General features: G+C 49.9%; 1 protein-coding gene across 1 annotated transcript; it reads right to left on the minus strand.

Annotated features, from left to right (window-relative positions):
* Positions 1 to 11459: 11459 nt before the first annotated feature.
* Positions 11460 to 43856, minus strand: LOC144479410 (solute carrier family 46 member 2-like). The gene is made up of 4 exons (XM_078198050.1): positions 42701 to 43856; positions 25097 to 25180; positions 22079 to 22235; positions 11460 to 12005 (listed from the first exon to the last, which is right to left on the minus strand). Exons 1-4 carry the CDS (start codon positions 43662 to 43664, stop codon positions 11876 to 11878), a joined length of 1335 nt encoding a protein of 444 aa, XP_078054176.1. The 5' UTR covers positions 43665 to 43856; the 3' UTR covers positions 11460 to 11875.
* Positions 43857 to 71230: the final 27374 nt, after the last annotated feature.

Raw genomic sequence — 71230 nt, forward strand, 5'->3', positions numbered from 1 at the left:
ACTTGGACCATATCCCTCCACACCCCTCTCATCCATGAACCCGTCCAAGTTTTTCTTAAATGTTAAAAGCATTTACCACTTTATCCGGCAGCTCATTCCACACTCCCACCACTCTCTGCGTGAAGAAGCCCCCCCTAATATTCCCTTTAAATTTTTCTCCTTTCACCCTTAACCCATGCCCTCTGGTTTTTTTCTCCCCGAGCCTCAGCGGAAAAAGCCTGCTTGCATTCACTCTATCTATACCCATCAAAATCTTATACACCTCTATCAAATCTCCCCTCAATCTTCTACGCTCCAGGGAATAAAGTCCCAACCTATTCAATCTCTCTCTGTAACTCAGCTTCTCAAGTCCCGGCAACATCCTTGTGAACCTTCTCTGCACTCTTTCAATCTTATTTACATCCTTCCTGTAACTAGGTGACCAAAACTGTACACAATACTCCAAATTCGGCCTCACCAATGCCTTATATAACCTTACCATAACACTCCAACTTTTATACTCGATACTCCGATTTATAAAGGCCAATGTACCAAAGGCACCCTTTACGACCCTATCCACCTGTGACGTCACTTTTAGGGAATTCTGTACCTGATGTTCAGAGATTGTCGGGAGGGAAAGATGGAGGAAAAATAGATTTTTTTGCTCGTCACCAATGTAGTAATTCAGCCAAACGCCATTTCTCATCACCAACACCCTTTATTGTGCACCAAAAGAAAAGACCACTCCCGCGGTTTACAGTCAGGTAGTCTTCATCTCGGGGCCTATCCTTGATCTGGGTAAAGTTCCAGGCTTAAGAATCCCCGCTGGCTGCTTCCCATTGGGTGAGCCTTCACTCACTCAGTAAGGCAGCTCAGGTAGATCTATCAATGATCCCCGGTGGCCTTTGTGGCCATTATAACCGTTACTGTCAGCTGTTGGGCGGCACGGTAGCACAGTGGTTAGCACTGCTGCTTCACAGCTCCAGGGTCCCGGGTTCGATTCCCGGCTCGGGTCACTGTCTGTGTGGAGTTTGCACGTTCTCCTCGTGTCTGCGTGGGTTTCCTCCGGGTGCTCCGGTTTCCTCCCACAGTCCAAAGATGTGCGGGTTAGGTTGATTGGCCAGGTTAAAAAAATTGCCCCTTAGAATCCTAAAATGCGTAGGTTAGAGGGATTCGTGGGTAAATATGTGGGGGTAGGGCCTGGGTGGGATTGTGGTCAGTGCAGACTCGATGGGCCGAATGGCCTCCTTCTGCACTGTAGGGTTTCTATGATTCTGTTCCACTGCGAATTGGTATTCACTCCAGTGGGCAGTTTTTGCAGTATTTGCATTTCCAAAAAGAATTGCTTAAGGTACGAAGAATTGAACATTGGGAGGATGATTATGTGAGATGCTTGGGTGAAGCAGAAGCCCAGTCACATTTTAATAACACAAAAATACAGTTTAATATTTGGAGGAGGCACCGTGTAAGGTGAGAGCAACAAAGACAATGGCGGTGATGGGGAAACTCTCAATCAATATCAGCAATTGGATTGGTCATTAAAGAACAACCAATAATAAAGGAAAATGATGTTTCAAAAACGGAATCAAGTTTCTGACCAAATGGCAGGTGAGGATGTGGGTTTTCAGAACACACTCGGCAAGGTGATAATGTGAGGCATACGATATAAGAAACAATGATCTCGATTGTAGTCTCCTGCTTGGCAAAAACGGGATGAGACACAGACAGTCAGGCTGGGGTGGAGAATAGCCACTCCCTTCATACCTCAATCATAGCCAGTCGACAAAATCACTCCCCCAGGCAGAGGGGTGGCGGTGATGTGGGGAGTCGGGGGAGGGAGGGGGAAATGGTAGATGTGACATGGTTTCATTCTCTTGCTTTATAAAATTGTGAACGGCAGGTTGGGAGTGGTTAGAATGATCCTGTTCAAAGGAAGTTTGATACAAAGATACAAACTTCTGAATCAGGAGCAGGTGGAGGCCATTTGGCCCCTTGAGCCTGCTCTGCCTTTCAATAAGATCATGGTTGATCTGATTGTAACCTCAACCCCACACTCCTGCTGACCCCCCCAATATTCTTTCGCCCGCTCATTAATCAAGAATCTGTCTCGCTCTGACTTAAAAATATTCAAAGATTCTGCTCCCACTGCCTCTTGAGGAAGAAAGTTCCAGAGACTCACAACTCTGAGGGAAAAATTTCTCCTCAAGTCTTAAAAGAAAGACTTTTAAACAGTGACCCCTAGTTTTCGATTCTCCCACAGGGGGAAACATCCTCTCCACGTCCACCCTGTCAATACCCCTCAAGGTCTTAAAGGTTTCAATTAAGTCTCCTTTTACTCTTCTAAACTCCAGTGGATACAAACCTAACCTCTCCAGCCTTTCCTCACAAGACAACCTGCCCATTCTTGGTAATAATCTAGTAAACCTCCTCTGAACTGCTTCTAACATCTTTCCTTAGATAAAGTGACCAATACTGTACACAATACTCACTAGTGCCCTGTACACCTGAAGCATAACCTCCCTACTCTTACCATCAATTGCCTCACAATAAAAGATAATGTTCTATTAACTTTCCCAATTATTTGCTGTATCTGTATATTAGCTTTTTGTGATTCATGTACTAGGACTCCCAGATCCCTCTACACCTCAGAGCTTTGCATTTATATACTAAGCTTATTTTTTATTCTTCCTGCCAATATGGACAATTTGATATTTTCTCACATTATACTTTATTTGTTGGACCTTTGTCCACTCACCTAAGCTATCAATGTTCCTTTGTAGTTTCTTACGCTCCTCTTCACAACTTACTATCTTTGTGTTCCAAAGCAAATTTAGCAACCGTACCTTCAGTCCCTTAATCCAAGTTATTTATATCAATTAGAAATGGTTAAGGCCCCAGCACTGAACCCTGTGGTAAACCACTCATTATATCTTGCCAACTCACCATTTCCTGTCAGCTGGACAATCTTTTATCCTTGCCAATATACTACCTGCTACCCTGAGCTTTTATTTTCCAGTATAACCTTTGATGTGGCATTTTATCAAATACTTTCTGGAAATCTAAGTACAATACATCCACCAGTTCCCCTTCATCCACAGCACATGTTACTTCCTCAAAGAACTCTAATAAACTATTTAAACATAATTTCTCTTTCACAAAACCATGTTGACTCTGCCTGATTGCCTTGAATTTTTCCTATTGCCCTGCTTTAACATCTGTAATAATTGCTACGAACAATTTCCCTATGACAGATGTTAGACTAACTGTTTCCTGCTTTCTGTCTCCCTCCCTTTTTGAATAAAGGAGTCACATTTATCTTCCAGTCTAATTGAACATTTCCCAAATCTCAGGAATTTTGGAAAATTAAAACCAATGCATCAATTATCTCACTAGCCATTTCTTTCAAGAGTTTAGAGTGAAGTCCACCCGGGCCCAGGGATTTGTCAGCACGCAGACCCAATGGGTAGAGCTTTCCCGTCCCAAACACCACGAAAATCATAGTGGGCAGGGGGGCGGACCATGCAAAGGTCGTTGACTTTGGGTGGGATTTTCCAGTCTTGGGGTGAGCGAGGTTGGAAAATCCCACCCATTAATTTCCTCAATACCATTTCCCTGGTGATTAGAATTTCCCCGAGTTCCTCCCTCCCTTTTATTTCCTGATTTACAGCTATTTCTGGGATGTTACTTCTGTCTCCTGTACTGAAGATTGATGCTAAATATCTTTGGACCTACCCTTAAGCACATTTGCCAGTTCACGTTAGCTAGCTGTGCTTTCATGCCCTGATAATCACCCTTACTTAAATTTAAAATACTCGTCTCGGACGCACTCTTCTCCCCCTCAAACTGAATGTAAAATTCAATCTTATTATAATCTATGCTATCGAGAGGTGCCTTCACTATGAAGTTATCAATTAATCCTATCTCATTGCTCAATACCAGGTCTAGTACAGTCTGCCTTTCTTAGAAATGAGCATTTCTTAGAAATTCTCTCGAAAACATTCTATAAACTCCTCATAGAGTCAGAGAGAGAGAGTCAGAGAGTCAGAGAGTTTTACATCTGCACTATCTTTGCCTATCTGATTTTTCCAATCTATATATAGAATAAAATCCCCCGTGATTATTGTTGTACCTTTCTGACAAGCTCCCATTATCTCTTCCTTTAACACTGTCCTATCACAAATTTACAATTAGGTGGCCCATACACCACTCCCACAAGTGACTTCTTGCATTTTTCACCTCAACCCAAACTGCTTCTACATCCTGGTTTCCTGAACTTTGGTCTAATTTGCTAATACCATCATTAATTAACAGAGCTACCCCTCCACATTTTCCTAACTTCCTGTCTTTCCCAAATGTCACAAAACCCTCAATAGTCAAACTCAAGGGCCCAATCCATGTGACCTTTGAAGTTCTGCTTCTCATTTGGTGCCCAGCTCCTCATACTGACCATGCAGAACCTCCTTCCTTATCCTGCCTATGTTGTTGGTACCTACATGGGCCACCACCACTGGATCCTCTCCAGTCCAGAGCAGATGTCCCAAACCCTGGCACTGGACAGACAACACAGCTATCTGGATTTTGGTTCGTTATTACAGAGAACAGGGTCAATCCCCCTCACTACACTCTCTCCTACTACCATACATTATGTTCTCCTCACACTTGAATGGCTTCCTGTACCACAGTGCCATGGTCAGTCAGCTCATCCACCCTGCAGCCCCCACTCAAGCTGAAAGAACCTTAAACCTGCTGGACAATTGCAGAGGCTGACATTTCTGCACTCCTGCCCTCTGGGTCCCCTTACCTGCCTCAGCTGCAATCACACCACCCTGTCCCTGATGACTTTCGGAACCAGAAGACCACATCATGGGCGGCACGGTAGCGCAGTGGTTAGCACTGCTGCTTCACAGCTCCAGGGTCCCGGGTTCGATTCCCGGCTCAGGTCACTGTCTGTGTGGAGTTTGCACATTCTCCTCGTGTCTGCGTGGGTTTCCTCCGGGTGCTCCGGTTTCCTCCCACAGTCCAAAGATGTGCGGGTTAGGTTGATTGGCCAGGTTAAAAATTGCCCCTTAGAGTCCTGGGATGCGTAGGGATTAGCGGGTAAATACGTGGGGGTAGGGCCTGGGTGGGATTGTGGTTGGTGCAGACTCGATGGGCCGAATGGCCTCCTTCTGTATTGTAGGGTTTCTATGATTTCTATGATCATAAGGGATGTCATTGACTCCTGAAACAAAGCAACCAGGTAACTAACTCTCTCTCTCTCTCCCTGATGTGTCACAGTGTCTGCAGCTCAGCCTCCAGCTCGCTGACTCCGAGCCTGTGTTTCTCAAGCTGCAAGCGCTTGCTGTAGTGTTTGCCCTGGATCACAACTTTATCCATGAGCACCCACATGCTGCAGCCTTGACACATCATCTATCCTGCTCTCCTTAATGTGTCTTAAATAATGACTTCATTCATTTAATTTCTTATTTTTGGTGCTTTTCATATATTTTATTAACTTCATCACCAAGTTGTGTTAAACTTTAGGGAAGGAGTAGAACTCACTGAGCAGGTTTTCAGCAAACAGCAGACTCCTTTCCTTGTGACACTGCTCTGTCCTCCGTGCCTCTGGTTTATTGCCTGTGACTAGACCCCCCCCCCCCCCCCCCCCCCCACCACCCCACCAAGACAGGAGGTCAGAATATGATCAAACATCAGGAGTGGAAGTAAAGGAAGTTTATGGTGCAGTTTTCACTGCGCAGGGGGTGGGTAAAGTGTTCACCTTTGCCTTTTGGCTGTGATTTGCTGAAATGGAATCTGCCCCAGGGTAAGGGTCACTTGGCAGAATGAGATAAGATGAAACAAACTGGTTGGGCCTTTTGCCAACCCTGATATGAGGAGAAGGTTTTTACACAGTGAGTGCTTTGGGATGTAAGAGAGTGCCGAGGGAAAGAGGGAAAACTCAATCCCGGATCTCTAGAGGCAATTGTGGAAAATGTTTTCAAGGGAAAGTGCAGGAGAATGTGATCCACTGAGTTGTTCCTGCAGAACAAGCACAGACCTGAGCAGAACTACATTCCAATCATTCTCAGTGAGTTTGCTGTCCAAGTTACCAACTATACGCTATCCAATTCATATTCAATTAGAAACACAGCTAGCTTGTTCAAAATCTCTGACATGCCAAGGTAGAGTTTAGTGCCCTCGCCCCGTGGTGTTTTGTGGCTGGGTGCTATTTAATCAGGTGGGAGGCACAGACTGGAGTCTCTTCTGCTTTCACTCCGATCTTCATCCCTGCCTACTCCCTCTCTCCCTCTTTAACACTCTCCTTGACCCTGCTTTTACCTGCCCCTCCCAATGTTTATTGCCCCCGTTTGATTTGGGACGTTGAATGCAAGTTAGTCTTGTTGGTAGCTGTGAGTAACTTTCACAGTGGCGATAGTATACAGCAGCCCCATTGCCTGGGGATAACTCAATCCATGCAGGTGATCACAGAGCGAGCTCTGGCTCCAATCGTATGGAGAATTCATTGTTCTAGTGACAGGGTCACACTCCCAGCTACAGGGCAAGGGGGAATCAAACCCCTGGGGTTAAAGGAAATGAACTATCAAATTGTAAGGCTGAAAATATAGCTCACATCCAAATCTGAGAGGGTTTCGAATTGCAGAGGACAGGTGGGGGTTGGGGGGGTGGTTGCTGGCATGTGTTGCATACTGGTAAACAAACAGAAACCATTTGAGCTTCTGGCTGTTTATTAACTAAGAATAAGAGCCTGTTAACTGGAAGGATCTAATTGACTGGGAGGGAATTAATCACGGGAAATATGGTGGTGTAGTGGTAATATCACTGGAATAGTAACCCTGAGGTCCAGGATTCAAATCCCACCACCACAGCTGGAGGAATTTCAATGTAATCATTAATAAATCTGCAATCACAGGTTAGTCTCAGTAATGGTGACCATGACAACTATCTTAGTTCACTGGAAATCTGCCATCCTTACCTGGTCTGGCCTACATGTGTGGCTTTACAGCGATGCGGCCCAGCAAGAACTCAGTCCAAGGGCAGTTAGGGATGGCCGACAGACACTGACTTTGACAGTGACACCCATATCCCCAGAAAAAATAAAGGAAAAATAAAAGTTAGCTGCAATGGGGCCTAATTTGAAGGCTGTAGTTGATCAGCCTGACACTACTAGAATGTGAGTTGGAGACTCAGTGACACATATTCCCCTGCCCATTGGTCTCACTTAGCTGCTCACCCCACACAATCACTGTCTCTGTCTCCTTGCCTGTGGGGTGGGGGTGGGGGGTCAGCCCTAACACTGCTGATTACAGTGACCCTGACAGGGCCTCAGAGCTGGTGAATGACACACTTACTGCAGAATTCAAAACTCTTACACATATCACTGCTTGTGGTTTGGATTTGGCAGCCAGGAGAATCCCTTAGCCAGTGTCCAACTCAAGGACTAGCTCCTATTAACTGCCGGACTGGCTGTTGTTTGCTATACGCAGAGTGATTATTTTAATATAAAGCAGACTGCTCTCTGCTGAGAGGTCTGTGACTCCAGCAAATTTGTACAAAGTGAGCCGCGGGACAGTTTCTGGAAAATTCCTGAGACATTGGATTATTCTTCCGGCTGTTCTCTTGGGAATGTGGAGCCAGGTGTGGAGAAGACAGCTTTTCCTATTGAAACCAAGCCTTTCATCTTACAAGGTCAGCGGGTTAGGAGTGGGCAGGGAAATAAGCTAGGCCCTAAGCCTGTGGCCTCACAGCAGGATTACTCAGCAATGTCATCCCTGTGACACCGGATAACCCTCCTACCCCACAGGACTTGCTGCAACATCAGATGGAGCCGCAAACAGAATTTCCAGAATATTCTGTACAAATATGATGTCCTCCGAATCACACTTCGCCTTTAAATCAGAAAGAAAATTGTGGTTTAAAACAGCAAAACCCAGCCAGAAGCTTCTAGAGATGCAGTAAGTGGTGAAATAGAGGCTACACAACAGGGATTGGATTTGATTTGACTTATTACTGTCACATGTATGAGTATACAGTGAAAAGTATTGTTTCTTGCGTGCTATTCCAACAAAGCATACCGTTCATAGAGAAGGAAAGGAGAGGGTGCAGAATGCAGTGTTACAGTCATAGCTAGGGTGTAGAGAAAGATCAACTTAATGCAAGGTAAATCCATTCAAAAGTCTGATGACAGCAGGGAAGGAGCTGTTCTTGAGTCGGTTGGTCCGTGACCTCAGACTTTTGTATCTTATCCACAGGCACCAAATTCCTCATTGTAACCTCAGTCACAAAGTGATTAATATAGAAGAATATTATCTAGAGGGAATATGAACTCTGTCTCAGTTGTTCTCCCTCCTGCGTCTTGATGTCATGGATTCACATTATGCTCAACACACACTCTCAGCTGACGCTGTAATACTGAGGGAGTGCTGCAGTGTTGCGGGGACTGTTTTCTGTATCAGATGTTAAATTGAGGCCCCATTTAGACTCTCAGGTGGTCAGGAGAGCTCTCCCTGGTGCCCTGGCTAAGATTTCTCCCTCAACCAACACCACTGAACAGGCGATGTGATCATTAATTACTTCACTGCTCGCCGCCGGGATCTCATCATTTACAATCTTTGGAAAAATAGACATTTTATTGCACACTTAATAAAATACTGCGGATGCTGGAAATCTGGAATAAAAACAGAAAATGCTGCAAAACCTGACCAGGCCTGTCAGCGTCTGTAGAGAGAGAAAAAAAGAGTTAATGTTTCACTTGGTGACCATTTATCAGAAACTTTTATTATCTTTTTTATGCTTCTAAGAAAAGAATGTGAGAACACACTCAGCCTTAAAACTGAATCTGTCAAACATATGGTCAGAAAATCCTGAAAGTTGATAAACGTCCTCACTGAAAGGGTCCGAGGCTTGAGGAGTTCTGTGAAGAGTGTGGAGCACATGGTGAGTTGCTGCACATCGATTCAAGGACAATCACAGTCCACAACAAACAGCCTGGGATAGAGCTGCTGTGAGCATCAGAAACACTGCCAACTCATTCAAACAAAAACATTCAACTCTGCCCAAGGTCCCTGATTCAGGTCATTCAATCAACTGTTACAATGAGAATTACAATTCTGTTTCACAAAGGGAGATCTCCAATTCTTTACCTAAAACAAGGTTAATCGAAAGTTTTAAAACTAAAGTTGATCATTTTTGTTAGGTACAGATATGAAGGAAATGGAGAAAAGCAGGGTAAATACTTTTACTTTTTATTAGTGTTACAAGTAGACTTATGTTATCACTGCATAAACCTCTTCAACATCTTGCACTTCCAAAGCGGATCTTAAAGCAGTGTGGGGACAGAGTGATTGAGAAGTTACTCAGGAAATTAGAGGCAAAGATGGGTTTTATGGAATTGCATGTATATATGTGTATCAATGATAATAAACCAGCTCTCATTATTAGTGTAAAACAAGGCCCAGTAAGTTAGCAGTAAGTCACACACACAGAGTGAAATGCTCACAGTTCCCAGTGGCTGATTTTATATTTGTGGGTAGGGTTTGGGAGTAGGTGGGCAGGGTTAGAACATGGAAATTAATAACATGTCAGGCAACTGTTTCCAAACCTTTGACTTTGCATTTAACAGAAGCTCGTTAGGTTGTGTCAGGGCAATGTCTGGGCTGCAGCTGGGTAGTGTCTGGGCTGTGTCTGGGCAGTGTCTGGGCTGTTGCTTGGTAATGTCTGGGCTGCAGCTGGGCAGTGTCTGGGCTGCAACTGGGCTGTGTCTGGGCAGTGTCTGGCTGCATCTGGGCTGCAGCTGGGCAGTGTCTGGCTGCGTTTGGGCTGCAGCTGGGCAGTGTCTGGGCAGTGTCTGGCTGTGTCTGGGCAGTATCTGGGCTGCAGCTGGGCTGTGGTCTGGGCAGTATCTGGCTGTGTCTGAGCAGTGTCTGGGCTGCCGCTGGGCAGTGTCTGGGTTGTGTCTGGGCAGTGTCTGGCTGTGTCTGCGCAGAATCTGGGCTGCAGCTGGGCTGTGTCTGGGCAGTATCTGGCTGTGTCTGGCTGTGTCTGAGCTGCAGCTGGGCAGTGTCTGGGTTGTGTCTGGGCTGCAGCTGAGCAGTATCTGGGCTGCCGCTGGGCAGTATCTGGGTTGTGTCTGGGCAGTATCTGGGCTGCAGCTGGGCTGTGTCTGGGCAGTATCTGGCTGTGTCTGGCTGTGTCTGAGCAGTGTCTGGGCTGCCGCTGGGCAGTGTCTGGGTTGTGTCTGGGCAGTGTCTGCGCAGAATCTGGGCTGCAGCTGGGCTGTGTCTGGGCAGTATCTGGCTGTGTCTGGCTGTGTCTGAGCTGCAGCTGGGTAGTGTCTGGGTTGTGTCTGGGCTGTGTCTGGACAGTATCTGGCTCTGTCTGGCTGTGTCTGAGCTGCAGCTGGGCAGTGTCTGGGTTGTGTCTGGGCAGTGTCTGGCTGTGTCTGGGCAGTATCTGGGCTGCAGGTGAGCAATATCTGGGCTGCCGCTGGGCAGTGTCTGGGTTGTGTCTGGGCAGTGTCTGGCTGTGTCTGGGCAGTATCTGGGCTGCAGCTGGGCTGTGTCTGGGCAGCGTCTGGCTGTGTCTGGCTGCGTCTGAGCTGCAGCTGGGTAGTGCCTGGGCTGCAGCTGGGCAGTATCTGGGCAGTGTCTGGGAAAATGCTTCTGACTGTCCATTCTGTCCATGTCCCTCATAATCTTGTAGACTTCTATCAGGTCACCCCTCAACCTCCGTCGTTCCAGTGAGAACAAACCAAGTTTCTTAAGTGGAGTAAATATCTTTACAAGAGACAACTCCATTCTCTGACATTGTGTAAAGCTGCTGATTCATTCACTTGATCCGCTTCCTGTTTTTCCGCTGGTAAATCCTCCCAGCACTGGATGGGACCAGGAAGTGGGAGTGAAGATAAGGCTGTGTGGGATTGGCTGAGTGCCCAGAGTCAGAGTGTTTATGCTGTCAGCAGTACGGTCAGTGTTTGTGAGCTGGAATGACGAGGGTAAAAAACCTCAGCAAGGCAAACTGTTATTGCAAAATCTGGGAGTTTTTAGCTATCGAATGAGCCAACCGAAGTCATTGAACAAATAGACAGACACTGTGAGTGAAATTAGTCTCAAAGCGAGCACTCCAATTCAGGGTAATATTTGAGAAAGTTCACACACATTATCCCTCGCGCTGAACCTCCCCAGGATGTGGCCTCATTGAACACCGCTGGCATTTACTCTCTCTCTTTGAATGGTTGTTCAGGACTGAACTGTTTGCTTGGTCACTTCAGCAGGCAGTGAAGTCAAACATACCAGTGTGATTCAGGATCACAAATAGACCCAGACTGCGTCAGGACTGCAGATTTCCATCTGGAAAGAATTGTTAGAATCTGTTAGAGCGGATGCTGGAATCGGAAACAAAAACAGAAAATGCTGGAAAATCTCAGCAGGTCTGACAGCGTCTGTGGAGAGAGAATAGAGTAAGAAGTTTAACAACACCAGGTTAAAGTCCAACAGGTTTATTTGGTAGCAAAAGCCACACAAGCTTTCGGAGCTCCAAGCCCCTTCTTCAGGTGAGAGAATAGAGCCAACGTTTCGAGTCAGGATCACCCTTTATGAAAATCTGATATCTTTAATGATCGTAGCGTTATAATTCAGGATCTTTTAATGCTGAATTATACTCAAATTGCTATAATAAGGTCTTTATTCCAATAACATTCCTAATTCCCAAAACACGATTTATAAAGGCTTCTCGAGCAGAGCCTGAGCTCAGGTTTTGATGCTACAATAATTTCCAGTCTAATACCTTGCAGTCAGAATTTCCATTGAGCTGATTGCTATGTTCTCTGCAGCTTTAACCCTGTGGTTCCGGTGTATTTCCAGTTAGCTGACAGTTTCTGTCAGAGCCTCAGGGTACCAGCTCAGTTTGAAATGGATGATGTGGAGCACTCATCACTGAAATCCTGGAGTTCCTCTGGAGTCAGTCTCTGAGGGCAGTCAGTGCCCGGAATCTGGCTATAGTCATTCCTGTTCAATCTCCAACTGTAAACCCTGTAAAGACAGACAAATTAAACAAGCAGCAATGTCCAATCCGCACACACACTTTACAGCACAGAATGTGGTCACTCGCTCCACTCTGGAAGTTGAGCCGTCCGAGGGTGCTCCGTATTCCGCACCGATAGACAGGATGGATTAGGAGGTGGAGTCGCTTTATTGGTTAAAGATGACATGAAGGCTGTATATTAAGAAATGACACTGGCGCTAAGGGAAAATGCTGAATCGAGATGGGTGGAAACAACAAACAAAGGAAATAACATCTTGGCAGGAGTAATTTACAGGCCCCCAAGCAAACTGCCAAAGTGGGGCATAACATAAACCAAGAAATAATGAGGACTTGTGAGAATGGCACAACGGTTATCATGGATAATTTTATCATGCATATTGACTGGATCAATCAAACTGGCAACAGTAACCTCGAGGGAGATTTCATAAAGTGTATGAGGGATTGTTTCTTGGAGCAATATGTTATGGAACCAACCAGGGAGCAGGCTGTTTTAGATTTAGTATTATGTAATGAAGAAGGATTGATTAATAGTCTTGTTGTCAAAGATCCTCTTGGAAAGAGTGATCACAACATGCTAGAATTTCAGATTCAGATTGAGCGAGAGAAGACAGGGGATTTGAGACCAGGGAGAGATCAGCCATGATCTGATTGAATGGTGGAGCAGGCTTGAGGGGCTGAATTTGCCTACCTCTGCTCCTAATTCCTATGCTCCTATTGTACTAACTCCACTGCCCCACTCTCGCCCACACATTCAGGGCCTTCTTCCGCTTTGGCAGAGCCATCTCATTGGTCCCAATGTCCTGCTCTTTTCTCATAATTCCATATTTTCAAAAAAATGATGTTCTTCTGTCTATGTGAGGTTTATAAGGTTGTTATGTTTTGAGATCTTATGGTAAATGGATGGAGTGACTGGTTTTGCAGCCAGCCTGGGTGTTTTGGTTGATAGATATCAAAGGAAGGTTTAAATTGTTTTACTGGGAAAAATGTCAAGGTATTTATTTTTGGAGACAATGGCGACAGTGGATAGACTGAAGGTCCAAAGTCCCAGAAAAGTGTTGAGAAGGCTAGGGTTGTAGACATTAATATTTTAAACTGTGTGTTTTGTTCCAAGGTGAAAGAAAGTTGGCTCTCAAGGATAGGCAATTAGCATTTTACCTACATACATGGCCATGTGAGTCATGTTGCCATGGCGAAGGATGCAGAGCAAGCCATTGTGAAGATCAGGTTACAGGCTTCCTTAGGCTATGACTGAATATCACAGGCAGGTATGGGTCTGAAATCTGGTACGTTTCTCTCCAGATGGACTGGCAAGTTTTCAGACCAGAGTTGCTGACAAAAAAAAAATCAGGGGCATAGTTTACACCGTCACTCTGGCAGAGTGGGGACTAATAGAGGTTGTAAGGTATGCTCCGCAGAGATCAGGGCACCATCTTTAGAGTGCCTGATCAAAACTGACTTTAAACTCCCAACTGCCCCCCCCCATCACAAAGGTATTGGGGCTGTGTGCACGCCCCCACTGCACATTTATAGGGAGCTCTCCCCCCCCAATAACCACCGCAGCAGCAACACTGCTACTCCCCCCCCCAATTGCCAATGCCCCATCACTGCAAGGTCCCCCCCCATGCTCATTCCCCCCTCAATACTCACTCCCCCCCAACCCCCCAATACGCACTCCCCCTCAATGCTCACTCCCCCCAATGCTCACTCCCCCCTCAATACTCACTCCCCCTCAACCCCCCAATGCTCACTCCCCCCTCAATACTCACTCCCCCTCAAGCCCCCAATACTCACTCTCCCTCAACACTCACTCCCCCCCAACCCCCCAATACTCACTCCCCCCCAACCCCCCAATACTCACTCCCCCAATACTAACTCCCCCCTCAATGCCCACTCCCCCCAATACTCACTCCCCCCTCAATACTCACTCCCCCCTCAATACTCACTCCCCCTCAAGCCCCCAATACTCACTCCCCCCAATACTAACTCCCCCCTCAATGCTCACTCCCCCCTCAATACTCACTCCCCCCTCAACACTCACTCCCCCCCAACCCCCCAATACTCACTCCCCCCCAACCCCCCAATACTCACTCCCCCCAATACTAACTCCCCCCTCAATGCTCACTCCCCCCTCAATACTCACTCCCCCCTCAATACTCACTCCCCCTCAATGCTCACTCCCCCCAATACTCACTCCCCCCTCAATACTCACTCCCCCTCAATACTCACTCCCCTCAATGCTCACTCCCCCTCAATACTCACTCCCCTCAATGCTCACTCCCCCCAATACTCACTCCCCTCAATACTCACTCCCCCAATACTCACTCCCCCCTCAATGCTCACTCCCCCAATACTCACTCCCCCTTCAATACTCACTCCCCCTCAATACTCACTCCCCCTCAATACTCACTCCCCCTCAATACTCACTCCCCCAATACTCACTCCCCCCTCAATACTCACTCCCCCCTCAATACTCACTCCCCCTCAATACTCACTCCCCCAATACTCACTCCCCCTCAATACTCACTCACCCCTCAATACTCACTCCCCCCAATACTCACTCCCCTCAATGCTCACTCCCCCTCAATACTCACTCCCCTCAATACTCACTCCCCCTCAATACTCACTCCCCTCAATACTCACTCCCCCCTCAATACTCACTCCCCCTCAATACTCACTCCCCTCAATGCTCACTCCCCCTCAATGCTCACTCCCCCTCAATACTCACTCCCCTCAATACTCACTCCCCCTCAATACTCACTCCCCTCAATGCTCACTCCCCCCAATACTCACTCCCCTCAATACTCACTCCCCCAATACTCACTCCCCCTCAATACTCACTCCCCACTCAGTACTCACTCCCCCTCAATACTCACTCCCCTCAATACTCACTCCACTCAATGCTCACTCCCCCCAATACTCACTCCCCCCAATCCCCCAATGCTCACTCTCCCTCAATACTCACTCCCCCTCAATACTCACTCCCCTCAATACTCACTCCCCTCAATACTCACTCCCCCTCAATACTCACTCCCCTCAATACTCACTCCCCTCAATACTCACTCCCCCCAATCCCCCAATGCTCACTCTCCCTCAATACTCACTCCCCCTCAATACTCACTCCCCTCAATACTCACTCCCCCTCAATACTCACTCCCCCTCAATACTCACTCCCCACAATCCCCCAATACTCACTCTCCCTCAATACTCACTCCCCTCAATACTCACTCCCCCTCAATACTCACTCCCCACAATCCCCCAATACTCACTCTCCCTCAATACTCACTCCCCCTCAATACTCACTCCCCTCAATACTCACTCCCCACAATCCCCCAATACTCACTCTCCCTCAATACTCACTCCCCCTCAATACTCACTCCCCTCAATACTCACTCCCCCTCAATACTCACTCCCCCCAATCCCCCAATGCTCACTCTCCCTCAATACTCACTCCCCCTCAATACTCACTCCCCTCAATACTCACTCCCCTCAATACTCACTCTCCCTCAATACTCACTCCCCCTCAATACTCACTCCCCTCAATACTCACTCCCCCTCAATACTCACTCCCCTCAATACTCACTCCCCTCAATACTCACTCCCCCCTCAATACTCACTCCCCCCAATACTCACTCCCCTCAATACTCACTCCCCTCAATGCTCACTCCCCCCAATCTCCCAATACTCACTCTCCCTCAATACTCACTCCCCTCAATACTCACTCCCCTCAATGCTCACTCCCCCCAATCCCCCAATACTCACTCTCCCTCAATACTCACTCCCCTCAATACTCACTCCCCCCTCAATGCTCCCTCGCCCCCTCAATACACACTCCCCCTCAATGCCCATGTCTCACCCATCATTGCATGGTCCCACCTCAATGTTTGCTCTCCTCTCTCAATACTGACAGGGCACCTGAATGTCCTCAGTGCTCTCTGTACCCACCCCCACACACAACATGGAACCCTCTCCCAATTGGGCTCCCCAGAGGGCTCACCCCTGGCACTGCCCCCTGACACAGATTCCAACCTGTGACAAGTGGCAGAGTCGGGGCAGTACCAGAGGCTGTGCCCAGGCATGCCCTTCTTCCCCCCTCCCTGGGGCTATACTGACCTTAGTCATCCCCATGGGAACCCCTTAACCATTTTCTCATCCTCCAGAAGCTATTGTGAACCTCAGTGACGTGATGTCACGTTGGCAAGGTTCGAATATTCAGTAAGGAGGATACATGTGGTGCACAGGTCATTTAATAATATGTAAATCCATTCAAATGTATGTTATTTAAAATGCTATGTCACGGCGAGAGATGAGGAAAATCAGGAACCAACATCTTGCTGGCGAGAATCGCATTTCCTGACTATCACGAGACTTTGCATCCATGTTGCCATTCTCACTGACAGTGAATGTGGGCAAAATAGCCCCCTCTATGTTCTGCTGCACAGGCATGTGGGTGGGAGCTTGCACTTGGATTCAAAAGACCAAATTCAGGGGAATTAAAATTAGGCTGGAAGAGTTGCCTAGCTTGGGCTAGAAAGAGAGTCTATGGAAAAATAAACCTCATAGTGAAAAATGGTTCCAAGATTGCAAATTAGCAGGCTAAGAAAAAAGACCAGAAATAAACCCTCAAGAGACAAGAATCACTTGGGATTGATTCTGGGAAAATGGAGTGTCCACATAAGAGACAGTGGGCGGAATTTTCCCATCCCGCCCACCACGGGAATCGTAGTAGGCAGGGGTGGACCATGCAAAGATCCATTCACCTGGAGCGGGATTTTCCCATCTTGGGGCGAGCGTGTCTGGAAAATCCCTCCCAGTGTAAAGTATACCTGTGAAATGTGTTTGTTTCAGCTGGGCTAAGATTAGGGTAATATGTTATGTGGTTTAAAGTATAAGATGCCTACAAAGATAGTTGGCAGTATTATCTGACCATTCCCACTGGCAGGATCGTCTGGCCCTGTACCAGTGACCGCCCCCCCCCCCCTGCCCCCACCATAGGTCCCGTAGCAGCAGAGGGCATGAACAATGGGAACCCCCGCTGACAGCAGTAGGACTGGCCAAGGGTGGGCTTCCTCCACACACAAACGTGGGGAGAGCGGTGGTTGAAAATCTCGCCTAATGTTTAGTTAATAGTGTTAATCGTCATTTGTTACAGTAAACACCTTAAATCCTGATGTGTTATTCTTTCAGCCATTTAAGTGGAAATTTGAATTTCTTGTTAAAAGTTATTGGTCTCTTTGGGGATTAAAACTCAAGGAAATGACATCAAGGGGCGATCCTGCGATTCCTGCCCTTGAGGTCCTCATAGCAGCCTAACTCCTCCTGATTGCTAGACCTGAGTTCCATTTCTTCCTATCAGCATGGAGCTCTGATTGTCCCTGCTCCGTGCTGAACCTGCTCCCAGCAATGAGGTGTTGTTGTTTTTAAAGAGGTGGTGTGATTTCACTCCAAGCCCCAGTCCACAATACCCCGCCGTACTCAGGATTCCCTCTCCCTGAGCTACGACTATCGCTAGCTGTCAGGAGTTTCCTCTCGTGTCTCCAGCCTCCTCATCCAACACTCTCTCCCCATGAATCTCATTTATTTATTCTGTCATAGTATGTGAGCTTACTGACATCCAGGGCGGCACGGTGCCAAAGTGGTTCGCACTGCTGCCTCACAGCGCCAGGGACCCGGGTTCAATTCCCGGCTTGGGTCACTGTCTGTTTACACGTTCTCCCCGTGTCTGCATGGGTTTCCTCCGGGTGCTCCAGTTTCCTCCCACAGTCTGAAAGACACGCTGGTTAGGTGCATTGTCCATTTTAAATTCTCCCTCGGTGTACCCAAACAGACGCTGGAGTGTGGTGACCAGGGGATTTTCACAGTAACTTCATTGTAGTGTTAATGTAAGCCTAGTTGTGACACTAATAAATAAACTTAAACTAATTGTTTAACCTCATGTGAGTCTAACCTCAGTGGTTGGTAGGCTGATGGAGAAGATCCTGAGGGACAAGATTTATGAGCATTTAGAGAGGTTTAGTATGCTCAAGAATACTCAGCATGGCTTTGTCAAAGGCAGATCGTGCCTTACGAGCCTGGTGGATTTCTTCGAAAATGTGACTAAACACATTGACGAAGGGAAAGTGGTAGATGTGGTTTATATGGATTTTAGCAAGGCGTTCGATAAGGTCCCCCATGCAAGGCTTCTCGAAAAAGTGAGAGGGCATGGGATCCAAGGGGCTGCTGCCCTGTGGATCCAGAACTGGCTTTCCCAAAGGACAGTAAGAAGTCTCACAACACCAGGTTAAAGTCCAACAGGTTTATTTGGTAGCAAATACCATAAGCTTTCGGAGCAATGCTCCTGCATCTCCACATCATGATTTCCCAAAGGAGGCAGAGAGTGTGTATAGATGGGTCTTTTTCTAAATGGAGGTCGGTCACCAGTGGTGTGCCCCAGGGATCTGTTCTGGGACCCTTGCTGTTTGTCATTTTCATAAATGACCTGGATGAGGAAGCGGAGGGATGGGTTGGTAAGTTTGCCGATGACGAAGGTTGGTGGGGTTGTGGCTAGTCTGGAGGGATGTCAGAAGTTACAGAGGGACATAGATAGGATGCAAGACTGGGCGGAGAAGTGGCAGATGGACTTCAACCCAGATAAATGCGTAGTGGTCCATTTTGGCAGGTCAAATGGGATGAAGGAGTACAATATAAAGGGAAAGACTCTTAGTACTGTAGAGGATCAGAAGGACCTTGGGGTCCGGGTCCATAGGACTCTAAAATCGGCCCCGCAGGTGGAGGAGGTGGTTAAGAAGGCGTATGGTGTGCTGGCCTTTATCAATCGAGGGATTGAGTTTAGGAGTCCAGGGATAATGATGCAGCTATATAAGACCCTCGTCAGACCCCACTTGGAGTACTGTGCTCAGTTCTGGTCGCCTCATTACAGGAAGGATGTGGAAAGGATTGAAAGGGTGCAGAGGAGATTTACAAGGATGTTGCCTGGATTGAGTGGCATGCCTTAAGAGGATAGGCTGAGGGAGCTCGGTCTTTTCTCCTTGGAGAGACGTAGGATGAGAGGAGACCTAATAGAGGTATATAAGATGTTGAGAGGCATAGATCGGGTGGACTCTCAAAGGCTTTTTCCCAGGGTGGAAATGGCTGCTACGAGAGGACACAGGTTTAAGGTGCTGGGGTGTAGGTACAGGGGAAATGTTAGGGGTAAGTTTTTCACTCAGAGGGTGGTGGGCGAGTGGAATCGGCTGCCGTCAGTGGTGGTGGAGGCGAACTCAATAGGGTCTTTTAAGAGACTCCTGGATGAGTACATGAAGCTTAATAGGATGGAGGGTTATAGGTAGGCCTAAAAGGTAGGGACATGTTCGGCACAACTTGTGGGGCCGAAGGGCCTGTTTTGTGCTGTAGTTTTTCTATGTTTCTATGTTTCTAATTGCCCTTGAACTGAGTGGTTTGCTTCGCCATTTCAGAGGGCAGTTAAGAACAAAGAACAAAGAACAAAGAACAATACAGCACAGGAACAGGCCCTTCGGCCCTCCAAGCCCGCGCCGCTCCCCGGTCCAGGATTGAATCCTGAATCCAGGATCCCCGCCCTATTTTCCAGCCTATCTACATCCTAATATCCTATCCACCGAGCCGTCCCTCACAGCTACGATGCTTTGTTCATCACAACCTACCAAGAGTCAACCATATTGCTGTGGATCTGGAGTCACATGTAGGCCAGACCGGGTAAGGACGGCAGATTTCCTTCCCTACAAGACATTAGTGAATCAGATGGGTTTTTCCGACAATCGACAATGGTTTCATGGTCATCAGTACTTAGACTAGCTGTTCAGTTCCAGAGTTTATGAATTGAATTTAAATTCCACCAGCTGTCGTGGGATTTGGACCTGTGTCCCCACAGCATTAGCCTGGGCCTCTGGATCACTGGCCCCAGTGACACCACCACTATTCCCTTTCCTCGGTAAGCTGCTGTACTGCCGAATACAGCTCACACCATGCAGCCTTTCAATACACCCCCTCATTGCAGGAAAAGGTCCATGCCACTGTGATTGGAGGATGGGGAGTTGGGGTGGGATGTGATTGGAGGAGAGGGGATTTGAGCCGGAATGTGATTGGAGGATGGGGAGTTGGGTGGGATGTGATTGGAGGATGGGGAGTTGGGGTGGGGTGTGACTGGAGGATGGGGAGTTGGGCTGGGATGTGATTGGAGGAGAGGGGATTTGGGCTGGGATGTGATTGGAGGATTGTGAGTTGGGTGGGATGTGATTGGAGGATGGGGAGTTGGGCTGGGATGTGATTGGAGGATTGTGAGTTGGGTGGGATGTGATTGGAGGATTGTAAGTTGGGTGGGATGTGATTGGAGGATGGGGAGTTGGGTGGGATGTGATTGGAGGATGGGGAGTTGGGTGGGATGTGATTGGAGGATGGGGAGTTGGGTGGGATGTGATTGGAGGATGGGGAGTTGGGTGGGGTGTGATTGGAGGATGGGGAGTTGGGTGGGATGTGATTGGAGGATGGGGAGTTGGGTGGGGTGTGATTGGAGGATGGGGAGTTGGGTGGGATGTGATTGGAGGATGGGGATTTGGGTGGGATGTGATTGGAGGATGGGGAGTTGGGTGGGGTGTGATTGGAGGATTGTGAGTTGGGTGGGATGTGATTGGAGGATGGGGAGTTGGGTGGGATGTGATTGGAGGATGGTGAGTTGGGTGGGATGTGATTGGAGGATGGGGAGTTGGGTGGGATGTGATTGGAGGATGGGGAGTTGGGTGGGATGTGATTGGAGGATGGGGAGTTGGGTGGGGTGTGATTGGAGGATGGGGAGTTGGGTGGGATGTGATTGGAGGATGGGGAGTTGGGTGGGATGTGATTGGAGGATGGGGAGTTGGGTGGGGTGTGATTGGAGGATGGGGAGTTGGGTGGGATGTGATTGGAGGATGGGGAGTTGGGTGGGATGTGATTGGAGGATGGGGAGTTGGGTGGGATGTGATTGGAGGATGGGGAGTTGGATGGGATGTGATTATCCAGCAGTCTGTGTCTCAGGTGGAGATTAAAGTGACTATTTTGTGCAGTGCTCTCTGTGTCTGCTGCACCCAATCAGGCCTGAGCTCAATAACAGGGAGGGATAAACACTCTGGGAAAGAGCCAGGAGACTGGGAGAGTGTGATAACCCCCACAAGGTCCATGGGGAATCACTGATTGATCGTAGAAAATCATAGAAACCCTACAGGGTAGAAAGAGGCCATTTGGCCCTTTGAGTCTGCACCAACCACAATCCCACCCAGGCCCTACTCCCATATCCCTACATATTTACCCACTAAGTGGATTAGCGGGTAAATATGTGGGGGGAGGGCCTGGGTGGGATTGTGGTCGGTGCAGACTCGATGGGCCGAATGGCCTCCTTCTGCACTGTAGGGTTTCTATGATAATTCTATGAATCCCTCTAACCTACGCATCTCAGGACACTAAGGGGCAATTTTAGCACGGCCAATCAACCTAACCCGCACATCTTTGGACTGTGGGAGGAAACCGGAGCACCCGGAGGAAACCCACGCAGACACGAGGAGAATGTGCAAACTCCACACAGACAGTGACCCAAGCCGGGAATCGAACTCAGGTCCCTGGAGCTGTGAAGCAGCAGTGCTAACCACTGTGCTACCTTGCCGCCCCGTGATGTCCCTGGGGGGCAGGGTTCACAGAATATGAGTTCCGCTGGTAACAGGCAGCGGCCTGCCCAGCTGGAACTCATTACCTGAGCGTTTTGTAAGGTAGGCCCAGGACTGGCCCAGGACTGGGCCTGCTGAACTGCAGCACCAGACAGGGACGAGTGTGTATACACCATGGTGGTGGTTTTACTTTGCATTCTGTAATAAACTATGTTCTTTTCCAGTTGGGCTTCCTGAGTTATTGCAGAGAGGAAGTTCTGGGAAAGAGCAGGATGTCTGGAGCAAGGACAGAGGAAATTGCGACAGTGAGAGAGTGGATTTGAGAATGGAGAAATGCAATAATGTTTATCAAACAGGAATGAATTGGGAAGCAGGGGCAGTCTGCAGCATTTTTACAGAGATATGGTACTCACACGATGGGTATAGTACTGAACCAGCACACGGTGGCAGCCAGGAGCAGAGAGATGTTGCTGTGCCATTGTAGCGAGGCAGCATATAGATTGTTAAACACAACAGTGGAAATCACATCGGTGAGAGCAACAGCTGACTGGAGCCAAGCGAAGATGGAGGCTGGGAGAAAATGGTGACTATCAGAGACTGTGGATGTACAGAGATTAACACACTGCCCTGCCTGGTAGACTTGGACTGGATTCTGCCCTGCACGCGTGCACACACACACAGTCCACTATCGTCACACACTCACAGCTCACACCATTGCTGCCCCTTTCTGCCCTGATGACAATCCTGTCGATGCTCTCACACGTGAGAGCGGCTCACATTCAGACAGGGCCACCATTATAAATACCTCACCCTCTTTTCAAATCCTCCCCTACCTCCCTCACTCTAATTACCCTCAGGGCTCTGTCTTCCTCTCATCGTTTCCAGACACCACTCCAAATATCTCACCCGGAACAGAAAATGCTGGAAATTCTCAGCAGCTCTGACAGTGTGTGTGGCGAGGGAATGGATTGAGAAACCATGTCTCTGACTTGGAAACTTCTACGTTCAAAATCTGCTCCAGCGACTGGAGCACAAAATTCAGAATGACCCTACAGTGCAGTACTGAGGGAGTGCCGCAGTGTCGGAGGGTCAGTACTGAGGGAGTGCCGCAGTGTCGGAGGGTCAGTACTGAGGGAGTGCCGCAGTGTCAGAGGGTCAGTACTGAGGGAGTGCCGCAGTGTCAGAGGGTCAGTACTGAGGGAGTGCCGCAGTGTCGGAGGGTCAGTACTGAGGGAGTGCCGCAGTGTCAGAGGGTCAGTGCTGAGGGAGTGCCGCAGTGTCAGAGGGTCAGTACTGAGGGAGTGCCGCAGTGTCGGAGGGTCAGTACTGAGGGAGTGCCGCAGTGTCAGAGGGTCAGTACTGAGGGAGTGCCGCAGTGTCGGAGGGTCAGTACTGAGGGAGTGCCGCAGTGTCAGAGGGTCAGTACTGAGGGAGTGCCGCAGTGTTAGAGGGTCAGTGCTGAGGGAGTGCCGCACTGTTAGAGGGTCAGTACTGAGGGAGTGCCGCACTGTTAGAGGGTCAGTACTGAGGGAGTGCTGCACTGTCAGAGGGTCAGTACTGAGGGAGTGCCGCACTGTTAGAGGGTCAGTACTGAGGGAGTGCTGCACTGTCAGAGGGTCAGTACTGAGGGAGTGCTGCACTGTCAGAGGGTCAGTACTGAGGGAGTGCCGCACTGTCAGAGGGTCAGTACTGAGGGAGTGCTGCACTGTCAGAGGGTCAGTACTGAGGGAGTGCCGCACTGTCAGAGGGTCAGTACTGAGGGAGTGCCGCACTGTCAGAGGGTCAGTACTGAGGGAGTGCCGCATTGTCAGAGGGTCAGTACTGAGGGAGTGCCGCACTGTCAGAGGGTCAGTACTGAGGGAGTGCCGCACTGTCAGAGGGTCAGTACTGAGGGAGTGCCGCAGTGTCAGAGGGTCAGTACTGAGGGAGTGCCGCACTGTCAGAGGGTCAGTACTGAGGGAGTGCCGCACTGTCAGAGGGTCAGTACTGAGGGAGTGCCGCACTGTCAGAGGGTCAGTACTGAGGGAGTGCCGCAGTGTCAGAGGGTCAGTACTGAGGGAGTGCCGCACTGTCAGAGGGTCAGTACTGAGGGAGTGCCGCACTGTCAGAGGGTCAGTACTGAGGGAGTGCCGCACTGTCAGAGTCAGTATTAAGGGAGTGCAGCACTGTCACAGGGTCAGTACCGAGGGAGTGCTGCACTGTCAGAGGGTCAGTACTGAGGGAGCGCCACACTGTCAGAGGGTCAGTACTGAGGGAGTGCCACATTATCGGAGGGTCAGTACTGAGGGAGTGCCGCACTGTCAGAGGGTCAGTACTGAGGGAGTGCTGCATTGTCAGAGGGTCAGTACTGAGGGAGTGCCGCACTGTCAGAGGGTCAGTGCTGAGGGAGTGCCGCACTGTCAGAGGGTCAGTACTGAGGGAGTGCCGCAGTGTCAGAGGGTCAGTACTGAGGGAGTGCCGCACTGTCAGAGGGTCAGTACTGAGGGAGTGCCGCACTGTCAGAGGGTCAGTACTGAGGGAGTGCCGCACTGTCAGAGGGTCAGTACTGAGGGAGTGCCGCACTGTCAGAGGGTCAGTACTGAGGGAGTGCCGCACTGTCAGAGGGTCAGTTCCTTTAGCCCCAAGAGCTATATCTAACTGCTTCTTGAAAACATGCAAAGTTTGAGAATCATAGAATCTTTACTGTGCAGAAGGAAGCCATTCGGCCCATCGAGTCTGCACCTACAACAATTCCACCCAGACCCTATACCCGTAACCCCATGTAACCCTTCTAATCCCCTGACACTAAGGGCAATTTAGCATGGCCCATCCATCTAACCTGCACATCTTTGGACATTTTGTCCTCAGCTACTTTCTATGGTAATGAATTCCACAGATTCACCACTCTCTGGGTGAAGAAATGTCTCCTCATCTCTGACCAAAAAGGTTTATCTTTTCTCTTCAGACTGTGTTTGGATTCCCCACCGTTGGGAACTTCCTGCATCTACCCTGTCTAGTCCTGTTAAGAATTTTATAAGTCTCTATGAGATCCCCCCTCATTCGTCTGAACTCCAGCGAAAACAATCCTAACCTGGTCAATCTCTCCTTTTACATCAGTCCCACCATCCCCGGAATCAGCCTGGTAAACCTGCACTGCACTCCCTCGAGAGCAAGAACATCCTTCCTCAGAAAAGGAGACCAAAACTGCACAAAACCGTGTGGCCTCACCAAGGCCCTGTATAATTGCAACAACACATCCCTGCTCCTGGACTCAAAACCTCCCGCAATGAAGGCCAACATGCCATTTGCCTTCTTTACCGCCTGCTGCACCTGAAGCTGAAACTCCATTTTCTGATCAGCGTTCTCAGAGAGAAACGTTCCCTGTGATGGGTAAGCGATTGAGATGGTGAGGATTGAACAATCAGTCAGTGTGTCTGTGAATAATTCCTTACCATAGGAACCCGCTTCCATCTGCTTCGACAACTGAGCTCGAATCGTAGGCATGGGAATACAGGAAAACAACATCATAGAGCGAGCTAGAAAACACAAAATATACAACATAAAACACTGAACCCTCACTATATGTACGCAGACTGAACCCTCACTGCGTGTACACAGGCTGAACCCTCACTGTGTGTACACAGACTGAACCCTCACTGTGTGTACGCAGGCTGAACCCTCACTGTGTGTACACAGACTGAACCCTCACTGTGTGTACACAGACTGAACCCTCACTGTGTGTACGCAGGCTGAACCCTCACTGTGTGCACGCAGACTGAGCCCTCACTGTGTGTACGCAGGCTGAACCCTCACTGTGTGTACACAGACTGAACCCTCACTGTGTGTACACAGGCTGAACCCTCACTGTGTACACAGACCGAACCCTCACTGTGTGTACACAGGCTAAACCCTCACTGTGTGTACACAGACTGAACCCTCACTGTGTGTACACAGGCTAAACCCTCACTGTGTACACAGACCGAACCCTCACTGTGTGTACACAGACTGAACCCTCACTGTGTGTACACAGACTGAACCCTCACCGTGTACACAGACTGAACCCTCACTGTGTGTACACAGGCTGAACCCTCACTGTGTGTACACAGACCGAACCCTCACTGTGTGTACACAGACTGAACCCTCACTGTGTACACAGACTGAACCCTCACTGTGTGTACACAGACTGAACCCTCACTGTGTGTACACAGACTGAACCCTCACTGTGTACACAGACTGAACCCTCACTGTGTGTACACAGACTGAACCCTCACTGTGTGTACACAGACTGAACCCTCACTGTGTACACAGACTGAACACTCACTGTGTGTACACAGGCTGAACCCTCACTGTGTGTACACAGACCGAACCCTCACTGTGTGTACACAGACCGAACCCTCACTGTGTGTACACAGACTGAACCCTCACTGTGTGTACACAGGCTAAACCCTCACTGTGTACACAGACTGAACCCTCACTGTGTGTACACAGACTGAACCCTCACTGTGTGTACACAGACTGAACCCTCACTGTGTGTACACAGACCGAACGCTCACTGTGTGTACACAGACCGAACCCTCACTGTGTGTACACAGACTGAACCCTCACTGTGTGTACACAGATTGAACCCTCACTGTGTGTACACAGACCAAACCCTCACTGTGTGTACACAGACCGAACCCTCACTGTGTGTACACAGACTGAACCCTCACTGTGTGTACACAGACTGAACCCCCACTGTGTGTACGCAGGCTGAACCCTCACTGTGTACACAGACCGAACCCTCACTGTGTGTACACAGACTGAACCCTCACTGTGTGTACACAGACTGAACCCTCACTGTGTACACAGACTGAACCCTCACTGTGTACACAGACCAAACCCTCACTGTGTACACAGACCGAACCCTCACTGTGTGTACACAGGCTAAACCCTCACTGTGTATACAGACCGAACCCTCACTGTGTGTACACAGACTGAACCCTCACTGTGTGTACACAGGCTGAACCCTCACTGTGTGCACGCAGACTGAACCCTCACTGTGTGTACACAGACTGAACCCTCACTGTGTGTACACAGGCTAAACCCTCATTGTGTACACAGACCGAACCCTCACTGTGTGTACACAGACTGAACCCTCACTGTGTGTACACAGGCTAAACTCTCATTGTGTACACAGACTGAACCCTCACTGTGTGCACACAGACTGAACCCTCACTGTGTGTACACAGACTGAACCCTCACTGTGTGTACACAGACTGAACCCTCACTGTGTGTACACAGACTGAACCCTCACTGTGTACACAGACCGAACCCTCACTGTGTACACAGACCGAACCCTCACTGTGTGTACACAGACCGAACCCTCACTGTATGTACACAGGCTGAACCCTCACTGTGTGTACACAGGCTAAACCCTCACTGTGTACACAGACTGAACCCTCACTGTGTGTACACAGACTGAACCCTCACTGTGTGTACACAGACTGAACCCTCACTGTGTGTACACAGACTGAACCCTCACTGTGTACACAGACCGAACCCTCACTGTGTACACAGACCGAACCCTCACTGTGTGTACACAGACCGAACCCTCACTGTGTGTACACAGGCTGAACCCTCACTGTGTGTACACAGGCTAAACCCTCACTGTGTGTACACAGGCTAAACCCTCATTGTGTACATAGACCGAACCCTCACTATGTGTACACAGACTGAACCCTCACTGTGTGTACACAGGCTGAACCCTCACTGTGTGTACACAGACTGAACCCTCACTGTGTGTACACAGACTGAACCCTCACTGTGTACACAGACCGAACCCTCACTGTGTGTACACAGACTGAACCCTCACTGTGTACACAGACCGAACCCTCACTGTGTGTACACAGACTGAACCCTCACTGTGTACACAGACCGAACCCTCACTGTGTACACAGACTGAACCCTCACTGTGTGCACGCAGACTGAGCCCTCACTGTGTTTACGCAGGCTGAACCCTCACTGTGTGTACACAGACTGAACCCTCACTGTGTGTACACAGACTGAACCCTCATTGTGTACACAGACCGAACCCTCACTGTGTGTACACAGGCTAAACCCTCACTGTGTGTACACAGGCTAAACCCTCACTGTGTGTACACAGACCGAACCCTCACTGTGTGTACACAGGCTAAACCCTCACTGTGTGTACACAGACTGAACCCTCACTGTGTGTACACAGACCGAACCCTCACTGTGTGTACACAGACTGAACCCTCACTGTGTGTACACAGGCTAAACCCTCACTGTGTACACAGACCGAACCCTCACTGTGTGTACACAGACTGAACCCTCACTGTGTACACAGACTGAACCCTCACTGTGTGTACACAGACTGAACCCTCACTGTGTGTACACAGACTGAACCCACACTGTGTGTACACAGGCTGAACCCTCACTGTGTGTACACAGGCTGAACCCTCACTGTGTGTACACAGACCGAACCCTCACTGTGTGTACACAGACCGAACCCTCACTGTGTGTACACAGACTGAACCCTCACTGTGTGTACACAGGCTAAACCCTCACTGTGTACACAGACTGAACCCTCACTGTGTGTACACAGACTGAACCCTCTCTGTGTGTACACAGACTGAACCCTCACTGTGTGTACACAGACCGAACCCTCACTGTGTGTACACAGACCGAACCCTCACTGTGTGTACACAGACTGAACCCTCACTGTGTGTACACAGACTGAACCCTCACTGTGTGTACACAGACCGAACCCTCACTGTGTGTACACAGACCGAACCCTCACTGTGTGTACACAGACTGAACCCTCACTGTGTGTACACAGACTGAACCCTCACTGTGTGTACGCAAGCTGAACCCTCACTGTGTACACAGACCGAACCCTCACTATGTGTACACAGACTGAACCCTCACTGTGTGTACACAGACTGAACCCTGACTGTGTGTACACAGACTGAACCCTCACTGTGTACACAGACCAAACCCTCACTGTGTACACAGACCGAACCCTCACTGTGTGTACACAGGCTAAACCCTCACTGTGTATACAGACCGAACCCTCACTGTGTGTACACAGACTGAACCCTCACTGTGTGTACACAGGCTGAACCCTCACTGTGTCCACGCAGACTGAACCCTCACTGTGTGTACACAGACTGAACCCTCAGTGTGTGTACACAGGCTAAACCCTCATTGTGTACACAGACCGAACCCTCACTGTGTGTACACAGACTGAACCCTCACTGTGTGTACACAGGCTAAACCCTCATTGTGTACACAGACTGAACCCTCACTGTGTGCACACAGACTGAACCCTCACTGTGTGTACACAGACTGAACCCTCACTGTGTACACAGACCGAACCCTCACTATGTGTACACAGACTGAACCCTCACTGTGTGTACACAGACTGAACCCTGACTGTGTGTACACAGACTGAACCCTCACTGTGTACACAGACCAAACCCTCACTGTGTACACAGACCGAACCCTCACTGTGTGTACACAGGCTAAACCCTCACTGTGTATACAGACCGAACCCTCACTGTGTGTACACAGACTGAACCCTCACTGTGTGTACACAGGCTGAACCCTCACTGTGTCCACGCAGACTGAACCCTCACTGTGTGTACACAGACTGAACCCTCAGTGTGTGTACACAGGCTAAACCCTCATTGTGTACACAGACCGAACCCTCACTGTGTGTACACAGACTGAACCCTCACTGTGTGTACACAGGCTAAACCCTCATTGTGTACACAGACTGAACCCTCACTGTGTGCACACAGACTGAACCCTCACTGTGTGTACACAGACTGAACCCTCACTGTGTGTACACAGACTGAACCCTCACTGTGTGCACACAGACTGAACTCTCACTGTGTGTACACAGACTGAACCCTCACTGTGTGTACACAGACTGAACCCTCACTGTGTACACAGACCGAACCCTCACTGTGTACACAGACCGAACCCTCACTGTGTGTACACAGACCGAACCCTCACTGTGTGTACACAGGCTGAACCCTCACTGTGTGTACACAGGCTAAACCCTCACTGTGTACACAGACTGAACCCTCACTGTGTGTACACAGACTGAACCCTCACTGTGTGTACACAGACTGAACCCTCACTGTGTGTACACAGACTGAACCCTCACTGTGTACACAGACCGAACCCTCACTGTGTACACAGACCGAACCCTCACTGTGTGTACACAGACCGAAACCTCACTGTGTGTACACAGGCTGAACCCTCACTGTGTGTACACAGGCTAAACCCTCACTGTGTGTACACAGGCTAAACCCTCATTGTGTACACAGACCGAACCCTCACTGTGTGTACACAGACTGAACCCTCACTGTGTACACAGACCGAACCCTCACTGTGTGTACACAGACTGAACCCTCACTGTGTACACAGACCGAACCCTCACTGTGTACACAGACTGAACCCTCACTGTGTGCACGCAGACTGAGCCCTCACTGTGTGTACGCAGGCTGAACCCTCACTGTGTGTACACAGACTGAACCCTCACTGTGTGTACACAGACTGAACCCTCACTGTGTGTACACAGGCTAAACCCTCACTGTGTACACAGACCGAACCCTCACTGTGTGTACACAGACTGAACCCTCACTGTGTACACAGACTGAACCCTCACTGTGTACACAGACCGAACCCTCACTGTGTGTACACAGGCTAAACCCTCACTGTGTGTACACAGGCTAAACCCTCACTGTGTGTACACAGACCAAACCCTCACTGTGTGTACACAGGCTAAACCCTCACTGTGTGTACACAGACTGAACCCTCACTGTGTGTACACAGACTGAACCCTCACTGTGTGTACACAGACTGAACCCTCACTGTGTGTACACAGGCTAAACCCTCACTGTGTACACAGACCGAACCCTCACTGTGTGTACACAGACTGAACCCTCACTGTGTACACAGACTGAACCCTCACTGTGTGTACACAGACTGAACCCTCACTGTGTGTACACAGACTGAACCCTCACTGTGTACACAGACTGAACCCTCACTGTGTGTACACAGGCTGAACCCTCACTGTGTGTACACAGGCTGAACCCTCACTGTGTGTACACAGACCGAACCCTCACTGTGTGTACACAGACTGAACCCTCACTGTGTGTACACAGGCTAAACCCTCACTGTGTACACAGACTGAACCCTCACTGTGTGTACACAGACTGAACCCTCACTGTGTGTACACAGACTGAACCCTCACTGTGTGTACACAGACCGAACCCTCACTGTGTGTACACAGACCGAACCCTCACTGTGTGTACACAGACTGAGCCCTCACTGTGTGTACACAGACTGAACCCTCACTGTGTGTACACAGACCGAACCCTCACTGTGTGTACACAGACCGAACCCTCACTGTGTGTACACAGACTGAACCCTCACTGTGTGTACACAGACTGAATCCTCACTGTGTGTACACAGACTGAACCCTCACTGTGTACACAGACCGAACCCTCACTGTGTGTACACAGGCTGAACCCTCACTGTGTACACAGACTGAACCCTCACAGTGTGTACACAGACTGAACCCTCACTGTGTGTACACAGACTGAACCCTCACTGTGTACACAGACTGAACCCTCACTGTGTGTACACAGACTGAACCCTCACTGTGTGTACGCAGGCTGAACCCTCACTGTGTGCACGCAGACTGAGTCCTCACTGTGTGTACGCAGGCTGAACCCTCACTGTGTTCACAGACCGAACCCTCACTGTGTGTACACAGACTGAACCCTCACTGTGTGTACACAGACTGAACCCTCACTGTGTGTACACAGACCGAACCCTCACTGTGTGTACACAGACTGAACCCTCACTGTGTGTACACAGACTGAACCCTCACTGTGTACACAGGCTGAACCCTCACTGTGTGTACACAGACTGAACCCTCACTGTGTGTACACAGGCCGAACCCTCACTGTGTGTACACAGACTGAACCCTCACTGTGTGTACACAGACTGAACCCTCACTGAACACTCACACACTCACACACACTCTCACACACATGCTCTCTCACACACACTCTCACGCACACACTCACACACTCTCTCACACTCACACACACTCTCACACACATGCTCTCTCACACACACTCTCACGCACACACTCACACACTCTCTCACACACACACACTCTCACACACACTCTCACACACACATTCATTCTCTCTCACACACACACACACACTTTCACACTCTCTCACACACACTCTCATACACACTCTCACACACATGCTCTCTCACACACACTCTCACGCACACACTCACACACTCTCTCACACACACACACACTCACACACACTTTCACACACACACACACACACTCACACACACTTTCACACACACACACTCTCACACACTTTCACACACATACACTTTCACACACATTCTCACACACACTTTCACACACACACTCACACTCTCACACACCTTCACACACATACACTTTCACACACACACACACACACACACACTCACACACACTTTCACACACACACACTCACACACTTTCACACACATACACTTTCACACACACATTCTCACACACACTTTCACACACACTCTCACACTCACTCTCACACACACACTCTCTCTCTCATACTCACACACATGGACATTTCCAAGCTCCGTCCCTCGCCCACTCTGTTTCCCGTGGTGGGCGGAAGGGGGAAATCAGCGCTCCTCTCTCACATCCTCACACTCTGTCACTGTGGGTCTGATCTGTATCCCCTCAGTGCCAGGTTTGGATGTTGCCGAGATCCAGCCCCATATGCAGGTTTCTGGGTGAGGACGGGACTCTATGGGTGGAATCGTACCGGCATGTCCGCCCGAGGTTTGTACGACCCCACCTGAAGCCAACAGAGAATGCTGTTCTCCGAGCCTCGCCCACCCCCAGAATCGGGGCGGACGTACCGGTAAAATTGCGGCAATGGGTGCAATGTCCCGCCCCCCTGCGCTGGCCGACTGCAGAGCAGAGCAGGGAAATTCAGCAGAAGGAAACAAATCAGAATCGTGTCTGGGTCCAGCCAGTCACAATCTTCCCATTGCCATTTTTCCTGACATAACCAGCCTCGCACTGGGGGAGGGTATGAGGCTGATTTAAATATTTATAACTTCATTTACATCGATTTAGTGAGCTCAGGACACAATTGTGCGGCCTCACTTGCCTCAGCTGCCTCGCTTGGGGGGTCCTCACCCACGAGGATCACAGCTGCCCCCACCAACCGGGACCTGACACGATGGCCTCGCCGGGGGGTGGGGGCGTGGGGGAGGGGAACAGAAGCCATTGAGACTTCCCCAGAAGATCCGGGGGCGGGGGGAGGGTGCCCCTTGGGCAGTGACAGCCTGGCACCGCCCACCGGGCATGTGCAGTGCTAAGGGGGTGGGGCCTGGGGTCCTCACTGGGGGTGGTCACACAGGGGTGGAGCCACACAGGGGAGGGGGGAGCTGGTGGTGGGGCCAGCGATCGGGGGTCGGGGCTGGTGATCAGGGGTGGGGGGGTCCGTTGGAGGGGGTGTGCTGGGGAGTGGTCTGGGGGGGGGGTTTAAGGGGGGGGTCTTTGAGGGGTGTTGTGGGTGTGGAAGGGGGCAATGTCTGTGTGTGGGGGGGGGGGGCGGTGCGGTTGACGTATCTCCCTATATGATGTAGACTGGCGTGCAGTATATGGGTGATCAGGGTGCGTCTCCAGCAGATTTACTCCCCACTACCAAAACATTCAGAGAGTTTGGGGAAATCGCACGGGTAAGTCGCTGAAAAAACCAGAGTGAAACTCCGCGGTTTTCAGACTGGAATGTTTGGGGGAAAATTCCTCCGTGTCCCAGACACACAGCCCTGCTCACACCCGCCAACATCTTCCAGTGGTGTTAGAAAGGCCAGCGGACTCTGTGCAGTTACACACGGTCCTGAGGCCAAGGCCAGGGGGTGGGGGCCAGAGGGACAGGACTGACTGCAATCCTCACCTTGTCCTCATTCCTGTTTTACAGCCGCTGTCATGGTAACAATGCAATGTTGTGACATGATTCCATTGGTAACCATAGTAACAGTCCTTCCCTTAACCACAGAGGGCACCGGGGAAACTCAATTCCAACATTCAAACTCACATCAAGTTCCAGTCTTTTCAAGGTGCAGTTTGATTTGGGATTGCGGGATTGTGGGAATGAGCAGAGCTGGATATTCGGGAGCTGAGGGGGGAGTTTGATGGAGACGGAGAAAATTCAGATCATTTCCCCATCGGGCCTGTGGGAGCAGGGAAACCGTCACTCTCCAAACCCCCCCCTCCCCACCCCCTCACCCTCCAACCCCCCCCCCCACCCCCTCACCCTCCAACCACCCCTCCCTCCCCACCCCCTCACCCTCCAACCCCCCCCTCCCCACCCCCTCACCCTCCAACCCCCCCTCCCCACCCCCTCACCCTCCAACCCCCCCTCCCCACCCCCTCACCCTCCAACCCCCTCCCTCCCCCACCCCCTCCCCACCCCCTCACCCTCCAACCCCCCACCCCCTCACCCTCCAACACCCCCCCTCACCACCCCCTCACCCTCCAACCCCCCCCTCCCCACCCCCTCACCCTCCCAACCCCCCCCTCCCCACTCCCTCACCCTCCAACCCCCCCCCTCCCCACCCCCTCCCCCTCCAACCCCCCCCTCCCCACCCGCTCACCCTCCACCCACCCCCTCACCCTCCAACCCCCCCTCCCCACCCCCTCACCCTCCAACCCCCCCTCCCCACCCCCTCACCCTCCAACCCCCCCTCCCCACCCCCTCACCTTCCAACGCCCCCTCCCCAGCCCCTCACCCTCCAACCCCCCCCCCTCCCCACCCGGGAGTGAGGGGGGGGGGGGTTACAAAACTGTGTGCCATGGTAACAGAGTCTTGCATTGACTACCCCTGAACTCCAATCAATCCCAAAACTGCTCTCCTTGGGGAAGAGAGGCTGAGAGGGGAATTGATAGAGGAATTCAATGCCACGAGGGATCTGGGCAGAAATGGAACTGCAAGCTAAGGTGTGAGCATTGAGCACGAGAATTAGGGTCATTGGCAAAACAAGCACTGGAGCACAAGGAGAATCTTCTTCACGCAGTGAGCGATTAGGGTCTGGAATGCACTGCCTGGGAGAATGGGGCAAGGAGGGCAAATAGAAGCTTTCAACAGGGAATTGAATCATAATCTGAAAGGGAAGAATGTGCAGGGTTACAGGGAGAAGGGAGTGGGGTGGGGAGCGGGGAGGCAGGGAGCTTGCAGTGGGAATGACACTAGTTGAGTTGTTCATTCAGAGAGCCAGTATAGACACGATAGGCCAAATGGCCTCCTTCAGCGCTGTAACAATTCAGTAATTCAGTAGTTTGACCCTTCAAGCCTGCTTTGACTATTCAATGCGATCACGGCTCAACTATCCCGATCTCACCTCGTCAAACTCCGCATATCCCTTAATGTCTAAAAATTTAGTAGTCTCTGTCCTGAATCGATTCAGTGACTGAGTGTCAGCAACTCTCTGGGGTGGGGAATTCCCAAGATTCACAACCCTTCAACTGAAGACATTCCTCCTCATCTCAATCCTAAATCACCCCTTATTCTGAGCATCTGTCCCCACCTTCTAGATTCCCCAGTCAGTGCAATGCATCCACCCACCATCTACCCTGTCAAACTAGAATGAGGCCACCTCTCACCCAAACAATATTGGCCTCGTCCACTCAATCCCTCCGCCTCAGGAATCAGCCGAATGTATTCCTTCTGGAACAAATTCTTTCTCATAAGGAGAGCATAATTTAACATAGTGGTCCCGAGTTGCAGTAAGATATCTTTATTCTTAAACTCCAATCCCCAATGGTTCTTACAAAAGCTAACATACCATTTGTGTCCCTAATTGCTTGCTGCGTCAGTATGTTAACTTTCTGTGATTCATGTACAAGGGACACACAGATCCCTCTGAATGACCCCTTCTCTCACAATTCAAACAAAAATTAAATTTTCTTTTAATTTTCCTGATAATTTCACACTTTGCCACACTTTACTCCATCGACCCACTCACACAACCTGTCTCTCCACAATCTCCTTCTGTTCCCCTCACCACTTACTTTCTGACATCACGTTATATTGTGAACAGACTAGGATATGTTACACACAGCCCACTCACCTAACACTCATTCCAACATTGGTATAGATTGTAAATAGCTGAGGCCCAGTACTGATCTTTGCGGTACTCCTTTGCTTATAATCTTCCCAACCTGAGACTGCCCTGATCATTCCTACTCTCTCCTTTCTGTCCATTAACCAATTCTCAGGCTATATTCCCCCAATCCCATCTGTCAGAATTTTGCACAATGACCTCTTGTGTGGCACTTTATTGAATGTTTATTTGAAAATTCACTACATCCACTACATCCCTGCTAGTTCTACCCTCAAAAAAACCCCAACCATTTATCAAACACAATTGCCCTTTCTCAAATTCCTCTTGTCTCTCCTTAATCCTATAATGATTTTCTAAATGCCACATTATCACACCCCCAGTTACAGATTCTCACATATTTCCTATTGCTGTTGTCAGGGTAACTGGCCCAGAGTTCCCTATTTTCCCTCTCCCTTGAACAGTGAGGTTACACTTCCTAACCTCCAATCCATTGGAAACATTCCTTCCTGAATCCTGGATCCATTTACTTCTTTATCCACCTCTTTGGAAATCCTAGGATACAGAGGGGGGGGTTTTCCCGTCCCACCCGCCACGGAAATTGCAGCGGGTGAGGGGTGGGCCATGCAAAGGTCCACGACCGCGGACGGAATTTTCTGGTTGCGCTTGGCCAGAAACTCCCACCTCTAGAATGCCAGGGGATTTGATAGCTTTTATTCCCATTCATTTGTCCAGTGTTTCTCTTTCTACTAACACTGATTTCCTCCTTCTCGCTAAAACTTTTGCCTGTTATTTCTGAATTTTATTTTCAACCATGAGGACAGAGGTAAAAGTATTTGTTTAATGTCACTGCCATTTCCATACTCCCCATTTCCCCTCGAATCATAGAATCCCGACAGTCCTGAAGGAGGCCATTCGGCCCATCGAGCCTGCATCAACCACAATCCCACCCAGGCCTTATTCCTGTAACCCCACACATTTACCCTGCTAATCCCCCTGACACTGGGGTCAATTTATCATGGCCAATCAACCTAACCCGCACATCTTTGGACTGTGGGAGGAAACCGGAGCACCCGGAGGAAACCCACGCAGACACGGGAAGAATGTGCAAACTCCACACAGTGACCCGAGGCTGGAATTGAACCTGGGTCCCTGGCCCTGTGATCCTGGCTGCTTTTGTTTTACAATGTCACATTTTATCCAATGTGTATAAAATGATGAAGGGCCTAGATTAGAGCGGCTCGGGAACACCTATTTCACTTGGCAAGTCAATAGCCAGGGGAATCCTTTTCCTTATTAAGATGAGGGGTGACCTGATAGACGTCTACAAGATTGAGTGGCATGGACAGAGTGGATACTTAGATGCTCTTTCCTAGGGTAGAAAAGTCAAGTACTAGAGGACATAGGTTTAAGGGGCGTGGGGAAAAGTTTAGAGGAGATGTAAGGGGCAAGCTTTTTACACAGAGGGTGGTGAGTGTCTGGAACGCGCTGCCTGGGGAGGTGGTGGGAGCAGGTACGATAGCGGCATTTAAGGGGCAACTAGACGAATACATGAATAGGATGGGAATGGAAGGATACGGACTCCGTACAGTTTTAGTTTAGGTAGACATCATGATTGGCGCAGGCTTGGAGGGCCAAAGGGCCTGTGCCTGTGCTGTACTGTTCTTTTATCTTTGCTCTTACTCTTTCATGTGGATGTGGGCATCACTGACAAGGCCAACATTTGTTGCCCATTCCTAATTGCCCTTGGACTGAGTGGCTTGCTCGGACATTTCAGAGGACAGATAAGAGTCACCCACATTCAGTCTGGAATCACGTGTAGTTTATTGATTAGTGTCACAAGTAGACTTCCATTAACACTGCAATGAATCATAGAATCCTACAATGCAGAAGGAGGCCATTCGGCCCCTTGAGTCTGCACCGGCCACAATCTTGCCCAGGCCCTATCCCCATAACCTCATGCATTTCCCGTAGCTAGTCCCCCTGATACCAAGGGGCAATTTAGCATGGTCAATCCACCTAACCCGCACATCTTTGGTCTGTGGGAAGAAACCGGAGCACCCGGAGGAAACCCAGGCAAACGCGGGGAGAACATGTCGACTCCATACAGACAGTGATCCAAGCGGGGAATCGAATCTGGGTCCCTGGCGGTCTAAGGCAGCAGTGCTAACTAGGTAGGAAAAGAGATGGGGATGTAAGGCAGAAATTCAGGGAGTTAGGGTGGAAGCTTAGAGCTAGAACAAATAGAGTTGTTATCTCTGGTTTGTTACCCGTGCCACGTGCCAGCGAGGAGAGGAATAGGGAGAGAGAACAGTTGAATACGTGGCTACAGGAATGGTGCAAGAGGGAAGGATTCAGATACCTGGATAATTGGGGCTCATTCTGGGGTAGGTGGGACCTCTACAAACGGGATGGTCTTCACCTGACCAGAGGGGTACCAATATTCGGGAGGGGAAATTTGCTAATGCTCTTCGGGAGGGTTTAAACTAATTCGGCAGGGGAATGGGAACCTGAATTGTTGCTCCAGTGTACAGGAGGATGTGAGTGGTGAGGTCATGAATAAGCTTCAAGGTCGCAGGAGTGTAAAGGCAGGCAGGAAGGTGTTTTGAAGTGTGTCTACTTCAACGCCAGGAGCATCCGGAATAAGGTGGGTGAACTTGCAGCATGGGTTGGTACCTGGGACTTCGATGTTGTGGCCATTTCGGAGACATGGATAGAGCAGGGACAGGAATGATTGTTGCAGGTTCCGGGGTTTAGATGTTTCAGTAAGATCAGGGAAGGTGGTAAAAGAGGGGAAGGTGTGGCATTGTTAGTCAAGGACAGTATTACGGTGGCAGAAAGGACGTTTGATGAGGACTCGTTTACTGAGGTAGTATGGGCTGAGGTTAGAAACAGGAAAGGAGAGGTCACCCTGTTGAGAGTTTTCTATAGGCCTCCGAAAAGTTCCAGAGATGTAGAGGAAAGGATTGCAAAGATGATTCTGGATAGGAGCGAAAGTAACAGGGTAGTTGTTATGGGGGACTTTAACTTTACAAATATTGACTGGAAACGCTATAGTTCGAGTACTTTAGAGGGGTCAGTTTTTGTCCAATGTGTGCAGGAGGGTTTCCTGACACAGTATGTAGATAGGCCAACAAGAGGTGAGGCCACATTGGATTTGGCACTGGGTAATGAACCAGGCCAGGTGTTAGATTTGGAGGTAGGTGAGCACTTTGGTGATAGTGACCACAATTCGGTAACATTTACTTTAGTGATGGAAAGGGATAGGTATATACCGCAGGGCAAGTGTTATAGCTGGGGGAAAGGAAATTATGATGCGATTAGGTGAGATTTTGGATGCATAGGATGGGGAAGAAATCTGCAGGGATGGGCACAATTGAAATGTGGAGCTTGTTCAAGGAAGAGCTACTGCGTGTCCTTGATAAGTATGTACCTGTCAGGTAGGGAGGAAGTGGTCGAGCGAGGGAACCGTGGTTTACTAAAGAAGTTGAATCTCTTGTGAAGAGGAAGAAGGAGACTTATGCAAAGATGAGACATGAAGGCTCAGTTAGGGCGCTTGAGAGTTACAAGTTAGCCAGGAAGGACCTGAATAGAGAGCTAAGAAGAGCCAGGAGGGGACATGAGAAGTCTTTGGCAGGTAGGATCAAGGAAAACCCTAAAGCTTTCCATAGGTATGTCAGGAATAAAAGAATGACTAGGGTAAGATTAGGGCCAGTCAAGGACAGTAGTGGGAAGTTGTGCGTGGAGTCTGAAGAGATAGGAGAGGCGCTAAATGAATATTTTTCGTCAGTATTCACACAGGAAAAAGACAATGTTGTCGAAGAGAATACTGAGATACAGGCTATTAGACTAGACAGGATTGAGGTTCATAAGGAGGAGGTGTTAGCAATTCTGGAAAGTGTGAAAATAGATAAGTCCCCTGGGCCGGATGGGATTTATCCTTGGATTCTCTGGGAAGCTAGGAGGGAGATTGCAGAGCCTTTGGCTTTGATCTTTATGTCGTCATTGTCTACAGGAACAGTGCCAGTAGACTGGAGGATAGCAAATGTTGTCCCCTGGTTCAAGAAGGGGAGTAGAGACAACCCTGGTAATTATAGACCAGTGAGCCTTACTTCTGTTATGGGCAAAGTTTTGGAAAGGATTATAAGAGATAGGATTTATAATCATCTAGAAAGGAACAATTTGATTAGGAATAGTCAGCACGGTTTTGTGAAGGGTAGGTCGTGCCTCACAAACCTTATTGAGTTCTTTGAGAAGGTGACCAAAGAGGTGGATGAGGGTAAAGCGGTTGATGTGGTGTATATGGATTTCAGTAAAGCGTTTGATAAGGTTCCCCATGGTAGGTTATTTCAGAAAATACGGAGGCATGGGATTGAGGGTGATTTTGCGGTTTGGATCAGAAATTGGCTAGCTGTAAGAGGGTGGTGGTTGATGGAAAATGTTCATCCTGGAGTTCAGTTACTAGTGGTGTACCGCAAGGATCTGTTTTGGGGCCACTGCTGTTTGTCATTTTTATAAATGACCTGGATGAGGGCGTAGAAGGCTGGGTTAGTAAATTTGCGGATGACACTAAACTCGGTGGAGTTGTGTACAGTGTGGAAGGATGTTGCAGGTTACAGAGGGACATAGATAAGCTGCAGAGCTGGGCTGAGAGGTGGCAAATGCGGAAAAGTGTGAGGTGATTCACTTTGGAAGGAGTAACAAGACTACAGAGTACTGGGCAAATGGTAAGATACTTGGTAGTGTGGATGAGCAGAGAGATCTCGGTGTCCATGTGCATAGATGTAGGTTAGATGGGCTTTAGATTGGTTTCACAGGTCGGCGCAATACCGAGGGCCGAAGGGCCTGTACTGCGCTGTAGCGTTCTATGTTCTATGTTCTAACCACTGTGCCACCGTGTCGCTGTGAGGCAGCAGTGCTAACCATTATGCCATCATGCCGCCCACTAAATAAATTTATAAAGTTTATTTATTAGTGTTACAAGCAGGCTTACATTAACACTGCAATGAAGTTGCTGTGAAAATCTCCTAGTCGCCACACTCCAGCGTTTGTTCGGGGACACTGAAGGAGAATTTAGTATGCCCAATGCACCCTAACCAGCACATCTTTCAGACTGTGGGAGGAAACCAGAGCACCCAGAGGAAACCCATGCAGACACGGGGAGAACGTGCAGACTCCGCACAGACAGTGACCCAAGCCAGGAATTGAACCTGGGTCCCTGGCACTGTGAAGCAGCAGTGCTAACCACTGTGCCACCGTGCTGCCCCAGCCAGACTAGGTAAGGATGGCATATTTCTTTCCCTGAGGGACATTTTTGAACGTGATGGGTTGTTACAATAATCGACAATGGTTTCACGGTCACTTTTATTGAGACTAATTTTTTATTCCAGATTAATTAATTTAATTTAAATTCCACCAGCTGCCATGATGGGATTTGAACCCTGTGATCTCCAGTATATTAACCTGGGGATAACAAGTCCAGTGACATTGCCACTACACCACTGTCCCTCCAAACTAGTTTTACAGGATATTTAATGAGGGAGAGACAGGTTTTTTGTTTTTTTAGACTTGTTCTGTAAGGTTTAGGTGGACATTATTAAATGCCATCACAAAATGACTTCAGAATTTGAAACTGTGTTGGAGCTTTTTAAAATCTGAGTTTCCTCGTTGCTGGTAGTTCCAGGGCTACGACTGGTGACTGTTATAGGAATATTGAGCTAACTTCTCTCTGCAAGAACTGAATCTACTTAAATACCTCTTGAAATCCCAAAACCCCAGCCAGATAATGACTCAGCCAAATGATGAATATTTGACCAACATGTGAAGCTGTGATCTCAAACTGGCCTTCTGATTTTTTCTCCGAATGTGTGAGCATACAGAAAGGCCAACTCCCTTTGGCTGATATTAAAAATCAGCTGTGTGAAATAACCTCCTCGAGATATCTGGAAACAATTCCCAAACCACTGCAAAACTTTGGAACTAATCTCACTCTTTCAGTGAGGAAGAATATCGCGAGAGACAAGAGTGCCTAGTCACCACTCAAACGTAGGAGAGGTAGATTCTCAGCTCTGAAGGACATCTGTTGGATTTTGACAATATTCCAGCTGTGTCTCACTGCTAACCCACAAATTACACAATTCACTGACCTCAGTGCGGACATGCGCATGGTAACGTCAGCAGTTAGCCAATAAAGCATATTTGTGGTTAAGATATTCCCATGTTTTGAACCCAGGCAAGTATACAAATCATCCACTGTTCCCGATCTTGTTGTTATTTCAAAACATTTGAATGGGTTGGCACAGTGGTTAGCACTGCTGCCTCACAGCGCCAGGAACCCAGGTTCAATTCCAGCCTCAGGTCACTGTCTGTGTGGAGTTTGCACATTCTCCCCGTGTCTGCGTGGGTTTCCTCCAGGTGCTCTGGTTTCCTCCCATAGTAAGAAGTTTAACAACACCAGGTTAAAGTCCAACAGGTTTATTTGGTAGCAAAAGCCAGGCTTTTGCTACCAAATAAACCTGTTGGACTTTAACCTGGTGTTGTTAAACTTCTTACTGTGTTTACCCCAGTCCAACGCCGGCATCTCCACATCATTCCTCCCATAGTCCAAAGATGTGCAGGTTAGGTGGATTGGCCATGCTGAATTGCCCCTTAGTGTTGGGGGATTAGCGGGGTAAACACATGGGCTTACGGGGATAGGGCCTGGGTGAGATTGTTGTCGGTGCAGGCTCGATGGCCCGAATGGCCTGTTTCTGCACTGTAGGGATTCTATGATTGGAGACTTTAATCTCAGCAGCCCCTGGACGAATGCAGAACTTTGCCATCAGGAAAGATTTAGCAGTGTGATTATTAGAATGCAGTCAGTCACTTACCAATGAAATACAAGGAGCTTTGCTTCACAAAGGCCATGACGGTGAATCCAGCCGTGTTGGAGATGATTCCCATCAGTACCAGGGAGATGTCAGTCAGACAGTTGGAGAGGACCAGAACTCCAAGGAAGCTGGTCAGGAACATGATGTAACAGGCTGCTTTTCCATAGCCCACCCAGACCGCGTCCCAGCTCAGTGGGGGCTTCAGGACAAAGATGGAGATGATATTCTCCCCGCCAGTTACTCCAAAATCATACAGCAGGTAGCAGATAAAAAGCAGGACCATCTGGGTGCTGTACCTCCTCAGGCTGAGATTCCTCACTCCCGTGGGAAGCTGGCTTTGTGGACAGACTGTGGGGTATCTGAGGATGAAAGCGGAGTACAGCAAACTTAGTGAATACAGAGTGAGACACAAGGAGATCAGCAGGAGCCCATGCTGATTATTCACCTTCACCAGGAAGAAGTGACCAGACGCCAGACTCCCCAGCAATCCAGCCATTCCCGACGCCACCTCCAACATATTTAACCTCAGACTGCGTCTTGCTGCTTCAGACCGCAGGGCAGTGATAGCATTAATGCCACTCCAATAAGCTGGGAACCCTCCAGTCAATCCATTGATCACAGCTGATCCGTACATCACACTGACAGGCAGCTGGAGAAGGTGTGTGAACAGCAGCAAGGATCTTCCCAGTAAATAGCCCAGTAACGGCACCACCAGCAGAATCTTCTGCCCTGTGCGATCTGCCCACCGGCCCAACAGCACGGTGCTCAGTAAGGGGGCTAGCGAGTAGATCATATTGTAGATCATATAAAACTGGGCTATTTCCTTCTGGGCCAGGTCACTGTTAGCCAGCGAGGTCCCGTTTAACCGGTCATACACCACCATCAACAGAGCTGTGTCAAACAAAGCATTGGCCACATTGGTCACAACCACCACTGGCTCCACATAGCTCAACACAACATCCATGTCTCCACTGTCTGGATCAGACTGTCTGGAGCAGTCTCTGTCTGGAGCAGTCTCTGTCTGGAGCAGTCCGTCTGAAGAAGTCTCTGTCTGGAGCAGTCCGTCTGTAGTAGTCTCTGTCTGGAGCAGTCTCTGTCTGAGCAGTCCGTCTGGAGTAGTCTCTGTCTGGAGCGGTCTCTGTTTCTAACTCTCACTGACAGAGCTGTAACTCAGTTTCATTGGATTTTGCAAATGGGGAAACTCCCTTAATTTAGTCACGGATGAGGAACAGGTTTGGTATGAGGAATTGTGAGACTGAAAAAGGAACTTGTATCAAACTCCACAAAAACCTCCAGGGAGATTTCGAGAGTGAATTTACCAAACTTTGAAAACCAGACACTTTTTATTGATGAGATGTGAAAGGCTTTTCATATTCTCAGGAAGAGTGCAGTAATTATTTATTAATTGTTATAATCCCAGTAGAGACTGATAACTTTCACAAACAGAATCATTTCCCAAATGACTCTGGAATAACCAAAGGGAACATAGAACAGTACAGCACAGAACAGGCCCTTCGGCCCACGATGTTGTGCCGAGCTTTATCTGAAACCAAGATCAAGCTATTTCCTCCCTATCATCCCGAAGTACTCCATGTGCCTATCCAATAGCTTCTTAAATGTTCCTAAAGTGTCTGACTCCACTATCACTGCAGGCAGTCCATTCCACACCCCAACCACTCTGAGTAAAAAACCTACCTCGGACATCCTTCCTATATCTCCCACCACGAGCCCTATAGTTATGCCCCCTTGTAATAGCTCCATCCACCCGAGGAAATAGTCTTTGAACGTTCACTCTATCTATCCCCTTCATCATTTTATAAACCTCTATTAAGTCTCCCCTCAGCCTCCTCCGCTCCAGAGAGAACAGCCCTAGCTCCCTCAACCTTTCTTCATAAGACCTACCCTCCAAACCAGGCAGCATCCTGGTAAATCTCCTCTGCACTCTTTCCAGCACTTCCACATCCTTCTTATAGTGAGGTGATCAGATCTGCACACAATATTCCAAATGTGGTCTCACCAAGGTCCTGTACAGTTGCAGCATGACCCCACGGCTCTTAAACTCCAACCCCCTGTTAATAAAAGCTAACACACTATAGGCCTTCTTCACAGCTCTATCCACTTGAGTGGCAACCTTTAGAGATCTGTGGATATGGACCCCAAGATCTCTCTGTTCCTCCACAGTCTTCAGAACCCTACCTTTGACCCTGTAATCCACATTTAAATTAGTCCTACCAAAATGAATCACCTCACATTTATCAGGGTTAAACTCCATTTGCCATTTTTCAGCCCAGCTTTGCATCCTATCTATGTCTCTTTGCAGCCTACAACAGCCCTCCACCTCATCCACTACTCCACCAATCTTGGTGTCATCAGCAAATTTACTGATCCACCCTTCAGCCCCCTCCTCTAAGTCATAGAAATCATAGAAATCATAGAAACCCTACAGTGCAGAAGGAGGCCATTCGGCCCATCGAGTCTGCACCGACCACAATCCCACCCAGGCCCTACCCCCACATATTTACCCGCTAATCCCTCTAACCTACACATCCCAGGACTCTAAGGGGCAATTTTTAACCTGGCCAATCAACCTAACCCGCACATCTTTGGACTTTAATAATAAGTCATTAATAAAAATCACAAAGAGCAGAGGACCAAGCACTGATCCCTGCGGCACTCCGCTAGCAACCTGCCTCCAATCCGAAAATTTTCCATCGACCACCACCCTCTGTCTTCGATCAAACAGCCAGTTACCTATCCAATCGGCCAACTTTCCCTCTATCCCACACCTCCTCACTTTCATCATAAGCCGACCATGGGGGACCTTATCAAACGCCTTACTAAAATCCATGTATATGACATCAACTGCTTACGATTTTACATTTGCGAACTTTTATTGGAGCAAACACGCTGAAATCCACATTGATCACAAACATCACTGAACAGGGAAATGATGCATTGAGCAGAAGCAAAGGGACTTTTTATTGAATTAATGTGATTGCGATACACCTTACAACCTCGTTGGCGGTGCCCACATTTCTGACAGGTCCCGCGTTCTTCTGGCTCTCCCGCAAGCTCAGTCTCACGGCCACACTACATCGCCACTTCCAGTGTCCTTCCAAAGTCATTCCTCTCAGCCTAACACTTCCAGAACTGACTTCCAGCAGCAAGGCCCACCTCAGCCACTTCTTGTCCCTTCAATCTCCAGAAGTCCAGTCCATTCTATCCCCTTTCTTTCAAATAGAAAACAAAATCCTACAAATTTCCACCAGAGTAGCGGCTCTTGTCCTCCACACGACAACTTTGTTGCTCTCTTTCTCTCTCTCTGTCTCCCAAAGCTTTGCTGTGAGTTATTGTGTACATTGTGGAGATGGAGATGAAGATAGAAACATAGAAAAACTACAGCACAAAACAGGCCCTTCGGCCTGTTGTGCCGAACATATCCCTACCTTTTAGGCCTACCTATAACCCTCCATCCTATTAAGTCCCATGTACTCATCCAGGAGTCTCTTAAAAGACCCTATTGAGTTTGGCTCCACCACCACTGACGGCAGCCGATTCCACTCGCCCACCACCCTCTGTGTGAAAAATTTACCCCTAACATCTCCCCTGTACCTACCCCCCAGCACCTTAAACCTGTGTCCTCTCATAGCAGACATTTCCACCCTGGGAAAAAAGCTCTGAGAGTCCACCCGATCTATGCCTCTCAACATCTTCTACACCTCTATTAGGTCTCCTCTCATCCTACGTCTCTCCAAGGAGAAAAGACCGAGCTCCCTCAGCCTATCCTCATAAGGCATGCCACTCAATCCAGGCAACATTCTTGTAAATCTCCTCTGCACCCTTTCAATCTTTTCCACATCCTTCCTGTAATGAGGCGACCAGAACTGAGCACAGTACTCCAAGTGGGGTCTGACGAGGGTCTTATATAGCTGCATCATTATCCCCGGACTCCTAAACTCAATCCCTCGATTGATAAAGGCCAGCACACCATACGCCTTCTTAACCACCTCCTCCACCTGCGGGGCCGATGAGGAGGAATTTCTTCCCTCAGATGGTTGCTAGTGTTTGGAATTCTCTCCCTCAGGGAGTAGTGAATGCTCGGTCATTAAATATGTTGAAGGTTGAGTTAGACAGATTTTTGATTGTCAAGGGATTGCTAGAATCCATTATTATTTGATTTATTATTGTCACATGTATTAACATACAGTGAAAAGTATTGTTTCTTGCGTGCTATACAGACAAAGCATACCGTACATAGAGAAGGAAACGAGAGAGTGCAGAGTGTAGTATTACAGTCATAGCTAGGGTGTAGAGAAAGATCAACTTAATGCAAGGTAGGTCCATTCAAAAGTCTGACAGCAGCAGGAAGAAGCTGTTCTTGAGTCGGTTGGTACGTGACCTCAGATTTTTGTATCTTTTTCCCAATAGAAGAATGTGGAAGAGAGAATGTCCGGGCTGCGTGGGGTCCTTAATTATGCTGGCTGCTTTTCCGAGGCAGCGGGAAGTGTCAATGGATGGGAGGCTGGTTTGAGTGATGGACTGGGCTTCGTTCATGACTCTTTGTAGTTTCTTGCGGTCTTGGACAGAGCAGGAGCCATACCCAGCTGTGATACAACCAGAAAGAATGCTTTGTATGGTGCATCTGTCAAAGTTGGTGAGAGTCGTAGCGGACATGCCAAATTTCCTTAGTCTTCTGAGAAAGTAGAGGCGTTGGTGGGGAGGTTATAGCAGAATCTTTAGGAAGTTATAATGAGATACGGCAGATTCAACATAGTTTTGTGGCTAACTTGTGGTTTCAGGATGTATCAAGCAAGGTGGAGAAAGGGGAAGCTGTCGATGTGGATTTCCAAAAGGCTTTTGATAAGGTGCCACATCAAAGTTTCTACACAAGACAGGAGCTCTTAGTGTAAGGAGTAACATATTAGCATGGATAAAGGATTGATGGCGGCACAGTGGCACAGTGGTTAGCACTGCTGCATCACAGCGCCAGGGACCCTGGGTAAGATGTTCCTTTGGAGCAGCTTTGATGGGCCGAATGGCCTCCTTCTGCATAGTAGGGATTCTGCTAACAGGAAGCAGAGGGTCGGGATAAATGGATCTTTTTGGAATTGGCACATTGTAACCAATGGGATGCCAGAAGAATCATTGCTGGAGTCTCAACTATTTACAATTTGTATCAATGATGTGGATAAGGAATCAAATGTTTGGCACCAAGACAGTTCAGCGAGTGTCTCACAAAGAGGTACATTTCCCAGCAACAGGCGTCATGGCAACTGGAACAGGAAAAGTTGCTGGTTGTCCAACAATCAATGTTCCCCATTGGTGATAAAGTGGACTGTGATTGGCTGCTCCTGATGTTAACAGGTGGCTCAGACAGCATGCTGGGAGCTTCATTTGCCTGTATTTAAATATCTGCATACTCATTAAAAAGTCAACCCACCAGAATCACACCAGGCCAAAAGGTCTGGTACACGTGACGTGGAGCTGGTGACCTGCGCTTCTCTCGTGGCCTTGAGCCCCATCTGCCTATCTTTCATGGCACTGTGCCCACTGCCACTCCGACTCCATACCCAGCTGCATAGGCAAGACCAGCGGAAACTCCCACTTAGCCGCTAATGGATCCCACCCATGCCTATAGCCATGGAATGTAACTCTGGTGCTCGTCAGACCCAATGTCTTGCACTACGATCTCCATGACAACCACCATTCTTCCAGTGTTCAACCTCAGGATTCAAACCTGTCCGAATCTCACCAGACTGTGATCCCGAGTCTCCTCTCGAACTCAGTGCCACCAAGGTGTGTGTCTCTGTGCTTGTGGAGGGTGTGGGTGATGACACTACATCCAGTGGGTCCTCAGGTCCGAGGTGCTCTAGGGGCTGGGGCTGAGGGGCTGCTGCCAGTGGAGCTCTCTCATTTCCCACTGCTATCTGCCAGAGAAGAGATCATTAGTGATTGATTGCAGAGCAGCCAATATTAGAGGGCACTCACAAGGTCGCTGGGTGAAGGATGAGCTGGTGATGGGTCCTCATTGGCTTGGGGGACACTGGGCTCCTCCAGGGAAAAGGCGCCATTCTGGTCCAAGCCAGTCAGCTGTGCCGCATGGCCCTCAAAGCTGCTCCAATATTCCTCTGAGTTCTGGGTAACGGAGGACAGGCAGGAAATTGGAGTTACAATCATGTCAGATAGGCCCATCTTATTGAGTGGGAGAGCAGGTTTGAGGGGTCGAATGGCCCACTCCTCCTTCTTTTTCTTATGTTCTGCCATTAGATTTTTAAAGGTTTCAGTTTGAGTTCCACTTCAAAGACAACAAATCACGTAGGCATGTCACTGAGCTGGAATTCTGAATTTAACCTAAAATTAAAGGAGACATTTTAAAACATAACCATCTCGTAGAGTCCAGTGTTTACAATATAATCCACTGCTTGCAACATCTGTTTTTTGTTGCCCACTTTCAGCTGCCTTGGTGAATCTGAACAGCAGCGTTGATGCAATGCCAGATGTGTTGGCAGTGAAGGGCCAGTGACCCTTGGTGAGTGAATGTCACATCCCAGTCAAACTGGGGGAAGCTGCTCCTTTCCTTCCCTAAACCAGTTGGGTTTTTACAACAGTCTGGTGACTCTCGCCAATACCACCTTCTTAGTTCCACATTTTTAAACTGGTTCGTAATCTGCCTTGCTGAGATTTGAACTCCTGTTCTCAAGATTAGTCTAGTAACATAATCACTATGCTACCCGCATAGTGCAATACTACAGTCAGGTAAACTGTGACATGGCCCAAAATCTCCCAAGGTTCGGGAAACAAGATTTTGGGAAAATGCCTCCCGTTGTCTTTGGCAGGGAATGGGACACAGGAACAGGAAGAGGAGGCCATTCAGCCCCTCGAGCTGTTCCGCCATTTCATTAGATCAGGGCTGCTCTGTAGCTGAACATGGTTTACCTATTCCAGCTGTGTAGCCCTTAAAATATCTGACTAGCAAAAATCAATCAATTCCAGTTTTAAAATGTTTCAAACTGAACAGTTTTTTCAGAAGAGAGATGTAGATATTCCCCAGCGGAACTGCTGATTTTCAGCTTGTTCCACGCTAACCACCCAAAAGAGGAAATAGTTTCTCTTCTAAATATATCAGCCGTTCCCTCACTGTCACTGGGTCAAAACCTGAAACTCCCTGACAGCACTGGCAATGTACCTACACCACGTGGACTGCAGCGATTCTCGCGGGCAGCTCACCACCATCCTCTCAAGGGCAATTAGGGATGGATAATAAATGCTGGCCTAGCCAGTGACACCCACGTCCCATAACAGAGTTTCAAAAAGGAAGAGGATTGGATTACAAATATAGACAGAAGCTGAGGGTTTTGATGTTTAGACTGAATGGGGAGTGAGGAAGGGAGTGGAGGGGGATAGAGAGAAGGGGGGGTGGGGGGGGGGGGGGGGGGGGGGGCGGAGAGCGGCCTGGGGTCAAGGTGTGAATTGCACCAATTCCACAGCCAATGGAATGACTCTGTTGAAAAATAACCTTTGAAAGAAATGGCCAGGGGAGGTGGCTGATTGTGGGAGGAGCTGGGGAACCTTTGGGCTGATTGAAGGACCTGGAGCAGGAGGCTGAGCTGGGACCTGTTAGAAAGAATCAAAATCCCAACTGACAAATCAAATCTCGCTGCACATTCTTGCCAGAATCCAGTATGGTTTGAAGCCAGATCTGATTGGCTTTGAATAATCATTTTTTCTCTCACAGGAAGGTGCAAAGGTCACGAGGATCTATCTGGACAGAGCAATGGCTGAAGTACTGGAAAAAATTTCACATTCCCTCACAAAACACCCGCTGAGAGGGTGAGGCTTTCCCTGTCTCAGTAATGACATAACCACAGGATAGGCTCAACTCAACTCCAGCCTGACTGAGCCTGAGAGCGCCTGGCTCCAATCATCCAGAACATTCCACCTGCGGGAAAGCACTATCCTGCCTGGGCAGGTGGGGGGAGGGGTGGGGGCAAAGGGGGAATGGGGAGGGGAAGGATGGGGGAGGGGATGTGAGGTGTTGGGGGGTGGGGAGGAGGGAGGGGGATTGTTGGGGGGAGAGGGGTGTCGGGGAGGTGGGGGGAGAGGGGTGGGGGTTGGGGGAGGATTGGGGAGGGGGAGAGGGGTGTGGGGGATGGGGAGGGGGTGGGGGATGGGGAGGAAGGGGGAGGTGGGAGATGGGGATTGGGGAGGGGAAGAGGGGTGTGGGGGATGGGGAGGGGGTGGGGAAGTGGGTGAGGGGTGGTGGGAGATGGGGATTGGGGAGGGAGAGAGGGGTGGTAGGAGATGGGTTCAGGGGGGTAGGGGTGGGGGAGGGAGTGGGGGGGATGGGGGTGTGGGGATGGGGGAGTGGGGTGGGGATTGGGAAGGGGGAGAAGGGTGGTGGGAGATGGGGGGAAGGGGTGGGGGGTGGGGGGATGGGGGGAAAGGGGAGGGGGGTGTGGCATCAGAGCCCCAACCCAAGGCAGAGAGACAAATTCCATGCCTGGGTTTTGGTGCACCCCAGGATTAGCAAAGACCCGTCACATACCAATACATTTAACACAAGAGTCTTTAAACAAACGTTATGTCAGGGGAGCTGAGTCCTGCGTGATATACCAGCTACAGCTGTGGACATTCATAAAAGTGAGTGAGTGTGAGAGTGAGTGAGTGTGAGAGTGAGTGAGTGTGAGACTGAGTGAGTGTGAGAGTGAGTGAGTGGAGAGGAGTGAGTGGACTGGAGTGAGTGAGTGAGTGGAGTGAGTGAGTGAGTGAGTGGAGTGGAGTGGAGTGAGTGAGTGAGTGAGTGAGTGGAGTGGAGTGAGTGAGTGGAGTGAGTGAGTGCGTGGAGTGAGTGAGTGAGTGGAGTGAGTGAGTGGAGTGGAGTGGAGTGGAGTGAGTGAGTGAGTGGAGTGAGTCAGTGGAGGTGAATGAGTGAGTGAGTGGAGTGGAGTGGAGTGAGTGAGTGGAGTGGAGTGAGTGAGTGAGTGAGTGGAGTGAATGAGTGAGTGAGCGAGTGAGTGAGTGGAGTGAGTGAGTGAGTGAGTGAGTGGAGTGAGTGAGTGAGTGAGTGGAGTGAGTGAGTGAGTGGAGTGAGTGAGTGAGTGGAGTGGAGTGAGTGAGTGAGTGAGTGGAGTGGAGTGAAGTGGAGTGGAGTGAGTGAGTGAGTGAGTGGAGTGGAGTGAGTGAGTGAGTGGAGTGAGTGCGTGAGTGAGTGAGTGGAGTGGAGTGAGTGAGTGAGTGAGTGAGTGGAGTGAGTCAGTGGAGGTGAATGAGTGAGTGAGTGGAGTGGAGTGGAGTGAGTGAGTGGAGTGAGTGAGTGAGTGGAGTGAGTGAATGAGTGAGTGAGTGGAGGTGAGTGAGTGGAGTGAGTCAGTGGAGTTGAGTGAGTGGAGTGGAGTGGAGTGGAGTGAGTGAGTGAGTGGAGTGAGTGAGTGAGTGAATGGGTGGAGTGGAGTGAGTGAGTGAGTGAGTGAGTGAGCGAGCGAGTGAGCGTGTGTGTGTGGTGAACCATAGATGGTTACCACTATGGGTACTTGTACATATGTTACTCTTGTTACTGTTGGGGTTAGGGTTGGGGTGTTCCACCTGTTAGCATTGTTCTGTGGTACACTCCGTTTGGCTCCGCCTTCTTACAGGAGTATAAAGGTCACTGCTACTTCCTAGTGGCCCTTAGTCTGGGATAGTATTGTTATGATGTGGAGATGCCGGCGTTGGACTGGGGTAAGCACAGTAAGAAGTCTCACAACACCAGGTTAAAGTCCAGCAGGTTTATTTGGTAGCAAATACCATAAGCTTTCGGAGCAATGCTCCTTCATCAGATGGAGTGGTCTCTGAGAGAGACCACTCCATCTGACGAAGGAGCATTGCTCCGAAAGCTTGTGGTATTTGCTACCAAATAAACCTGCTGGACTTTAACCTGGTGTTGTGAGACTTCTTATAGTATTGTTAAGCAGTATGCTCTATTCTTGTTGTGAATAAAAGCCTTTATTCCCGGGTACGTCCTAGCCTCCCGAGTGAATCAATCGCGCATCAATTTTATTCACAACAAAATACCGAAAATTTTGTTCGAAGAAAAATGGAGCAGATGTTACAACCCGATCGGCTAACCTTGGATCCGCATGCCGCTGGAGCGTCGAATACTTTCGACCATTGGTTGAAGTGTTTCGAGGATTACATCGACGCCGCGACAGCAGTTCAGTCCAACGCCGACAGATTGCGGGTCCTCCATGCCAGGGTGAGCGACACTGTGTATGCAACAATCCGTGATTCCCCAAATTACAAAGAGGCCATCGAATTACTCAAGAAGCTGTACCATAAACCGCCAAACGAAATTCATGCTCGTCACCTATTAGCCACTCGACGGCGGCAGCCCAGCGAAACGACGGGACAGTACCTGCGCGAACTTCAACAGCTAGCCAGAGCCTGCAACTGCAAGGAGGTGTCGGCTACTCAATACACCAACGATCTGATCCGAGATGCGTTCGTGGTGGGAATCGGCTCATCCTATATTCGCCTGCGGCTGCTAGAGCAGGGTAACTTGGACCTGGCTAAGACGGTAGAATTGGCCGATGCAATGGAAACGGCCTCCAGAAGTCTTGAAACCTACCCCACCGACCACGTGGGAACAACGTGGCAAGCACAGCCACCGCCTCAACTGTACTCGGCGGTTCCTCGGAACTGCGCAATAATGCTCTCAACTTCAGACCTGACGGCTGCGGCGGCTCCTGGAGGCCCACGGTGCTATTTCTGCGGATCGGCGAAGCACCCTCGTCAGAGATGTCCGGCCAGGACGGTGTTTTGCTCCGCCTGTGGGAAGAAAGGGCACTATGCAAAAGTGTGCCGAGCAAAGACCCCTTCCAAGCCCAGCAGTGCTGCGTGTGACTCCCCAGGATCCGTCTCCTCGTCTCCAGCCTCGACGATGTCTTCAGCCACGTGCGATTCACGGGCGCCACCATTTCCTATGTTGACGATGCAAGCCACGTACGACCTGCGGGTGCCGCCGCTTTCAACATCATCGACCACGTGCGATTTGTGGGCGCAGCCATTTTGGTCGACACCGGCCGCAGAAGGCCAGCAGGGGTCCTCGTCGCCGACTATCTCAGCTGCCTGCAGTTACACTCGGGTTCCAACAGTGGCGTCAATCATCCTGGACCAGGCCAAGCCTCACAGACTCGACAAGTCCATGATGGACAGAGAGGTAAACAGGCTCCTGACGCATTGCCTGTTTGACAGCGGGAGCACGGAGAGTTTCATTCATCCAGATACAGTGAAACGGTGCGCTCTCCGCGTGCAAACTGTCAGGCAGACAATCTCCATGGCGTCGAGGTCCTGATCTGTCCTTGTTCTTGGGAGCTGTGTGGTAACCTTAACGGTGTGGGGCACAGTCTACGAGAACTTCAGGCTCCTCGTGTTACCGCACCTTTGCGCTCCGGTACTCCTGGGGCTAGACTTTATGGTCCACCTGAGGAGTGTGACCCTGCAGTACAATGGGCCACTCCCTCCACTTTCAGTGGGAGAACAGCAGCCTCCAAATTGTCCAGCGCGCTCCACATGCAGTCTCTCGACACTCAAAATTACCCCGCCTTCCCTATTCGAAAATCTCATGCCAGGCTGCAAGCCCATCGCGACTAAGAGCAGGCGTTACAGTGCTGAGGATCGGATCTTTATTCGATCTGAGGTTCAGCGGCTCCTCAGGGAAGGGATCATTCAACCTAGCACTAGCCCATGGAGAGCACAAGTCGTGGTGGTCAAGACTGGAGACAAGCCCCGGATGGTCATAGACTATAGTCAGACCATTAATAGGTACACGCAGCTGGATGCGTATCCTCTCCCGCGCATATCTGACATGGTCAACCAGATTGCGCAGTACCGGGTGTTCTCCACCATTGACTTGAAGTCAGCCTACCACCAGCTCCCCATTCGCCCAGAGGACCGCAAATACACGGCCTTTGAGGCGGATGGCCGTCTCTACCACTTTTTAAGAGTCCCTTTCGGCGTCACGAATGGGGTCTCGGTCTTCCAGCGTGAGATGGACCGAATGGTGGACCAAAACGGGCTACGGGCTACCTTCCCGTACCTGGACAACGTCACTATCTGTGGCCATGACCAGCAGGACCACGACGCCAACCTCCAGAAGTTTTTACGCACTGCGTCTCTCCTGAACCTGACCTATAACAGGGAGAAGTACGTATTTAGCAAGCACCGCCTAGCAATCCTCGGATACGTGGTGGAAAACGGGGTCATCGGCCCCGATCCAGACCATATGCATCCCCTCCTTGAACTTCCCCTACCCACGAGCATCAAAGCACTGAGAAGATGCTTAGGCTTCTTTTCATACTATAAGACCATAAGACCATAAGACATAGGAGCGGAAGTAAGGCCATTCGGCCCATCGAGTCCACTCCACCATTCAATCATGGTTGATTTCAACTCCATTTACCCGCTCTCTCCCCATAGCCCTTAATTCCTCGAGAAATCAAGAATTTATCAATTTCTGTCTTGAAGACGCTCAACGTCTCGGCCTCCACAGCCCTCTGTGGCAATGAATTCCACAGACCTACCACTCTCTGGCTGAAGAAATTTCTCCTCATCTCTGTTCTAAAGTGACTCCCTTTTATTCTAAGGCTGTGCCCCCGCGTCCTAGTCTCCCCTGCTAATGGAAACAACTTCCCTACGTCCATCCTATCTAAGCCGTTCATTATCTTGTAAGTCTCTATCAGATCTCCCCTCAACCTCCTAAACTCCAATGAATATAATCCCACGATCCTCAGACGTTCATCGTATGTCAGGCCTACCATTCCTGGGATCATCCGTGTGAATCTCCGCTGGACCCGCTCCAGTGCCAGTATGTCCTTCCTGAGGTGTGGGGCCCAAAATTGCTCACAGTATTCCAAATGGGGCCTAACCAGTGCTTTATAAAGCCTCAGAAGTACAACCCTGCTTTTGTATTCCAAGCCTCTTGAGATAAATGACAACATTACATTTGCTTTCTTAATTATGGACTCAACCTGCAAGTTTACCTTTAGAGAATCCTGGACTAGGACTCCCAAGTCCCTTTGCACTTTAGCATTATGAACTTTGTCACCGTTTAGAAAATAGTCCATGCCTCTATTCTTTTTTCCAAAGTGTACGACCTCGCACTTGCCCACGTTGAATTTCATCAGCCACTTCTTGGACCACTCTCCTAAACTGTCTAAATCTTTCTGCAGCCTCCCCACCTCCTCAATACTACCTGCCCCTCCACCTATCTTTGTATCATCGGCAAACTTGGCCAGAATGCCCCCAGTCCCGTCGTCTAGATCGTTAATATATAAAGAGAACAGCTGTGGCCCCAACACTGAACCCTGCGGGACACCACTTGTCACCGGTTGCCATTCTGAGAAAGAACCTTTTATCCCACTATGCACAGTGGGTCCCCAATTACACGGACAAAGCCCGTCCGCTCATAAAGTCTACCTCTTTTCCCCTGGCAGCAGAGGCTCGCCTAGCCTTTGAAGGGATATAAGCCGACATCGCGAAAGCCACGATGCACGCTGTCGATGAGTCCATCCCCTTTCAGGTGGAGAGTGATGCATCTGATTTCGCCCTGGCTGCCACACTTAACCAGGTGGGCAGGCCCGTCGCCTTTTTCTCTCGCACCCTCCAAGGCCCTGAAATTCGGCACTCCTCTGTGGAAAAAGAGGCTCAGGCCATTGTGGAGGCCGTACGGCATTGGCGCCATTATTTGGCTGGCAAACGGTTTACCCTGCTCACAGACCAGCGGTCCGTGGCCTTCATGTTCAACAACACGTTAAGGGGAAAAATTAAGAATGATAAAATCTTGAGGTGGAGAATCGAACTCTCCACCTACAACTATGATATCATGTACCGTCTGGGGAAGCTCAATGAGCCCTCAGATGCCCTGTCGCGTGGAACATGTGCCAGTGTGCAGGAGGACCGGCTACAGGCCCTCCACAATGATCTCTGCCATCCGGGGATCACTCGGCTCTTCCATTTTGTAAAGGCCCGGAATCTGCCCTACTCCATAGAGGATGTCAGGTCGATAACTCGAAGCTGCCAGGTATGTGCAGAGTGCAAGCCGCACTTCTACCGGCCTGGCAGGGCACATCTCATTAAGGCCACTCGCCCTTTTGAACGACTGAGTGTCGACTTCAAGGGCCCCCTTCCTTCGACAGATCGGAATGTGTATTTCCTCAACGTGGTTGATGAATACTCCCGATTCCCCTTTGCCATCCCCTGTTCTGATATGTCCTCTGCCACGGTCATCAAAGCCCTGCGGAGTCTTTTTACCCTGTTCGGCTACCCCAGTTATATCCACAGTGATAGGGGTTCGTCGTTTATGAGCGACGACTTGAGGCAATACCTGCTCTCTAAAGGAATTGCCTCAAGTGGGACTACGAGTTACAACCCCAGGGGTAATGGACAGGTCGAGAGAGAAAACGCTACAGTCTGGAAGGCTGTTTTACTGGCGTTAAGGTCTAGGGGTCTTCCAATCTCCCGTTGGCAAGAGGTACTTTCTGATGCGCTCCATTCAATCCAGTCCCTCCTGTGTAGGGCAACCAACGCTACCCCACATGAGCGGATGTTTACCTTCCCTAGGAAGTCTTCCTCTGGGACCTCACTGCCGTCTTGGTTGATGCACTCAGGACCTGTCCTCCTGCGGCAGCATGTTAGGGCCCGCAAGTCCGACCCTTTGGTTGAACAGGTCCATCTCCTCCACGCCAACCCTCAATATGCCTATGTGGCATATCCTGGCGGGCGAGAGGACACGGTCTCTATCAGAGATCTGGCGCCTGCAGGGGACCTGGAAACCCCCGTCACTCCCGCACCCCTGGTTAGTGTGTGAGTGTGTGAGTGAGTGAGTGAGTGAGTGAGTGGAGTGAGTGAATGAGTGAGCGAGTGGAGTGGAGTGGAGTGTGAGTGAGTGAGTGGAGTGAATGAGTCAGTGGAGTTGAGTGAGTGGAGTGAGTGAGTGAGTGGAGTGTGAGTGAGTGAGTGAGTGAGTGAGTGAGTGGAGTGAGTGAGTGGAGTGAGTGAGTGTGTGGAGTGGAGTGAGTGAGTGAGGTGAGTGAGTGGAGTTAGTGAGTGAGTGACTGAGTGAGTGGAGTGAGTGAGTGAGTGAAGTGAGTGAGTGTGTGGAGTGCAGTGAGTGAGTGAGGTGAGTGAGTGAGTGGAGTTAGTGAGTGAGTGAGTGAGTGAGTGAGTGGAGTGAGTGAGTGAGTGAATGAGTGAGTGGAGTGAGTGAGTGGAGTGAGTGAGTGAGTGAGTGGAGTGAGTGAATGAGTGAGTGAGTGGAGTGACTGAGTGAGTGAGTGGAGTGTGAGTGAATGAGTGGAGTGTGAGTGAGTGAGTGAGTGAGTGGAGTGAGTGAGTGGAGTGAGTGAATGAGTGAGTGAGTGGAGTGGAGTGAGTGAGCGAGTGAGTGGAGTGAGTGAGTGGAGTGGAGTGAGTGAGTGAGGTGAGTGAGTGAGTGGAGTGAGTGAGTGAGTGGGTTAGTGGAGTGAGTGAGTGGAGTCGAGTGGAGTGAGTGAGTGAGTATGTGAGTGGAGTGAATGAGTCAGTGGAGTTGAGTGAGTGGAGTGAGTGAGTGAGTGAGTGAGTGTAGTGTGAGTGAGTGAGTGGAGTGTGAGTGAGTGAGTGAGCGGAGTGAGTGAGTGAGTGGAGTGAGTGAGTGGAGTGTGTGAGTGTGTGAGTGAGTGAGTGGAGTGAGTGAATGAGTGAGTGAGTGGAGTGGAGTGAGTGAGTGAGTGGAGTGAGTGAATGAGTGAGTGAGTGGAGTGGAGTGGAGTGAGTGAGTATGTGAGTGGAGTGAATGAGTGAGTGGAGTTGAGTGAGTGGAATGAGTGAGTGAGTGGAGTGAGTGAGTGAGTGAGTGGAATGTGAGTGAGTGAGTGAGTGGAGTGTGAGTGAGTGGAGTGAGAGTGAGTGGAGTGAGTGAGTGAGTGAGTGGAGTGTGAGTGAGTGAGTGAGTGAGTGGAGTGTGAGTGAGTGAGTGGAGTGAGTCAGTGGAGTGTGGAGTGAGTGAGTGAGTGAGTGGAGTGAGTGAGTGACTGAGTGGAGTGTGAGTGAGAGTGAGCGAGTGGAGTGAGTGAGTGGGGTGTGAGTGAGTGAGTGAATGAGTGTGTATGAGTGGAGTGAATGAGTTAGTGGAGTTGAGTGGGTGGAGTGAGTGAATGAGTGAGTGGAGTTGAATGAGTGAGTGAGTGAGTGAGTGAGTGGAGTGAGTGAGTGAGTGGCGTGTGAGTGAGTGAGTGAGTGGAGTGGAGTGAGTGAGTGGAGTGAGTGCCTGAGTGAGTGGAGTGAGAGAGGCAGTGGAGGTGAGTGAGTGAGTGGAGTGGAGTGAGTGAATGAGTGAGTGAGTGAGTGAGTATGTGAGTGGAGTGAATGAGTCAGTGGAGTTGAGTGAGTGGAGTGAGTGAGTGTGTGAGTGGAGTGAGTGGAGCGAGTGAGTGAGTGGAGTGAGTGAGTGAGTGAGTGAATGGAGCGAGTGGAGTGAGTGAGTGGAGTGAGTGAGTGGAGTGTGAGTGAATGAGTGGAGTGTGAGTGAATGAGTGAGTGAGTTGAGTGAGTGAGTGGAGTGTGAGTGAGTGAGTGAGTGGAGTGGAGTGAGTGAGTGAGTGGAGTGTGAGTGAGTGAGTGGAGTGTGAGTGAGTGAGTGGAGTGTGAGTGAGTGAGTGGAGTGAGCGGAGTGAGTGAGTGAGTGGAGTGAGTGAGTGAGTTAGTGGAGTGAGTGAGTGAGTGGAGTGGAGTGAGTGAGTGAGGTGAGTGAGTGAGTGACTGAGTGGAGTGAGTAAATAAGTGAGTAAGTGGAGTGGAGTGGAGTGAGTGAGTATGTGAGTGGAGTGAATGAGTCAGTGGAGTTGAGTGAGTGAGTGAGTGGAGTGTGAGTGAATGAGTGGAGTGTGATTGAGTGAGTGAGTGAGTGAGTCGAGTGAGGGGAGTGAGTGAGTGGAGTATGTGAGTGAGTGAGTGAGTGAGGGAGTGAGTGAGTGAGTGAGTGGAGTGAGTGAATGAGTGAGTGGAGTGGAGTGGAGTGAGTGAGTGGAGTGAGAGAGTGAGTGAGTGAGTCGAGTGAGTGGGGTGAGTGAGTGGAGTGCGTGAGTGAGTGAGTGAGTGGAGTGAGTGAATGAGTGAGTGAGTGAGTGGAGTGGAGTGAGTGAGTGAGTATGTGAGTGGAGTGAATGAGTCAGTGGAGCTGAGTGAGTGGAGTGAGTGGAGTGTGAGTGAGTGAGTGGAGTGTGAGTGAGTGGAGTGTGAGTGAGTGAGTGAGTGAGTGAGTGAGTGGAGTGTGAGTGAGTCAGTGGAGTGAGTCAGTGGAGTGTGAGTCAGTGGAGTGAGTGAGTGACTGAGTGGAGTGTGAGTGAGAGTGAGCGAGTGGAGTGAGTGAGTGGAGTGTGAGTGAGTGAATGAGTGTGTATGAGTGGAGTGAATGAGTCAGTGGATTTGAGTGGGTGGAGTGTGTGAATGAGTGAGTGGAGTGGAATGAGTGAGTGAGTGAGTGAGTGAGTGGAGTGAGTGAGTGGCATGTGAGTGAGTGAGTGGAGTGAGTGAGTCAGTGGAGGTGAGTGAGTGAGGGAGTGAGTGAGTGAGTGAGTGAGTGAGTGGAGTGAGTGAATGAGTGAGTGGAGTGAGTGCCTGAGTGAGTGGAGTGAGTGAGGCAGTGGAGTTGAGTGAGTGAGTGAGTGAGTGGAGTGGAGTGAGTGAATGAGTGAGTGAGTGGAGTGGAGTGTGTGAGTGATTATGTGAGTGGAGTGAATGAGTCAGTGGAGTTGAGTGAGTGGAGTGAGTGAGTGAGTGTGTGAGTGGAGTGAGTGGAGTGGAGTGAGTGAGTATGTGAGTGGAGTGAATGAGTGAGTGGAGTTGAGTGAGTGGAGTGAGTGAGTGAGTGGAGTGTGAGTGAGTGAGTGGAGTGAGTGAGTGAGTGGAATGTGAGTGAGTGAGTGGAGTGTGAGTGAGTGGAGTGAGAGTGAGTGGAGTGAGTGAGTGAGTGAGTGAGTGGAGTGTGAGTGAGTGAGTGAGTGAGTGGAGTGTGAGTGAGTGAGTGGAGTGAGTCAGTGGAGTGTGAGTGAGTGAGTGAGTGAGTGGAGTGAGTCAGTGACTGAGTGGAGTGTGAGTGAGAGTGAGCGAGTGGAGTGAGTGAGTGGGGTGTGAGTGAGTGAAAGTGTGTATGAGTGGAGTGAATGAGTCAGTGGAGTTGAGTGGGTGGAGTGAGTGAATGAGTGAGTGGAGTTGAATGAGTGAGTGAGTGAGTGAGTGAGTGGAGTGAGTGAGTGGCGTGTGAGTGAGAGAGTGAGTGGAGTGGAGTGGAGTGAGTGAGTGGAGTGAGTGCCTGAGTGAGTGGAGTGAGAGAGGCAGTGGAGGTGAGTGAGTGAGTGAGTGAGTGGAGTGGAGTGAGTGAATGAGTGAGTGAGTGAGTATGTGAGTGGAGTGAATGAGTCAGTGGAGTTGAGTGAGTGGAGTGAGTGAGTGTGTGAGTGGAGTGAGTGGAGTGAGTGAGTGGAGTGAGTGAGTGAGTGAATGGAGCGAGTGGAGTGAGTGAGTGGAGTGGGTGAGTGGAGTGTGAGTGAATGAGTGGAGTGTGAGTGAATGAGTGAGTGAGTTGAGTGAGTGAGTGGAGTGTGAGTGAGTGAGTGGAGTGGAGTGAGTGAGTGAGTGGAGTGTGAGTGAGTGAGTGGGTGTGAGTGAGTGAGTGGAGTGAGCGGAGTGAGTGAGTGGAGTGAGTGAGTGAGTTAGTGGAGTGAGTGAGTGAGTGGAGTGGAGTGAGTGAGTGAGGTGAGTGAGTGAGTGGAGTGAGTGAGTGGAGTGAGTGAGTGGAGTGAGTGAGTGAGTGACTGAGTGGAGTGAGTGAATAAGTGAGTGAGTGGAGTGGAGTGAGTGAGTATGTGAGTGGAGTGAATGAGTCAGTGGAGTTGAGTGAGTGGAGTGAGTGAGTGAGTGAGTGGAGTGAGTGAGTGAGTGAGTGGAGTGAGTGAATGAGTGAGTGGAGTGGAGTGGAGTGAGTGAGTGGAGTGAGAGAGTGAGTGAGTGAGTGGAGTGAGTGAGGTGAGTGAGTGGAGTGCGTGAGTGAGTGAGTGAGTGAGTGGAGTGGAGTGAGTGAGTGAGTATGTGAGTGGAGTGAATGAGTCAGTGGAGTTGAGTGAGTGGAGTGAGTGAGTGAGTGGAGTGTGAGTGAGTGAGTGGAGTGTGAGTGAGTGGAGTGTGAGTGAGTGAGTGAGTGGAGTGTGAGTGAGTCAGTGGAGTGAGTCAGTGGAGTGTGAGTGAGTGGAGTGAGTGAGTGACTGAGTGAGAGTGAGCGAGTGGAGTGAGTGAGTGGAGTGTGAGTGAGTGAATGAGTGTGTATGAGTGGAGTGAATGAGTCAGTGGAGTTGAGTGGGTGGAGTGTGTGAATGAGTGAGTGGAGTGGAATGAGTGAGTGAGCGAGTGGAGTGAGTGAGTGGCATGTGAGTGAGTGAGTGGAGTGAGTGAGTCAGTGGAGGTGAGTGAGTGAGTGAGGGAGTGAGTGAGTGAGTGAGTGGAGTGAGTGAATGAGTGAGTGGAGTGAGTGCCTGAGTGAGTGGAGTGAGTGAGGCAGTGGAGTTGAGTGAGTGAGTGGAGTGGAGTGAGTGAATGAGTGAGTGAGTGGAGTGGAGTGTGTGAGTGATTATGTGAGTGGAGTGAATGAGTCAGTGGAGTTGAGTGAGTGGAGTGAGTGAGTGTGTGAGTGGAGTGAGTGGAGTGAGTGAGTGGAGTGAGTGAGTGAGTGGAGTGAGTCAGTGGAGTGTGAGTGAGTGAGTGAGTGGAGTGAGTGAGTGACTGAGTGGAGTGTGAGTGAGAGTGAGTGAGTGAGTGGAGTGAGTGAGTGAGTGAGTGAGTGGAGTGTGAGTGAATGAGTGGAGTGTGATTGAGTGAGTGAGTGAGTGAGTGGAGTGAGCGGAGTGAGTGAGTGGAGTGAGTGAGTGAGGGAGTGAGTGAGTGAATGAGTGAGTGGAGTGGAGTGGAGTGAGTGAGTGGAGTAAGAGAGTGAGTGGAGTGAGTGAGTGGAGTGGAGTGGAGTGAGTGAGTGAGGTGAGTGAGTGAGTGAGTGAGTGAGTATGTGAGTGGAGTGAATGAGTCAGTGGAGTTGAGTGAGTGGAGTGAGTATGTGAGTGGAGTGAATGAGTCAGTGGAGTTGAGTGAGTGGAGTGAGTGAGTGAGTGGAGTGTGAGTGAGTGAGTGGAGTGTGAGTGAGTGAGTGAGTGAGTGGAGTGAATGAGTCAGTGGAGTTGAGTGAGTGGAGTGAGTGAGTGAGTGGAGTGTGAGTGAGTGAGTGGAGTGTGAGTGAGTGAGTGAGTGAGTGAGTGGAGTGAGAAGAGTGAGTGAGTGGAGTGAGGGAGTGAGTGAGTGGAGTGAGTGAGTGGAATGTGAGTGGGTGAGTGAGTAGAGTGAGTGAGTGGAGTGTGAATGAGTGAGTGAGTGAGTGAGTGAGTGGAGTGAGTGAGTGGAGTGAGTGAGTGAGTGGAGTGAGCGGAGTGAGTGAGTGGAGTGAGTGAGTTAGTGGAGTGAGTGAGTGAGTGGAGTGGAGTTGGTGAGTGAGGTGAGTGAGTGAGTGGAGTGAGTGAGTGGAGTGAGTGAGTGGAGTGAGTGAGTGACTGAGTGGAGTGAGTGAATAAGTGAGTGAGTGGAGTGGAGTGAGTGAGTATGTGAGTGGAGTGAATGAGTCAGTGGAGTTGAGTGAGTGGAGTGAGTGAGTGAGTGGAGTGAGTGAGTGAGTGAGTGGAGTGAGTGAATGAGTGAGTGGAGTGGAGTGGAGTGAGTGAGTGGAGTAAGAGAGTGAGTGGAGTGAGTGGAGTGAGTGAGGTGAGTGAGTGGAGTGCGTGAGTGAGTGAGTGAGTGAATGAGTGAGTGAGTGAGTGGAGTGGAGTGGAGTGAGTGAGTGAGTATGTGAGTGGAGTGAATGAGTCAGTGGAGTTGAGTGAGTGGAGTGAGTGAGTGAGTGGAGTGTGAGTGAGTGAGTGGAGTGTGAGTGAGTGGAGTGTGAGTGAGTGAGTGAGTGGAGTGTGAGTGAGTCAGTGGAGTGAGTCAGTGGAGTGTGAGTGAGTGGAGTGAGTGAGTGACTGAGTGGAGTGTGAGTGAGAGTGAGCGAGTGGAGTGAGTGAGTGGAGTGTGAGTGAGTGAATGAGTGTGTATGAGTGGAGTGAATGAGTCAGTGGAGTTGAGTGGGTGGAGTGTGTGAATGAGTGAGTGGAGTGGAATGAGTGAGTGAGTGAGTGGAGTGAGTGAGTGGCATGTGAGTGAGTGAGTGGAGTGAGTGAGTCAGTGGAGGTGAGTGAGTGAGTGAGGGAGTGAGTGAGTGAGTGAGTGAGTGAGTGGAGTGAGTGAATGAGTGAGTGGAGTGAGTGCCTGAGTGAGTGGAGTGAGTGAGGCAGTGGAGTTGAGTGAGTGAGTGAGTGGAGTGGAGTGAGTGAATGAGTGAGTGAGTGGAGTGGAGTGTGTGAGTGATTATGTGAGTGGAGTGAATGAGTCAGTGGAGTTGAGTGAGTGGAGTGAGTGAGTGTGTGAGTGGAGTGAGTGGAGTGAGTGAGTGGAGTGAGTGAGTGAGTGAGTGAGTGGAGTGAGTCAGTGGAGTGTGAGTGAGTGAGTGAGTGGAGTGAGTGAGTGACTGAGTGGAGTGTGAGTGAGAGTGAGTGAGTGAGTGGAGTGAGTGAGTGAGTGAGTGAGTGGAGTGTGAGTGAATGAGTGGAGTGTGATTGAGTGAGTGAGTGAGTGAGTGGAGTGAGCGGAGTGAGTGAGTGGAGTGAGGGAGTGAGTGAGTGAATGAGTGAGTGGAGTGGAGTGGAGTGAGTGAGTGGAGTAAGAGAGTGAGTGGAGTGAGTGAGTGGAGTGGAGTGAGTGAGTGAGGTGAGTGAGTGAGTGAGTGAGTATGTGAGTGGAGTGAATGAGTCAGTGGAGTTGAGTGAGTGGAGTGAGTGAGTGGAGTGTGAGTGAGTGAGTGGAGTGTGAGTGAGTGAGTGAGTGAGTGGAGTGAGAAGAATGAGTGAGTGGAGTGAGGGAGTGAGTGAGTGGAGTGGAGTGAGTGAGTGGAGTGAGTGAATGAGTGAGTGGAGTGAGTGAGTGGAATGTGAGTGGGTGAGTGAGTGGAGTGAGTGAGTGGAGTGTGAATGAGTGAGTGAGTGAGTGAGTGAGTGGAGTGTGTGAGTGAGTGAGTGGAAAGAGTGAGTGACTGAGTGGAGTGTGAGTGAGAGTGAGTGAGTGAGTGAGTGGAGTGTGAGTGAATGAGTGGAGTGTGATTGAGTGAGTGAGTGAGTGAGTGGAGTGAGCGGAGTGAGTGAGTGGAGTGAGTGAGTGAGTGAGTGAGGGAGTGAGTGAGTGAGTGGAGTGAGTGAATGAGTGAGTGGAGTGGAGTGGAGTGAATGAGTGGAGTGAGAGAGTGAGTGGAGTGAGTGAGTGGAGTGGAGTGGAGTGGAGTGAGTGAGTGAGGTGAGTGAGTGAGTGAGTATGTGAGTGGAGTGAATGAGTCAGTGGAGTTGAGTGAGTGGAGTGAGTGAGTGGAGTGTGAGTGAGTGAGTGGAGTGTGAGTGAGTGAGTGAGTGAGTGAGTGAGTGGAGTGAGCAGAGTGAGTGAGTGAGTGGAGTGAGGGAGTGAGTGAGTGAGTGGAGTGGAGTGAGTGAGTGGAGTGAGTGAATGAGTGAGTGGAGTGAGTGAGTGGAATGTGAGTGGGTGAGTGAGTGGAGTGAGTGAGTGAGTGGAGTGTGAATGAGTGAGTGAGTGAGTGGAGTGAGTGAGTGGAGTGAGTGAGTGGAGTGAGTGAGTGAGTGGAGTGTGTGAGTGAGTGAGTGGAAAGAGTGAGTGACTGAGTGGAGTGTGAGTGAGAGTGAGTGAGTGAGTGAGTGGAGAGTGAGTGAATGAGTGGAGTGTGATTGAGTGAGTGAGTGGAGTGAGCGGAGTGAGTGAGTGGAGTGAGTGAGTGGAGTATGTGAGTGAGTGAGTGAGTGAGTGGAGTGAGTGAATGAGTGAGTGGAGTGGAGTGGAGTGAGTGAGTGGAGTGAGAGAGTGAGTGAGTGGAGTGAGTGAGTGAGTGGAGTGGAGTGAGTGAGGTGAGTGAGTGGAGTGCGTGAGTGAGTGAGTGAGTGAGTGAGTGGAGTGAGTGAATGAGTGAGTGAGTGAGTGGAGTGGAGTGAGTGAGTATGTGAGTGGAGTGAATGAGTCAGTGGAGTTGAGTGAGTGGAGTGAGTGAGTGAGTGGAGTGTGAGTGAGTGAGTGGAGTATGAGTGAGTGGAGTGTGAGTGAGTGAGTGGAGTGTGTGAGTCAGTGGGGTGAGTCAGTGGAGTGTGAGTGAGTGGAGTGAGTGAGTGACTGAGTGGAGTGTGAGTGAGAGTGAGCGAGTGGAGTGAGTGAGTGGAGTGTGAGTGAGTGAGTGAATGAGTGTGTATGAGTGGACTGAATGAGTCAGTGGAGTTGAGTGGGTGGAGTGAGTGAATGAGAGTGGAGTGGAATGAGTGAGTGAGTGGAGTGAGTGAGTGGCATGTGAGTGAGTGAGTGGAGTGAGTGAGTCAGTGGAGGTGAGTGAGTGGAGTGGAGTGAGTGAGTGAGTGGAGTGGAGTGAGTGAATGAGTGACTGAGTGGAGTGAGTGAGTGATTATGTGAGTGGAGTGAATGAGTCAGTGGAGTTGAGTGAGTGGAGTGAGTGAGTGAGTGTGTGAGTGGAGTGTGTGGAGTGAGTGAGTGAGTGGAGTGAGTGAGTGAGTGAGTGAGTGGAGTGAGTCAGTGGAGTGTGAGTGAGTGAGTGAGTGGAGTGAGTGAGTGACTGAGTGGAGTGTGAGTGAGAGTGAGCGAGTAAGTGAGTGAGTGGAGTGTGAGTGAGTGAGGGATTAGGGGTGTATGAGTGGAGTGAATGAGTCTGTGGAGTTGAGTGGGTGGAGTGAGTGAATGAGTGAGTGGAGTGGAATGAGTGAGTGAGTGAGTGGAGTGAGTGGCGTGTGAGTGAGTGAGTGGAGTGAGTGAGTCAGTGGAGGTGAGTGAGTGAGTGGAGTGGAGTGGAGTGAGTGAGTGAGTGGAGTGAGTGCCTGAGTGAGTGGAGTGAGTGAGGCAGTGGAGTTGAGTGAGTGAGTGAGTGAGTGGAGTGGAGTGGAGTGAGTGAATGAGTGAGTGAGTGGAGTGGAGTGAGTGAGTGAGTATGTGAGTGGAGTGAATGAGTCAGTGGAGTTGAGTGAGTGGAGTGAGTGAGTGAGTGTGTGAGTGGAGTTGAGTGAGTGAGTGAGTGGAGTGAGTGAGTGAGTGAGTGAATGGAGTGAGTGGAGTGAGTGAGTGAGTGGAGTGAGTGAGTGAGTGGAGTGTGAGTGAGTGAGTGGAGTGGAGTGAATGAGTGAGTGGAGTGAGTGAGTGAGTGGAGTGTGAGTGAGTGAGTGGAGTATGAGTGAGTGAGTGGAGTGAGCGGAGTGAGTGAGTGAGTGGAGTGAGTGAGTTAGTGGAGTGAGTGAGTGGAGTGGAGTGAGTGAGGTGAGTGAGTGAGTGGAGTGAGTGAGTGGAGTGAGTGAGTGAGTGGAGTGAGTGAGTGAGTGACTGAGTGGAGTGAGTGAATAAGCGAGTGAGTGGAGTGGAGTGGAGTGAGTGAGTATGTGAGTGGAGTGAATGAGTCAGTGGAGTTGAGTGAGTGAGTGAGTGGAGTGTGAGTGAATGAGTGGAGTGTGATTGAGTGAGTGAGTGAGTGAGTGGAGTGAGCGGAGTGAGTGAGTGAGTGAGGGAGTGAGTGGAGTGAGAGAGTGAGTGGAGTGAGTGGAGTGAATGAGTGAGTGGAGTGGAGTGAGTGAGTGGAGTGAGAGAGTGAGTGGAGTGAGTGAGTGAGTGGAGTGGAGTGAGTGAATGAGTGAGTGAGTGGAGTGGAGTGTGTGAGTGATTATGTGAGTGGAGTGAATGAGTCAGTGGAGTTGAGTGAGTGGAGTGAGTGAGTGAGTGTGTGAGTGGAGTGAGTGGAGTGAGTGAGTGGAGTGAGTGAGTGAGTTAGTGAGTGAGTGAGTGAGTGGAGTGAGTCAGTGGAGTGTGAGTGAGTGAGTGAGTGGAGTGAGTGAGTGACTGAGTGGAGTGTGAGTGAGAGTGAGCGAGTGGAGTGAGTGAGTGGAGTGAGTGAGTGAGGGAGTGAGTGAGTGGAGTGTGAGTGAATGAGTGGAGTGGAGTGAATGAGTGAGTGGAGTGAGTGAGTGAGTGGAGTGTGAGTGAGTGAGTGGAGTATGAGTGAGTGAGTGGAGTGAGCGGAGTGAGTGAGTGAGTGGAGTGAGTGAGTTAGTGGAGTGAGTGAGTGAGTGGAGTGGAGTGAGTGAGTGAGGTGAGTGAGTGAGTGGAGTGAGTGAGTGGAGTGAGTGAGTGAGTGGAGTGAGTGAGTGAGTGAGTGAGTGACTGAGTGGAGTGAGTGAATAAGCGAGTGAGTGGAGTGGAGTGGAGTGAGTGAGTATGTGAGTGGAGTGAATGAGTCAGTGGAGTTGAGTGAGTGAGTGAGTGGAGTGTGAGTGAATGAGTGGAGTGTGATTGAGTGAGTGAGTGGAGTGAGCGGAGTGAGTGAGTGAGTGAGGGAGTGAGGGAGTGAGTGAGTGGAGTGAGTGGAGTGGAGTGAGTGAGTGGAGTGAGAGAGTGAGTGGAGTGAGTGAGTGAGTGGAGTGGAGTGAGTGAATGAGTGAGTGAGTGGAGTGGAGTGTGTGAGTGATTATGTGAGTGGAGTGAATGAGTCAGTGGAGTTTGAGTGAGTGGAGTGAGTGAGTGAGTGTGTGAGTGGAGTGAGTGGAGTGAGTGAGTGGAGTGAGTGAGTGAGTTAGTGAGTGAGTGAGTGAGTGGAGTGAGTCAGTGGAGTGTGAGTGAGTGAGTGAGTGGAGTGAGTGAGTGACTGAGTGGAGTGTGAGTGAGAGTGAGCGAGTGGAGTGAGTGAGTGTAGTGAGTGAGTGAGGGAGTGAGTGAGTGAGTGAGTGGAGTGTGAGTGAATGAGTGGAGTGTGATTGAGTGAGTGAGTGAGTGGAGTGAGCGGAGTGAGTGAGTGGAGTGAGTGAGTGAGGGAGTGAGTGAGTGGAGTGAGTGAATGAGTGAGTGGAGTGGAGTGGAGTGAGTGAGTGGAGTGAGAGAGTGAGTGGAGTGAGTGAGTGAGTGGAGTGGAGTGGAGTGAGTGAGTGAGGTGAGTGAGTGAGTGAGTGAGTATGTGAGTGGAGTGAATGAGTCAGTGGAGTTGAGTGAGTGGAGTGAGTGAGTGGAGTGTGAGTGAGTGAGTGGAGTGTGAGTGAGTGAGTGAGTGGAGTGAGAAGAGTGAGTGAGTGGAGTGAGGGAGTGAGTGAGTGAGTGAGTGGAGTGGAGTGAGTGAGTGGAGTGAGTGAATGAGTGAGTGGAGTGAGTGAGTGGAATGTGAGTGGGTGAGTGAGTGGAGTGAGTGAGTGGAGTGTGAATGAGTGAGTGAGTGAGTGGAGTGAGTGAGTGGAGTGAGTGAGTGAGTGGAGTGTGTGAGTGAGTGAGTGGAAAGAGTGAGTGACTGAGTGGAGTGTGAGTGAGAGTGAGTGAGTGAGTGAGTGGAGTGTGAGTGAATGAGTGGAGTGTGATTGAGTGAGTGAGTGAGTGGAGTGAGCGGAGTGAGTGAGTGGAGTGTGTGAGTGGGGTATGTGAGTGTGAGTGAGGGAGTGAGTGAGTGAGTGGAGTGAGTGAATGAGTGAGTGGAGTGGAGTGAGTGAGTGGAGTGAGAGAGTGAGTGAGTGGAGTGAGTGAGTGAATGAGTGGAGTGGAGTGAGTGAGGTGAGTGAGTGGAGTGCGTGAGTGAGTGAGTGAGTGAGTGAGTGGAGTGAGTGAATGAGTGAGTGAGTGAGTGGAGTGGAGTGAGTGAGTGAGTATGTGAGTGGAGTGAATGAGTCAGTGGAGTTGAGTGAGTGGAGTGAGTGGGTGAGTGGAGTGTGAGTGAGTGGAGTGTGAGTGAGTGAGTGAGTGAGTGGAGTGTGAGTGAGTCAGTGGAGTGAGTCAGTGGAGTGTGAGTGAGTGGAGTGAGTGAGTGACTGAGTGGAGTGTGAGTGAGAGTGAGCGAGTGGAGTGAGTGAGTGGAGTGTGAGTGAGTGAGTGAGTGAGTGAGTGAATGAGTGTGTATGAGTGGACTGAATGAGTCAGTGGAGTTGAGTGGGTGGAGTGAGTGAATGAGAGTGGAGTGGAATGAGTGAGTGAGTGAGTGGAGTGAGTGAGTGGCATGTGAGTGAGTGAGTGGAATGAGTGAGTCAGTGGAGGTGAGTGAGTGGAGTGGAGTGGAGTGAGTGAGTGAGTGAGTGGAGTGAGTGAGTGCCTGAGTGAGTGGAGTGAGTGAGGCAGTGGAGTTGAGTGAGTGAGTGAGTGGAGTGGAGTGAGTGAATGAGTGAGTGAGTGGAGTGGAGTGAGTGAGTGGTTATGTGAGTGGAGTGAATGAGTCAGTGGAGTTGAGTGAGTGAGTGAGTGAGTGGAGTGAGTGAGTGACTGAGTGGAGTGTGAGTGAGAGTGAGCGAGTGGAGTGAGTGAGTGGAGTGTGAGTGAGTGAGGGATTAGGGGTGTATGAGTGGAGTGAATGAGTCAGTGGAGTTGAGTGGGTGGAGTGAGTGAATGAGTGAGTGGAGTGGAATGAGTGAGTGAGTGAGTGGAGTGAGTGGCGTGTGAGTGAGTGAGTGGAGTGAGTGAGTCAGTGGAGGTGAGTGAGTGAGTGGAGTGGAGTGGAGTGAGTGAGTGAGTGGGTGAGTGCCTGAGTGAGTGGAGTGAGTGAGGCAGTGGAGTTGAGTGAGTGAGTGAGTGGAGTGGAGTGAGTGAATGAGTGAGTGAGTGGAGTGGAGTGAGTGAGTGAGTATGTGAGTGGAGTGAATGAGTCAGTGGAGTTGAGTGAGTGGAGTGAGTGAGTGAGTGTGAGTGGAGTTGAGTGAGTGAGTGAGTGAGTGGAGTGAGTGAGTGAGTGAGTGAATGGAGTGAGTAGAGTGAGTGAGTGAGTGGAGTGAGTGAGTGAGTGGAGTGTGAGTGAGTGAGTGGAGTGTGAGTGAGTGAGTGGAGTGAGTGAGTGGAGTGTGAGTGAGTGAGTGGAGTGGAGTGAATGAGTGAGTGGAGTGTGAGTGAGTGAGTGGAGTATGAGTGAGTGAGTGGAGTGAGCGGAGTGAGTGAGTGAGTGGAGTGAGTGAGTGAGTTAGTGGAGTGAGTGAGTGAGTGGAGTGGAGTGAGTGAGTGGAGTGAGTGAGTGAGGTGAGTGAGTGAGTGGAGTGAGTGAGTGGAGTGAGTGGAGTGAGTGAGTGACTGAGTGACTGAGTGGAGTGAGTGAATAAGCGAGTGAGTGGAGTGGAGTGAGTGAGTGAGTATGTGAGTGGAGTGAATGAGTCAGTGGAGTTGAGTGAGTGAGTGAGTGGAGTGTGAGTGAATGAGTGGAGTGTGATTGATTGAGTGAGTGAGTGAGTGGAGTGAGCGGAGTGAGTGAGTGGAGTGAGTGAATGAGTGAGTGGAGTGGAGTGGAGTGAGTGAGTGGAGTGAGAGAGTGAGTGGAATGAGTGAGTGGAGTGGAGTGGAGTGAGTGAGGTGAGTGAGTGAGTGAGTGAGTATGTGAGTGGAGTGAATGAGTCAGTG

The sequence above is a fragment of the Mustelus asterias genome, chromosome 26, assembly GCF_964213995.1.
Source record: "Mustelus asterias chromosome 26, sMusAst1.hap1.1, whole genome shotgun sequence".
In the NCBI taxonomy this organism is placed as follows: domain Eukaryota; kingdom Metazoa; phylum Chordata; class Chondrichthyes; order Carcharhiniformes; family Triakidae; genus Mustelus; species Mustelus asterias.

Coding starts and splice junctions, on each gene's coding strand:
- LOC144479410 (XM_078198050.1), bottom strand. CDS start 43,664: ATGGATGTTGTGTTGAGCTATGTGGAGCCAGTGGTGGTTGTGACCAAT. Junction 25,181..42,700: donor AAGCTCCTTGTATTTCATTG/GTAAGTGACTGA, acceptor TGTGTTTTCTAG/CTCGCTCTATGATGTTGTTT. Junction 12,006..22,078: donor TTCAGTACTATACCCATCGT/GTGAGTACCATA, acceptor CTGTCTTTACAG/GGTTTACAGTTGGAGATTGA.